The following is a 65,846-nucleotide window of genomic DNA, read 5'->3' as shown; positions in this document are numbered from 1 at the left end:
ATAGGCCCTTCGCAGAGGGAAGCAGAGGTTGTCATGCGCTTTTTAGGGTTGGATACACAAAATCTTAATGCAAAAGAACGTCACTTTATATTGCCCCTTGTATGTGGACCTTTATTATGCAATCCGTCGCTTTTATTACTTCCACAACAAGTTCGTACAAAGCTTATTTTCTCTGCACTAATAAGTCATGCATATTTAAAGAGCAATTTTTGTTACTTGCACCGATGATAACTTACTTCAAGGATCTTACTCAATCCATAGGTAGATATGGTGGACTCTCATGGCAAAACTGGGTTTAAGGATATTTGGAAGCACAAGTAGTATCTCTACTTAGTGCAAGGAATTTGGCTAGCATGAGGGGGAAAGGCAAGCTCAACATGTTTGGAAGGTCAATGACAATATACTTTAACTGAGATGTCAGAAAACATAAACCATTATGTTGTCTTCCTTGTCCAACATCAACTCTTTTAGCATGTCATCCTTAATGAGTGCTTCACAATCATAAAAGATGTCCAAGATAATATATTTATATGTGAACCCCTCTTTCCTTATTACTTCTTATTAATTGCAACGATGACCAAGGCTACGTTCATCAACCCTCAACAATTTATGCCTCATACTTTCTATGTGTGAAGTTATCACTATCCATAATATCAATATGAACTCTTTTGTTCTTTCTACTTTCTCAAGATCATAGCGACAAAGCAAAGTCCGTAACTCAACACTAATCTTTATTATAGATAGCACACGGACTCGCTTACATAAAGAGATCACAACGGAAAACTCAAAACTACTTGATATCAAAACTTCGAACTAATAGATCAAGATACTACTAAAAGGATCGAACTAAATAAAGCGGTAAAGATAGGAGTGTGATGGTGATACGATACCGGGGCACCTCCCCCAAGCTTGGCAATTGCCAAGGGGAGTGCCCATACCCAAGTGATTATGTCTTCGGAGGTGGTGAAGTAGGAGTTGTTGATGAAGTAGGCTTGTCGTCCGTCTTCCAAGGCATAGGCTCTCCATCATAAAAGGATGATCGAGTCTCCGGGATCCTTAAATCTGCAGCCAAACTCATTCGCTTGAATCTATATTCATACTCACAGTTCTGGTTTTGCAGGTCATAAATCTGGGCTTGGAGGTGCTCGATTTTCTCTTGAAGCTTGAAGATGGTCTCCCCAATGACTTTGGCATCCAGCTTGTGGTTGTTGGTGAACTCCGTGATCATCATCTGGTTGGCGTTGAGTCCATGCTCCACCATCCCTTGACACTTGAAAACTTCTTCTTCCATGGCTTCGAGCTTTGTCTCCACGCTCCCGGTACACCTTGGTCCTTCCAAATCGCGGATATGCAACACCCCCTCACGCATCTCAATGGTTTGAGGGTGATGCAGCACCTCCGCAAGATACGGATTGATAACCTTCTCGAAAAACTTGTCCTTGGGAGTGCTTGAAGACGACATGATGCTCTAGATCTGAAACAGAAACAGCTCGAAACGAAAACAGAGGATATTTGCGTGATACGGTGGTCAAAACCTTCGGGAGTATATATAATGAATTTTTACCGGCCAAAATACGTAACATACAAGAAAACGGAGTCCGGGAAGCACACGAGGTGCCCACGAGACAGGGGGGCGTGCCCTACAGGGGAGGGCCTCCTCTCTCTTGGGAGCCTCGTGTCCCTTTCGGACTACTTCCTTCTTCCTAATATCCTTAAATAATCCAAAACTGATGAAAATTGCAATTAGAGTTGTTTTGGAGTCGGTTTACTTACCGTACCAGGTACCTATGCCTTTTCGGAGTCTGGAACATTCTGGAAAGTGTCTCTTATGTATTCCTTAGGGGTTACGGTTTCAATAATATTAGTTTCAACATTGATAGGATTACCTGAAATATAATGTTTAATTCTTTGACCGTTTACCACCCTCGAATTCGTGCCTTCAAAGTTGTTGATTTTTATGGCACTAGAACGATAGACCTCCTCGATAACGTAGGGACCTTCCCATTTTGAGAGAAGTTTTCCTGCAAAAAATCTTAAACCAGAGTTGAACAATAACACATAATCTCCTACATTAAACTCATGCTTCTATATCCTCTTATCATGCCATCGTTTGACTTTTTCTTTGAAAAGCTTAGCATTCTCATATGCTTGGGTTCTCCATTCATCAAGTGAGCTAATATCAAATAATCTTTTCTCACCATCAAGTTTGAAGTCATAATTAAGCTCTTTAATAGCCCAATATGCTTTATGTTCAAGTTCAAGAGGTAAATGACATGCTTTTCCATAAACCATTTTATATGGAGACATACCCATAGGATTTTTGTATGCAGTTATATAGGCCCATAATGCATCATCAAGTTTTTTTGGACCAATTCTTTCTAGATCTATTTACAGTCTTTTGCAAAATTAATTTGAGCTCTCTATTGGTCAACTCTACTTGACCACTAGACTGCGGGTGATAAGGAGATGCAATTCTATGATTGACATCATACTTAGCAAGCATCTTACGGAAAGCACCATGAATAAAGTGTGAACCACCATCAGCCATAAGATATCTTGGGACTCCAAACCTCGAAAAAATAACTTCTTTAAGCATTTTAATAGAAGTGTTATGATCAGCATTACTAGTTGGAATAGCTTATACCCACTTAGTAACGTAATCAAACAACAACTAAAATATGTGTATAACCATTGGAGGCAGGAAAAGGTCCCATATAATCAAAGCCCCAAACATGAAACGATTCAATAACAAGAGAATATTTCATAGGCATTTCTTGACGTCTACTGATGTTACCTATTCTTTGACATTCATCACAAGATACGACAAACTTCCGAGCATCTTTGAAAAGAGTAGGCCAATAAAAACCAGACTATAGTACCTTGTGTGCAGTTCTATCCCCAGCGTGGTGTCCTCCATAGGATTCAGAGTGACACTTGCGTAGGATTTGTTCCTGTTCATGCTCAGGCACACAACGTCTAATAATACCATCTACTCCTTCTTTATAAAGATGTGGGTCATCCCAGAAGTAATGTCTTAAATCATAAAAGAACTTTTTCTTTTGCTGGTATGTGAAACTAGGCGGTATATATTTAGCAACAATGTAATTAGCATAGTCAGCATACCAAGGAGCAGTACGAGAAGTATTGACGACCGCTAATTGTTCATTAGGAAAGCTATCATTAATAGGCAGTGGGTCATCAAGAACATTTTCTAGCCTAGACAAGTTGTCTGCAACGGGGTTCTCAGCTCCTTTTCTATCAACAATATGCAAGTCAAATTCTTGGAGCAAGAGAACCCATCTAATGAGTCTAGGCTTAGCATATTTCTTTTCAATAAGATATTTAATAGCAGCATGATCACTGTGAATAGTAACTTTGGAATCAACAATATAAGGTCTAAACTTATCACATGCAAACACAACTGCTAAGAATTCTTTTTCAGTGGTAGCATAATTTCTCTGGGCAGTATCAAGAGTCTTGCTAGCATAATGGATAAAATTCAATTTCTTATCGACTCTTTGCCCTAAAACAGCCCCTACAGCATAATCACTAGCATCGCACATAATTTCAAAAGGTAAATTCCAATCAGGTTGCTGAACAATAGGTGTAGTGATCAAAGCTTTCTTAAGTGTTTCAAATGCTTCTACACAACCATCATCAAAGACAAAAGGAATATGTTTTTGCAATAAGTTAGTCAGAGGCCTAGAGATTTTAGAAAAGTCCTTAATGAACCTCCTATAAAAACCGGCATGACCAAGGAAACTTCTCATACCTTTTATGTCTTCTGGACATGGCATCTTTTCAATAGCATCAACTTTGGCTTTATCAACTTCAATACCTCTCTCGGAGATCTTGTGCCCCAAGACAATGCCTTCATTAACCATAAAGTGACACTTTTCCAAATTCAGGACAAGACTAGTGTCTTATCTCTGCAAAACTCGATCAAGGTTGCTCAAACAATCATCAAAAGAGGATCCATGGACGGAGAAGTCATCCATGAATACCTCACAAATCTTTTCACAAAAATCAGAAAATATAGCCATCATGCATATTTGAAAGGTAGCAGGTGCTTACATAAACCAAAAGGCATACGTCTATAAGCAAAAGTACCAAAAGGGCATGTAAAAGTAGTTTTAGATTGATCCCCCGCTGATACAGGTATCTAAGAGAAGCCAGAATAACCATCTAGAAAGCAAAAATGTGTGTGTTTGGATAGCCTTTCTAGCATTTGATCAATAAAATGTAAAGGGTAATGATCTTTCTTAGTAGCTTTATTTAACTTACGGAAATCAATTACCATCCTATAGCCTGTAATAATTCTTTGCGGGATCAATTCATCTTTATCATGAACAACTGTAATACCTCCCTTCTTAGGGTCACAATGGACAGGGCTTACCCATTCACTATCAGCAACGGGATAAATAATACCTACCTCAAGGAGTTTTAGTATCTCCTTTCTTACCACATCCTTCATTTTGGGATTTAATCGTCTTTGAGGATCTCTAACTGGTTTGGCCTCTTTCTCCACTAAAATTTTGTGTTGACATAATGTGGGACTAATGCCCTTAAGATCATCCAGGGTATATCCAATAGCAGCTCGGTGCTTCTTCAGAGTTTTCAATAATCTTTCTTCTTCTTCCTCTGAAAGGTTAGAACTAATAATAACAGGATATATTTCTTTTTCATCAAGATAAGCATACTTAAGATTATCAGGTAATGGTTTGAGTTCAAACACGGGATCACCCTTGGGTGGAGGGGGATCCCCAAGAATTTCAACGGGAAGATTATGTTTCAGCATAGGTTCTTGTTTAAGGAACACTTCATCTATTTCTTCCCTTTCCTTCATAAACATATCGTTTTCATGGTCTAGCAAATATTGTTCTAACGGATCAGTTGGAGGAACAGCAATGGAAGCAAGACCAATAATTTCATCCTTACTAGATGGTTCCTTTTCACGATGTTGTCTACTAAACTTAGCGAAATTAAACTCATGAGACATACCATCTAAGCCAACAGTGGCAATATTCTTTTCACAATCAATCTTAGCACTAGCAGTATTCAAGAAGGGTCTACCAAAAATAATGGGACAAAAATCATCTTGTGGGGAAGCAAGAACAAGAAAATCAGCAGGGTATTTAATCTTCCCACACAAGACTTCAACATCTCTAACAATCCCAATAGGTTTAATGGTGTCCCTATTGGCAAGCTTAATAGTAACATCAATATCTTCTAATTTAACTGGTGCAATATCGTGCATAATTTCTTTATAAAGATCATAAGGTATCGCATTAGCACTAGCACCCATATCACATAAGCCATGGTAACAATGATCTCCTATTTTAACAGAAATAACAGGTGTGCCTACAACAGGTCTACGTGTTTTAGTATCGGGTCTAGCAATATTAGCAGTTTCACCCAAGAAAGAGATAACATGCCCATCTAAATCCTCATCCAAGAGATCTTTAATCATAGCAATACCAGGTTCAACATTAATTTGCTTAGGAGGTGTATAAGTCCTAGTATTACTCTTGCGAACAACAGTCGAAGCTTTAACATGATCTTTTATCCTAACAGGAAAATGAGGTTTTTCAACATAAGCAGCAGGAATAATAGGATCACTAAATGTAATAGTCTTCTCTTCGACTGTAATAGGTGCAACTACTTTCACTTCAACAGGAGGATTATATTTAAACCACTTCTCTTTAGGGAGATGAACGTGAGTAGCAAAAGTTTCACAAAAAGTAGCTACTATCTCAGAGTCAAGTCCATACTTAGAGCTAAATCCACGGAAAGCATCGGTATTCATAAAAGATTTAACACAATCAAACTTAGGTGTCATACCTGACTCCTTACCATCGTCGGAACCCCAATCTTCAGAGTTGCGTTTAATTCTTTCCAATAAGTCCCATTTTAAATCAATAGTCTTCAGCATATAGGAACCAGCACAGGAAGTATCGAGCAAGTTGCGATTATCAAGAGAAAGCCGAGCATAAAATTCTGAACAATCATTTCCCGAGAGAGCTCATGATTGGGGCATGAATACAACATTGACTTAAGCCTCCCCCAAGCTTGAGCGATGATTTCTCCTCCGCGAGGCCAGAAATTATATATGTAATTACGATCACGATGAACAAGATGCATATGATAGAACTTTTGGTGAAATTCCAACTTCAATCGCTTATAATTCCAAGATCTCGTATCATCACATAGCCTATACCATGTCATTGCATCTCCCTTCAAAGATAAAGGGAAGACCTTCCTTTTGACAACATCATCGGGAATACCTGCAAGCTTAAATAATCCACAAACCTCATCCACAAAGATAAGGTGTAAGTCGGGATGCAATGTTCCGTCTCGTGCAAAAGGATTAGCTAGCAGTTTTTCTATCATACCCAAAGGAATCTCAAAGCGAATATTTTCATAAGGTTCAGTAGGTTGAGGAGCATCTTTTTGCTCTTCTGGTTGGGGTGAAGATACCCCAAACAAGCCACTCGAAGGATTAGTTTCCATAGTGACAAGTAACAGAAAATTTCAGCACACTATATAAATGTTTCCTTACCAAGTTCCACTCACCAAGAGCGCTACACTCCCAGGCAACGGCGCCAGAAAAGAGTCTTGATGACCCACAAGTGTAGGGGATCTATCATAGTCCTTTCGATAAGTAAGAGTGTCGAACCCAACGAGGAGCAGAAGGAAATGATAAGCGGTTTTCAGTAAGGTTTTCTCTGCAAGCACTGAAATAGTAGGTGATAGATAGTTTTGTGATAAGATAAATAGTAACGAGCAAAAAGTAAATAAAGTAATTAAAGTGCAGCAAGGTGGCCCAATCCTTTATGTAGCAAAGGATAAGCCTGGACAAATTCTAATAATGAGGAAGAAGCTCCCGAGGACACATTGGGAATTATCGTCAAGCTAGTTTTCATCACGTTCATATGATTCGCATTCGGTACTTTGATAATTTGATATGTGGGTGGACAGGCACTTGGGTACTGCCCTAACTTGGACAAGCATCCCACTTATGATTAACCCCTATTGCAAGCATCCGCAACTACAAAAAGGAGTATTAAGGTAAACCTAACCACAACATTAAACATATGGGTCCATATCAACCCCTAACGAAGCAACGCATAAACTAGGGTTTAAGCTTCTGTCACTCTAGCAACCCATCATCTACTTATTACTTCCCTATGCCTTTCTCTAGGCCCAAATAATGGTGAAGTGTCATGTAGTCGACGTTCACATAACACCACTAGGAGAGAGATAACATACATCTCATCAAAATATCGAAGAATACCAAATTCACATGACTACTAATAGCAAGACTTCACCCATGTCCTCAGGAACAAACGTAACTACTCACAAATCATATTCATGTTCATAATCAGAGGTGTAATCATATGCATGAAGGATCTGAACATATGATCTTCCACCAAGTAAACCAATTAGTATCAACTACAAGGAGTAATCAACACTACTAGCAAACCACAGGTACCAATTTGTGGTTTTGATACAAGATTGGATACAAGAGATGAACTAGGGTTTTGAGATGAGATGGTGCTGGTGAAGATGTTGATGGAGATTGACCCCCTCCCGATGAGAGGATCATTGGTGATGATTTCCCCCTCCCGGAGGGAAGTGTCCCCGGCAGAACAGCTCCGCCAGAGCCCTAGATTGATTCCGCCAAGGTTCCGCCTCGTGGCGGCGGAGTTTCGTCCCATAAGCTTGCCCCCGATTTTTTTCCAGGGGAAAACCCTTCATATAGCAGAAGATGGCCGCCGGAAGCCCACTAGGGGGCCCAGGAGATACGGGGCGCGCCCTAGGGGGGGCGCCCCCTGTCTCCTGGACAGGGTGTGGGCCCCCTGGACTATTTCTTTTGCTCAAAAATTCTAATTAAATCTAAAAAGTTGTTTCGTGGAGCCTCGGGTCTTTTGGAGTTGTGCAGAATAGGTTTCCAACGTTTGCTCCTTTTCCAGCCAGAATTCCAGCTGCCGGCATTCCCCCTCTTCATGGTAAACCTTGTAAAATAAGAGAGAATAGCCATAAGTATTGAGATATAATGTATAATAACAACCGATAATGCAATAAATATTGATATAAAAGCATGATGCAAAATGGACGTATCACGGCGCGGGCCTTCTCCCCGTGAAGCGAGAGTGGTCGGAGGAGCCAGAGGAGATCGAGTTCATCCCCGTCAAGTAGGAGCCCAAGGAGCTCGGGAGCCGTGGAGTCGTCGGGTCGGAGGACTTCGTCGCCGATGTCAACGCGGTCGCGGCCGCCATTGCCGAGCGGAGCTTGCGCGAGGAGGCGGATCGTCAGCGCCATGACGAGGAGCTCGAAGACCTCGTGTTGCAGCACGCGGTCGCGGCCAACCTCGCCCCCAAGGAAAAGGATGACGAGTGGCGGCGCATCCGCGAGGAGCAGAGGGAGAAGTACATCGACCTCGGCAGCTCTGGCGAGGAGGATTGAGCTCCTCCACGGCGTCGTCCATGGTCGCGAGCTCGCCGCCGTGAGATCCACACCCCCTCTAGTACTAGTACTTATATAGTATGTAGTATGAACTAGTGTTTGTAATATTTGATCATGTAATATATGTAGTATGTGATGAACTACTATGGTGCAATTTCTCCCACGAAACTGTTTTTTCAAATTATGCAATTTCATCTACAGTTTCTGATCGGCCGCGCTCGTTCTCGACACGCAAACGAGATCTTCGTCAAACTACAAACGCGTTTTGCAGGTCGGGATTTTGCGGGCTCTGCTAGACTTGCTCTTAGTAAGGAGATACTTTAGACCTTGATGAACTATATGAACTGTTACTTTTAAATCAATAATATATGATCCAAACCTATCAAAGGCAAAAACAATAGCGCACTTATGAACGTGCCTTGTTACCTTGCACTGCGGCGAACATTTGTTGGAGGAGTGTGCTTCTTCCCGGCGCGCTTCATTGTCGGCCTTGGCAACAGGGAGGCGATGGGTTTATGAAACCTGTCGCGGAAGTTGGCCACAACGACATCTCCCCACAGTTCGCTGTGCTCGGCCTCGTCTCCGGATAAACTGGCCAGAAAAAACTCCAATCTGCCTCCAAGGAAAACCCTATTTGCCGCACGTTGCAACAAACTGTTGGGGCTGCGCACAAGGGCGTCGCCCGACTGGGCCGAACCCTGTTCCCCGCGCAAGTCGCTTGGTAGCGAGTAATCCAACCACCGTGCAATCATTACACCCGACATTGGGCCAACCATATTTTTCATGTTCGGCATACTCCATGTTCTGAATATGGGAAGGATCTAAAGCCTTCCCACACCAGATTTTCTTTTTGTTTTTTGCATGTTCTTTTTATTTGGGGTTTTCTCTTTCCCTTTTCTATTTTTTTTATTTTGCGACCATCTTTCAAATTCCTGAACATTTTTTCAATACGTGAACATTGTTGAAATCGTGAATATTTTCTGAATTTGTGAACATTTTTTTAAAATCGTGAACAAGTTTTTGCAAATCCATAAACATTTTTTTTTGATCATGGACATTTTTGAATTCATGTTTTTTTAAATTGTGAATTTTTTGAAATTGTGAACATTTTACAAATCTGCTAACATTTTAATTTGAACATTTGTTCAAATCGTGACCATTTCATAAATCCATGAACACCTTTTGAGATTGTAAACATTTTTAAAATATATGAACATTTTCTGTAATTTCTGGGGCAGGAGTGTCCTGCCCCGCAATATCAAAGTTGAGTTCAGTCTTGTCGTCCCTAACGTGCACACAACTTTTGCTGCAAGATCAGGCACCAGGGGCCCTCTCGTCAGAAAAGGACAATCTTAAGTTTTGATCGTCTGAAAAGCCTCGGCTCGCCTCTGTATATGAAAATATTAAACACAACTTTTGCTGCAAGATTGTGCAGTTTTCTGAACGCAAAGACATATAAAACATATATTGAGAAAATGTAATCATGTATTGTTAAGTATGCTACTGATGTATACGAAAATCTAGGGCGTACAGGGAAAAAAAATAGAGATCAAAACATATATTCAAATGTAATTATTTATTTGAAAATTTAAAGGTGTACAAAAAATGTTCCTGGTGTATGCAGAAAATGTACAGCGTGTATGAAAAAGTAGTCAAGTAAACATATATATTGGGAAGTGTTAATAATTTATTTAAAAAAACGTTAAAAGTGTATAAAAAAATGTTACTGATGTATACAAACAATATATAGTGTGTATGAAAAAAGTAGTCATTAAAACATATATATTGGAGAAGTGTTAATAACTTATTTCAAAAATTCTAAACATGAATAAAAATATCCCTAATGTAGACAGAAAATCTATATTGTGCGTGAAAAAGTAGACACATGTAGGAAAAGGAAAAATAAAAATAAAAATACGATAAACCAAAAAGAGAAAACAGAAACCAGAAAACCAACAAAAGAACAACGAAAACAGAATAAAACCGAAAAATGAAAATACCATAGAAAACCGAAAATAAAAAAGAAGAAAAAAAACCAAAGGGAAAAGAAAAAAACACTGAAACCTGCTCCCAGAAACCGCTATTGGGCCGGACCATCTTGCGCTCGCCTACTGCGAGTCGGAGTTATATGTCTCTCACACATAGCTCTCGCAGGTTAACATGGAAAATCCTATTCGCCCCTCGCTGCGGCGAAGGCCGGCCCACTTATATATAATGCGTTCAAACCGGTTTTGGGAACCTTCTAGAAGGTTCCCTGAACCGGGTTTTTTCCTGTATCGCTTTTTTTCTGGTTCTTTTTCGGCTTTCTATTGTTTTTTCATTTATCTTTTTTTCGTTTTGATTCTTTTTCATTTTTTGTTTCACTTTCTTTTTCAAGATTATTTTTCTTTTTCAGAATATGTTTGCAGTTTTAAAAAATGTTTATAATTTATTTTTATTTATTTCTCTTTTCTTCTCTTTCTTTAAAAAAATAAAAAATTTAAATTTTGTTCGTGTTTCCAAAAAATGTTCTCAAAATTCAAAAATGGTTGTCGTTACACAAAAAAGTACAAAACTTCTGAAATTCAGAAAATGTAATGAATTTCAATTTTTTGTTAACATATTCAAAAAATGTTCGCGCTTTCAAATTTGTTCAGGATTTTGCAAAATTTCTCTTCGTTTCAAAATATGTTCTTAAGATTCAAAAAATGTTCGTGCTTTAAAAAATTGTTTGCGCTTCCAAATTTGTTCAGTATTTTTTAAAATTGTTCACCTTTTCAAAATTTGTTCTCAAGATTCAAAAAATGTTTGGCAATTGAAAAAAAAATGTTCCAGCTTTCCAAATTTGTTCACAAATTCAATAATAGTTCATGTTTTTTCAATTTTGTTCACAAATTCAAAAAATGTTCTGAAAGTTTTAAAAATGTAAACATTTTTATTTTTTGTTCACAGATTCAAGAAATGTTCCCCTTTTTCAAATTTGTTCACATCATCAAAATGTTCCTGTTTTGCAAAACTTGTACGAAAATTTGGAAGATGTTTTTATTTTGGAAGAAAATATTCATAATTTTGAAAAAAAATCTGTTGTAGGAGGACCTCGGTTCGACCCAATAAATGGACTGTGGTCTTGAACTGTCATGCTACTATTTTAACATGAGAACGTCTACATCACAATGGTTTGCGCGGCAGGCCAATTAGTGCGAAGTCGCGTGTTCGAGTTAAAGGGGTAGCGATATTTTCATTTTTGCGATTTTTCCTCTCGGGAACGTGCCGCCGCGTGCCACTGTAAATGGGCCGGCCCACGCTAGCCGCTCTTGTGCGAAGCGCCGGCATTTTGCCGCAGCAAGCGGCCTATAGGAGCTCCCGGTTAACATGTCCAGAACCCAGTGTTTGCCTTGTATCCTGCCTCAACGGTTGGTTTTGGAAGTTCAATGTTTTTTGTGGTGTGCATGTGTGTGTTCATAGGAATGAGTGTATGCGTGTATGTATGAGCGCTTGCGTCTATACTGATGTTAAAAAAAAGAAGTTCAATGTTAATGGTACAGTTTTAAGAAACGATGGAAGCTATTGAGGCTATTTGATGAGACCAAAGCGACCTCTATATTGACTCATCTTCAGTTGCATTTAGTGACATAATTGATGTGCCGACTTTAGAAGACCTAGCATGTCGGGCAGCCCATGAACCAAGACATTGCCGATGATCTAATAGTCATGCGGATTCTAATAGCTTTGGATTGTGTCAAAGTTGTAAAGGATATCTCGGATAAAGCAGGGCGCATCATGGAGCAATACCCAATCAATGCTCGTGTAATTTCGAGGAATGCAACTTCATCTATGACAGTCAAGATAGAGATCATGAAGCTGAAGTTTAGCGAAATACTCTCTAGATTTAAATTTTGGACGTCATGTTCGGCTTGCTGCGCCACATGATCTTGTAACAGTTTCTCTGGACATTGTTTTTTTAACATCAGTACAGACGCAGGCCCTCATACATACGCGCATACACTCATTCCTATGAACACACACTCACACCCTATCCCGATAAGCCCCTCCGAGAGACTGAGCCGGCATGTTATCTTGAGAACCCTGGTGGATTGGGGATACCATTGTTCCTCTAACCATCCAACCACAGGTTGGTTCGCTCCTCTGAACATTGTTGATCCATAAAATGCAGCCAAGTCTCTAAAATGGGCAACTGTTTGTAGCCAACATTTTTATATTTTATGTGTTTTTTCAATTAAAAATGTTTAACATTTTTTTACTGAAAAATGCTTTCGTCCTGCTATATATATAAAACACCGATCCACAAGCACCACGATACAAACTCACGCCACCACCGCACACGACACACACACCCAAGGCAAGATACAAAGGTGTCGAGCACCGCCGCACCACCCCCAACGACTACCGTGCCACTACAAATGCGCGAGGACGAACCGCTTGAAGCCAATAGAGACCTCGTCCGAGGAGAGTTGAGACGGAAAACAACGGAACAAGGACTCCAAGATGGTGCCTCCTAGAAGGGAACGACCACTTATAGCCGCCATCATTTGATCTCAAAGATCGAGTTTTCACCCGGAGCAACTCGAAAGAGTAAGGACACCGCGACAGAGCCTTCATGAAGGTATACAGTGTCCACGAACGTCGGCGCTATTGGCCAATACAAGATTGGGCAAGTCCCGGCACGACCACCCCTCCGACGCATCCTAGCTCCGCCAACCACCAGCGACCACCCACCCATGTGGCCATGGCCACTCGCCCGCACCCCAGGTGCAAGTTCTGCCCACAAACTTCGTGCCTCCCGCCCCCAGGGCTACCACTCTGCATCGAGACACCCCCAAGACCGACCAAAGTGATCAGCTTTGGGCTAAAGGGCGCACCCGACCGAAGAGACCGCAACATACGTCCCGCCTCAAACAAAGCAGGAGCCCCGTAGCCCACACACGACCGGGGAACGGGGGAGGAGGGGGAGCGGGCGCATCCAGGTCGGCACATCCTTGTGCCCGTGACAGGTGGCCCGAGTTCGTCGGCGCCTCCCATCCCTCCAGCCTGCCTTCCCACCGGACACCTCCTGTGTCGCCCCACCTCGGTGATGAATGCAACTCCACGCGAGGCCACCAACACACACTCGCCCACCGAAAAGGAGAGATCCCAAGGACCGCCGCCAATTGCGAAGAGGCTCACCGAGGAGCCGATCTGCGCTGCCTGCCGTTGTCCAGCCGTCGAAGCCCCTGGATACCGGCCAGCCCGCCCACCAGCCAGCCACTGCTGCGTCGCATCACCACCTGCTGTGGCCATGGCAGGGGCAAAGACCTGAAGCCGCGTCGACAGGCCCCAGATCTGGCCTCGACGTCGCTGACCCTGGCGACCAAGGCGCGTCCGCTACCACCGCGCCGCCCAACGCACCATCACTGCGTCGCGCGCGCCCGACACCTAGCGCGACACCCTGGCCCTGATGAGCTGCCCCCCATCTCGCCACCCGCGCGAGGGGAGGAAGAGAACCCCGCCGCCGGCAGGAATTCGCCAAGTCGCGCCCCTGGCGGCGGCGAGGGAGGGGATGAATGGAAGACGGGAGCCCCGACGGCGGCTAGGGTTAGCCTCCGGTGCGCCCGCAAGGGCGTCGCGGGAGGAGGGAGGGGTGTGATTAGATTGTAAGAGGTTGGTTAACAATTTTAATAAAATGACTTACATTTAATAAAAGATATTCGTGAGTTTTTCAAATCCTCATGAGTTTTAAGTAAAATATTTCATGTATTTTCGAAAATGAAACCCGAGAAACAAAAGCAAAAGTGTTCATGAATTTTAAAAATATTTGCGGATTCTAAAATGTACAAGATACTCTTTGTTAGAGATACGACAAGCAAATCAACTCGACGAAGAATGAAGAACAAGCCGGGGAGACGAGATTTTAATGTGAAAAACCCCTCCAACACGAAGGGGAAAAAACCACGGACGCCAGCCAGCCGAACTTCACTATATCGGGGAGGTTACAAACGCCGGGGATTTACAATTGATCAACTTATCCGGTGTGGCGGCTTACAAGAGGTATATATAACACAGGTAACCTAGGTCAATATTGATCGGGCCTCGCTCCGCTCACTCGTCAGAAGTTAGCCGCCCTCTTTATACTTGAATTTGGAGCATAACATAATAGTCTTCATAATCGATCATCTACTTTCATATATCCAATCATGTTCAGCACACATACATTTTGCAGAAGAGAGCTACAAGCTTTCTGTTAGGCAATAAGTCATCAACAACAGCATCACGTTCTTATAGCACCTTGCTAGCAACGACGATCACGACGAATCTCGCATTCCTCTATGTCCTCTTGGAAGCTTTGTCGGTGCTGCTGCTTTCAACATTGTTTGTTTTTCTCTCCAGGCTGAAGCTTAAGTCTGTATACATGTATGCCACTGGATTTTATGTATATTCTATCTTTGATCTTCTGTTCTGGGAAACAAGACGCAAGGACTTCGGAGTCATGATGTCTCTTTTTTCGAGGGTACGCCAATGGCGTACCTTAGCTTTATAGAAGGGAGAAATATATGTACAAGAAATTACACATGTGTTAGTTAGGGTCACAAGTCGACCCAAACCAACTCTCCACGCCACTCCCTTGGTCTACTCGACTACTCTATGACCGATTGTCCTCCAAACGCTCCTGCTTCTGCCCAGGTCTTGAGGTCATCGAAGATCATGTTAGCTGTATCCCATTCGTTCTTGATCATACCGTTGCCAAATACCCTCGCGTTCCTTTGCTTCCATAACGTCCAGCAGATAAGCATCACGAAAGTGTCAAAACCTTTCTGGGAATGCTTATTTATCCGTTTCCTACCTTGTGTCCACCATTGTACTATGCTAGAGTTGTTGGTAGGGCAAAGATCCGCAGTCAGCCCCATCCTGTCGATGCAACGGAACCATACTTGCCGCGAGAAGACGCATTGCATCAATATATGATCGACCGTGTCCTCCTCTTGGTCACACATGTAGCATTTTGATGTTTGGTCTTGCAAACCGTGCCTGGTTCTCCTGTCTGACGTCCACAGACGGCATTGCACCGCAAGCCACATGAAGATCTTGCATGCGAGAGGTGCCCAACACTTCCATATGGCCCCAAAGAAGTGGAACCTAGTTCCTCCCTCACAAAGCATCTTGTACGCCGAGGATGCAGTATATACTCCTGACGCATTCCAAGCCCAGATGGGGCGGTCCTCGATTTGATCATCCAGCTGGACCTCCATGAGTATCTCCCAAAGCCCGATGAACTGGGTGAGCCCCTCGGTGCAAAGGCTTCCAACAAGGTCATCCATCCACTTATGCATGTTCATCGCATCCCGCACAAGTCTTCTGTTCGCTACTTGTGTTCACACCTTTGCCACCACCAGTGGGGCAATCTCTTTGATCGTTGCACCATGTAGCCATCGATCTTTCCGAAACAAGATTTTGTCTCCGGAGCCAACTTCCCATTTAACTAGGCTCCCAAAGGCTTGATCCACTTTTTTATCCGCGGTCAGATTTAGGCCTTGCCAAGGCCGAGACTCATCCGTGCGTCAAAGCCATTCCCATCTCAATCTTAATGCAATGCCATGTTTGGATAGGTCGTTGACCCCAAGCCCTCCCATGTGCTTAGGTCTGCATACTTTAGTCCATGAGACAACACATTTGCCCCCATTCACCGCCTCTGTCCCGGCCCAGAAGAAAGCCCTGCAGCCTTTGTCCACTCTTTCTAGAGCCCATTTCGGTGCCTCCGCAATCATGAGGTGGTGTGTAGCACGCGCCCTCATAACTTGGTTAACAAGTATGAGCCTCCCAGGCCTTGTCACTAAGCCTCTTTGCCAGCCTGGCAAAATGTGTAGGGCGGTATCAACAATGGGCTGTCACTCGGATCTTTTTAGTTGTTTAATGCTTAGCTGGAGCCCTAGGTATTTGCACGGAAAAGTGTCGATCTTCCATGGCAGTGCGGACTTGACAAGCTCCTCATCCTCACTCTCAGCTCTGATCATGATCGCCGCTGATTTGGCGTAGTTTACTTTGAGCCCTGATGCTACTCCGAATATGGCAAGTATTTCCTTGACGAACGTGAGATCTTGCCATGTTGGCTTTATGAAAAGCACCACATCATCCGCATACAGGGACAGGCGCTGCATAGGACTGCATCCATTTATGGTACTCAGCACTCTGGCCTCAGGCGCCTTGCTGATGATAGTCGTTAGTACGTCCATGGCAATAACAAAAAGCAGGGGGGGAAATCGAGTCCCCTTGCCTAAGCCCTTTGGCATGCATGAATTTACCGCCCGCGCAACCATTCACCAATACTCTCGAGCTAGCAGTAGTAAGTAGAGTCGCAATCCAAGCGGTGCAACGCTCCGGGAAACCTTTGGCCCTTAACACCTCAAACAGAAACGGCCACGCCAGAGAGTCGAAGGCTTTGGATATGTCAAGCTTGAGCAACACTCCCTTGGCTTTCCTCCTATGCATCGAGCGCGCCATTTACCGAACCAAGAGGAAGTTGTCGTGTAAGCATCTACCTTTGATGAAAGCGGACTGGTTCATTTGGACAAGTTCTCCCATGCGTGGCCTTAGCCTTGCCGTCAGCAATTTGGATGATATCTTGGGCATGCTGTGCACAAGGCATATAGGTCTGAAGTCGAACACAACGCATGCTTCCGGGGATTTCGGTATGAGTGTGATCAAGGCTTGGTTGAGTCTTCCAAACCCCCTCCCGTTACCAAGGAAAAGTTTATGGACCGCCGCTACTATATCTCCCTTTATTATCTCCCAAGCCTTTTGGAAGAATAAGCCAATGAACCCGTCCGGCCCAGGCGCCTTATCCGAAGGCAGGTCCTTAACTGCCTCCCAAATCTCATCTTCTGTGAACACGCGATCTTGTTCCGAAAGATCAATACGCGTGACGCCCAGGTCCTCCAGATCAAGGGTGAAGTCACGGGCCCTGTCCCTGCCAAGCAACTCTTTGTACGCCTTGTAGAACGCTTCCTCCTTGCCTTTTTGGTCTGCTATGATGTGTCCGTCCATGATCAAGGAGGGTATGTATTTTTTCATTCGTGTCCCATTTGCAACCAGGTGGAACAGCTATGTGTTCGCGTCTCCTTCTCTCAGCCAAGTGATTCTTGATCTTTGTCTTGCAATGGTCCTCTCTAGGGATGCCAGCCCTAGAACAAGTTGCTTAAGGGTTCTTCGAAGCCATATCTCCTCCTCCGTTAGCGCACGACTCTCCTAGGCACAGTTGAACCGCAAGATGACTATGTTGGCAATTGCAATTTGCAGTTTTATGTTACCAATCTCCTTTTGCCCCCATGCTGCAAGTGCTCGGGCTGTGTTGCGAAGCATGATGTCAAGGCGCATGAAAGGATCGGTGATATCCGGGTCACAAACCCAAGCCTCCTGGACAACATCCAAAAACCCGTCCATCTTGATCCAAAACTTCTCAAAACGAAACCTCCGCCTGACATGTATGTGCTCATGTAGCGCAAGGTGGAGGGGGCAATGATCGGAGTACTCGGTAGATAGCGCTTGAAGCAAGCACTCTGGATGTTCAAGCTCCCAATCAACGAAGACAAAAGCTCGGTCTATCTTTGTGAGTGTGGGGGTTTCCCTTTCGTTGCTCCACGTGTACTTGCGTCCATGCAAAAATAGCTCCTTGAGCGCATTATCATCTATGAAACGCTTGAACTTCCCCATCATTCTCCTATCCAAGTTGGAGTTGCTTTTGTCCGTCGCGTGTAGTATAAGGTTAAAGTCTCCTATCACTAGCCAAGGACCTGGGCTTAGTGATCTACGCTCCAAAAGATCGTTCAAAAAATTAATCTTTTGCTCATCCTCCTGCGGCCCATAAACTACTATAAGCCACCATGGCACTCCCTCCGTGGGTGAAACGTATCCAGTGATACTATGGGGGTCGTTGACAAAGTTTGTCACGCGTACCCGCGTGGTGTCCCAAGCCACAAAAATACCACCTCTAGTGTCTAACGCCGGCAAATATGTGAACCCATCGTAGTTCGGCCCCATGCATTGCAAGATAACATAAGTATCCACCACCTCTAGTTTAGTTTCTAATATACATACAATCGCCGTGCGAACAAAGTCCACGAAACCTCTAAGCGCCTTCCTTTTGGCCGGATTATTTAGGCCTCGAACATTCCAGCACACTAACTCCAGAGCCTTGAACGACATCGGAGAGGATGCCTCCAACTCCGCCAGTGCGATCGTATCTACTGCGCCGGAATCGGCTCAGCCCTCCCTGTCTCCTCTACAATGTTGAGTGGGATCACCTTTCCGAAGATAGCTGCGATGGCCCTCAACTGTGGCTCCTGAAGTGGTGAGTCAAACACGGTACGTAGCTGACCTAGCGCGTCCTCCGAGACCGCCAGGTCATCACAGTCAAACCCCAGGGTTTTGAGGAGAACCGTTTCCGCAGCCGTGGCTTTGGTCTTCCTTGCGCCTCCGGCACAAACGGACCTGGTTGCTCGGCGTGGCGTGAATGGGTCCTGCCCAGATTTGACCCCACGTAGCCCTTCAAACTCCTTGAGAAGTGGTGGCGCTAATTTTTTGAGGAGCCCCGCACAAAACGCCTTGATGTTTCCCAGGGCCGCCATCTCCTTGGTAGTTAAGTGCCCTTCATTCTGTAGAGGTACAATTGCACCAACGTTCGAAACGCTCCCGTCATGCAACCGCTCTTGCATGCATGCAGCACTTGTGGTCACATCCTCCTCTACAGGAATTGCCTCGGACTCCTGAGTAGTGAGACCCAGTCCTGCCTTATCACCTGGCAATCGATCCATCCCCTCCGTTGTCGCTAGCTGCAGCACATCCATCACCGGGGCCCACCCCTCTGCAGTTTTGTCTGGCAGTAGCACCAGCGAGGTATCTTGCTGTCTGGCCTTCTCTTGTAATCCCGCGTGGGATTGGGTAGCGGCTGCCCCCACGGGTATCAGATCCTGTGTCTCGTCTCCCGCGCTGGTAGAGACCGGGCTTGACTCCATCAATGCCATGACCAGATTGGCCTCGCCCATGGTTTTGTTTGTGCCCTGGGGATCAGCAGGTGTCCCTGTCTCGATTGCTCCTCCCATAATTTTGTCCGCTTCCTTGGGATCAGAGGAAATCTCTTTCTCGACAGCTGGCCTTGAGCTATCTGCGCCAGCAGTTTCCTTATTGGCTCCAATCCTTATCTCTTCCTGGTCAAAAGTATCCTGATCCTGCGCTCGCACAGGGATTGGCTCATGGGTGGTCACCACAGCTGTGATGTCTGTTTCAGCTCCCAACCTCCTCCCCGGATCCTCTGTGGCCAGCTGCGGCCGCTGTACGGGTGGAGCACGTGCAGCAGTGGCCACAACCTCCTGTCTCAGCCCGGCCGCAGTCACCACGGGATTGCCCCCGAGCGCGCATGTCATCGCCGTCGTGCGAGAGGCCATCGGCGGGATCCTCCAATCTGATGGCCCAATGCGCCCAAGAAGTGCATGCCTGTATGAGTGACCGGGTGCACCACCAGCCGGAGCCCCACCACGGTGATCACAGACACCTCTTGTCCATGGCAGAACTCGCCACACTCCCTGACCGGAATAGCCTCCGGAGTCCTCCGGCATACCACTTTGTCCGCTGTCATCTGGACTAGGTGGTCACAACCAGTGCTCTGGGCCCTCATGATCTCGCACTCTCCCAATGTGTATGATGGTTTTGTACTCCAGCAATGCCCGGGACGTAGACGTTCGTGCGCCCGGTCCAACGTTCATCTCCGGCTCCAGTACCCAGAGGCGCTTGTCCACCGGCACCTCCTCTGGATCAACGCACCAAGCTCGCAGCTTGAAGAGAGAGAGATCCTCTCTGTTCTCAGTTTCTGGCGCCAAGCTCTCTATCAGACAAGCCGAGCCAAGAAGCTCCGCCGCCGTCTAAGTCGTCCACGCATGCGAAGGAACTCCCTCGATCAACAGGTCGACTTGTGAGCGCATGACTCTGGTAACTGCCTGCGCTTGCTTGAGCCACGGCTTGACGTACAGCTTGAAGAAGTCATGCTCGACGATGCCGGCCGTTAATGCTCTGTTGCGTAGTTCTGGTGCCGCGAACACCACAAGGAAGTCCTCGGGATGGAACTTGTGGACCAAGAACCGGTGACGAGGGATGTTCAGTTCCGCGGAAATTGCCTCGGCCGCCTCCTGGTACGACACCGCCGGTCTGGTGCCGCCCACGTACGCCACCACAGCCAGCCTCAGCCGCTGCTCAAGGTCGTCTATCTCCTGCAGCAGGCGGAGCACGCAGATGCCGTTAGTAGCCGCGACTGCAGCTGTCGTTGCCTGCACGAACCCCACAGGTGCGGTGTTCACCGGTGAAAGTGCAATCATGCCCTTAATCATATTTTGATGTTGATGACAACACATATGCTCGGGACTAATCATGTTTATCAAGTATATCTCAGGATTATGTTCCAAAGACCGCGTGCATGGATCATGACTAGGGACAAAAGCATATAACTAAGGAATGGAGATACAAGATGTTGACTTCATTTATGGTTTGTTCTTGAGTATAGGGATCCCGCACTATTAAGAGGGGATCGATGGATCTGTGAAAAACTTGCTCAAAAGTTGCTATCTATATACCTTGCCTTCGGACGTCCGGTGTTCTACGGACGTCCGGTCCTTCCTGATTGCCCGGACGTTCGGACACTTCCGGACGTCCGACACTCCCACAACAGAAACATTTTTACGGATGTCCGGAACCCTCCGGACGTCCGACACTTTCACATCAGAAGCATTCTTACGAATGTCCGGCCCCGCTCGGACGTCCGTATCCTGTACACTGGATTGTGTGTCACGCTTTTCACAGTGGCCGGTCGTCCGATGACTGTCGGACGTCCGGACCCGTTTGGGTCTCCGGTCGTCCGACGTTCTCCGGACGTCCGACCATCCTGTACCCCCAAACGGCCACTTTTTCCCACCACTTATATATACTCCCTTCCCTTCCACGGGAGAGGGTTGACCATTCACTTTGAGCCTCACAAGAACACTCCTCACTCTCTCTCTCTCTCATTCATCCATACGAAATCCTAGATTCCAAGTGTTCTAGGAGCATTTTGAGAGAAGTTCTCCAATCAAGTGATAGATCCACTTCTTCCCCTTCTTTGCACCAAAGGAATTCGTGACTTGAGCAAGTTTTGAGCATTTCCCCATCGTTCTTGTTACTCTTGGAGGTTGGAGACTCCTAGGCGGTAGGAGTCTTCCGGAGAGGAATCGAACTTTGTGATTACCCTCGGAAAAGTTTGTGAGGGTTTGGAGACCACCCCAAGGTCTACCACTAGTGGTTGAGAAACGCCTCCGTGGTGTTGTCTCAAAGGGAGAATAGGGTGAGCCTTCATGGCGTTGGTGTGCCTTCGTGGTAACATCCATCCCTCTAACGGTGACTAGCTTCCCTCCAAGGGAGTGAACATCGGCTTACATCCTCGTCTCCCGGAGTTGCGGTTATTCCTAACCTTAACTCTCTACTTGTGGTTACTTGTCTCTTTACACTTGCATACATTATATTGTGCTTGCTTACTTACGTGTTTATGTTATTTGCTTAGTACCTTGTGCTCACGTGCAATTGTTAGGCTCATCTTTATATTCCGCATTATTGCCTAAAAATTGCCAAGTAATAATTAAAATTTGTAGTTGTACCTATTCACCCCCCCTCTAGGTCCATCTTGATCCTTTCAATTGGTATCAGAGCCTCGTGCTCTATTCTTGTGGCTTAACCGCCGTAGAGCGAGATGAACCCAGATGGGACTCCCCTGGTTGTAGATCCTAAGGACAAAGGCGAGGCTTCTTCTGAAGTCAAGTCCTTTACGTCTCAGGATCTAGAACGGGCCCTTGCTAAGCAAAAAGAGGAGCATGATGCTTCTCTTGAGGCCTTGGTCCAACTGAGATTAGCCACGTTGTCCGCAGTGCTTGCACCACACTCAAGTGGTGTGAGTCCGAGCCCAACTGTGCCTATTTCATCACTTGGTCAACAACCTCCTAGCAATGAACACACCAGTGTTCCTTGGCTTTATGCAAGACTTCAGGTTGAGAAACCAAGATATAACCCTCAAGGCAAACCTCCTTTACTTACTGCTACTGCCGATTTTGCATTGTGGAAAGTTGCTATGCAGGATCATCTTCGACATGGAAATGATGAGATGCTGGAGATTATGGAGTATGGCTATCATGTGGTTGATCCGAAGAACCCCACACCAAGAGAAATATATGACAAGAACCTCAATGACACGGCAATCATGTGTATAAGGAGAGGTATGGATGAAAAGCAAAGGAGACCGTTCATACACATCAAAAGTGCCAAGGAACTATGGGAAAGTATTATACGATCCAGGACTGGCACTTCTACCCTCCGGAGTGCTCAATATGAAATTGCCAAGGGGCAATTGCAAAATTTTTGTATGGAAAAAGGTGAAACCCCCAATCAACTCCTTGAGCATCTCATGACTCTCACTGCGGATATTGAGTCATGTGAGTGTGACAAGACTCAAGATGGATTCAATATGACTAAGAGGTTTCTTGTGGATAAGTTGCTTCATGCTCTTGCTCCATATCATCATCAAATGGTGTGGGACATAAGACAACACCATACCTTCAAGGAAATGACTATAGATGACATCATATCCACCTTCCAACTATTTGAAGAGTCAAAGGCCAATGCCACAAAACATCTTGCCATGCATGGTTCCCCATCATCAAAACTCAATCTTGCATTGAAGGCCAAGCAAGTATGTGAAGATGAGCAAAGTGAAGAAGAAGAAGAAGATGATGAGGATGAAGATGGTAATGAGATTGACTCCGACGAGGGCCCTTCGTATGAAGACATGGCTCTTTTTGTCAAGAATTTTAGCGCCGGAAAATTCAAGGGAAGATTTCAAAAGAAGAAAGTGAGAAAATGCTACAACTGTGAAGAAACCAGTCACTTCTCCAACGAGTGCCCTTATGAGAAGAGAGAAGTTAAACCAATGTTTCCCAGGACCTTTCCCAAGAAGAAGTTACCGAATCCTTTGAACTCCAAGCTTAAGAAGAGAGATGGAATGGCAATGGTTGCTCAAGAAGAATCTGATCCGGATGATGTTAGTGGTGTTGCCGGAGTTGCTCAAGACTCTCAAAACACGTTGAGGTTAGTAAACAAGAGTGGTGAAGTGGTCACCTACAACTACATGAAAGATTACAAGGGCAACGCTCACAAGTGCCTAATGGCAAAGGCCATGGTTGAAGAAGGAGAGGACCAAAGCTCTTCTGACAAGGTCAAGGTAACTCCACGATCAAATCCTCCTCTTTTCACACCTTCTACTCCTAGTGATGAGTACCTTGATGCGGAGGATAGCTATGAGGATGATGATCTAGATGATCCTATGATTGCTAAACTTAATAAGTTCATGTGCTCCCTCAAAGGAAAGAAACTCACTATGTTTCGTATGCTTATGGAGATGGTGAGTAAGCACACCATCACCATTAAGGAACTCGAAACCCTCGTCACCGAGGAAAAGGAAAAGTGTGAAATCCTTGAGCGGAAAGTCCAATATGAGGAAGCACGAAATGATGAACTATGCTTAAAAATTGGTGCAAACATTGATGTTCACACAAATGATCTTGCCTCCTTGAAAAAGGCTATTGACTCTTGTGAAGAGTTAATGAATGATAAAAGCAAGCTTGTGAAGTCTCATGCTTCTCTATCTAAGGATTGTGAGCTTCTATCCGTGTCCCTCAAGACTAAAGAAGGAGAGCTCACCATTCTTGGAAAGAGTTTTGAGACGCTCAAACTTACTTATTTTGAAACTTTAGCCAAGGCTTACTCTTCCCCTATTATAAATGTTGATGCTTGTGCTACTAACTCTAGTAGTGATCTAGCATCTATTCTTGAGGAAAATCGTTTTCTCAAGGCTCAAATTGAGAAAGGTCTCATGACATGTGCTCAAGGGCAAAAGAATCTTGATGAGATTTTGAGTCAACACAATGAGGTGTTTGCCAAAGAGGGACTTGGGTTTGACCCTAGCACAAGTAAGAAGAAGACGTCCTCCCAAAAGTGCACAACTCCTCTAAGCGAAACTTTTGTAAGAGAAGGGCACAAGGAGAAAGGTAAGGTTGTGAGTGGGAAGGCCACAAGGGGAATGCCCACTCTCAACAAGCCTAAAGAGTGCGTGCCTCCTTCCTATGTACTTCGGAAGACTAAGGATGGAGAAGTCTTTGCAAAATTTGTTGGTCCTCGAAATGCATTCCGTTTCTATGCTATTTGGGTCCCTAAGACCCTTGTAACTAACTTGAGAGGTCCCATTGCAAAATGGGTGCCTCTAACCAAGTCCTAATTGTGTGTAGGTAAGCTTCTCCGGTGGAGTGAAATGGGTGATTGATAGTGGATGTACAAATCATATGACCGGAGATAGCAAATTGCTCTACGATTTCATGGAAGCTATTCAACCATTCATGAGCATTATGTTTGGTGGAGGTTCAAAAGGACAGGTACTCGGGTTGGGCAAGGTGGCTATCACCAATGACATGTCTCTTGCAAATGTTATGCTTGTCCAATCCCTTAAATAACACTTGCTTTCTGTTCGCTAATTGGCTTCTGTTGGTTATGATACACTCTTTGGACTAACGGTTGTGAAAGTATTTAAGAGACATACTCTCGAAGTGGCCTTTATTGGAGAGTTGGATGGCAACCTTTACACGGTTGATTTCTCGAGAGAGAGCACATTCCATGCAACTTGTCTAATGGCCAAGGCTGACAAGGGGTGGCTATGGCATCGCCGGCTAGCCCATGTCGGCATGAGAAATCTTCAAGATCTCTTAAAGGGAAATCACATCCTTGGACTAACCAATGTCTCTTTTGAGAAAGATCGTGTGTGTAGTGCATGCATAGCCGGGAAGCAACATCAATCAAAGCACCCACCCAAGAACATAGTATCTACTTCAAGGCCCCTGGAGCTCCTTCATGTGGATCTTTTTGGGCCTCCTTCATGGGATAGTCTTGGTGGGAAAAAGTATGGGCTTGTCATTGTTGATGATTACTCAAGATATACATGGGTGTTCTTCCTCAAGTCCAAGGACGAAACGAAGATCACCTTCATTGATTTTGCCAAGCAAGCCCAACGCAAGTTTGACAGAGAAATCTGAGCAATAAGGAGTGACAATGGCTCTGAGTTCAAGAACTATACCTTGGAAGAATTTCTTAGTGATGAAGGGATTGAGCATCAATATTCAGCTCCATACACTCCTCAGCAAAATGGTGTAGCCGAACGGAAGAACCGTACACTTGTAGAATTGGCAAGGTCCATGTTGGATGAATACAAGTCACCACATAGTTTTTGGGCTGAAGCTGTCAATACCGCATGCCATGCATCAAACCGACTCTTCCTCCGCACTATATTGGAAAAGACTCCATATGAGCTTCTAACTGGAAACAAGCCAAATGTCAAGTACTTTCGTGTATTTGGGTGCAAATGTTTCATTCTCAACAAAAGAGAACGGTTAGGAAAATTTCAATCCAAAACAATTGAGGGTATATTTGTTGGTTATGGATCAAACTCTCACGCCTATAGAGTCTACAACAAATCCAATGGATGTGTTGTATAAACTTGTGACGTGGTGTTTGATGAATTTAATGGCTCCCATGGGGAGCAAGTTGATCTAAGTGATGTAGGTGAAGAAGATTCATCTCAAGACATTTTGAACATGGGTGTTGGTGCACTTCTTCCTATGGAACAAGAACCTCATGATGATGAAGAAGAAGATGGAGGTCTCACACATCATCAAACTACCTCAACATCCATACCAACACAAGTTCCTATTGTTCAACCTATACCCTTAGCCCATGTTGATGAGGTTGATCAAGTCTCACTTAATGATAACCATCAAGAACAAGATCATCATCAAGAGCAAGAACAAGAAAGTCCAATCATGGATGACGAACCTCAACAACTGCAACATGAACAAGAAGATTTTCCTCCACACGTGAATGATCCATATGTTGAAGATGTGGATGATGGACATGAAGTTGAACCTCGTGAAACCCTCACCTCCATCATGCCTCAAGTGGCCGGTCGTGTTGATGTTGACAAAATCCTCACCGGCATCTCGGAAGGTAGAGTCACTCATAAACATTTGACAAACTTTTGTGCTCACTTCTCGTTTGTGTCTAGTATTGAACCACTCAAGGTACAAGAGGCTTTGATGGACAACGATTGGCTTGTTGCTATGCAAGAAGAGTTGAACAGTTTTGAACGCAACCAAGTGTGGTCACTAGTCAAGAGGCCGTCCACCGAGCATAACGTCATTGGAACAAAATGGATTTTCAAGAACAAGCAAGATGAAAATGGTGTCATCATCCGAAACAAGGCAAGGTTAGTGGCACAAGGGTACTCACAAGTTGAAGGTTTGGACTTTGGTGTGACCTTTGCCCCCATTGCCCGTCTTGAATCCATTCGCATTTTACTTGCTTATGCCGCTTTCAATGATTTTACATTACATCAAATGGATGTGAAGAGTGCTTTCCTTAACGGTCCTCTACAAGAAGAAGTATATGTGTCACAACCACCCGGGTTCGTTGACCCCTTTCACAAAGACTATGTGTATAAACTTCATAAGGCTTTATATGGCCTCAAACAAGCACCTCGTGCTTGGTATGATCATTTGAAGAAGTTTTTACTCGATGATGGTTCTGTGAGAGGGGTGATCGATCCCACTCTTTTTACTAAGAGGGACAAGGGTGATTTGATTCTATGCCAAATCTATGTAGATGACATCATTTTTGGTTCTCCTAACATTCATTTGTGCAAGAAGTTTGCGGATTCCATGACCAAGAATTTTGAAATGTCACTCAATATGGATTTGAAGTTCTTTCTCGGATTTCAAATTCAACAATTTCAAGAAGGAATTTTCTTATCTCAAGCAAAGTACCTCAAGGATATTCTAGAAAAGTTTGGTATGTCTGACGCTAGTCCATGCAAGACACCCATGCCAACCAAAATCACTCTCACTGAAGACACAAATGGTACTCCTTTCGACCCATCTACTTACCGCTCTATGATTGGTTCCTTGCTTTATCTTTGTGCATCTAGACCAGACATCATGTTCAGTGTATGCATGTGTGCTAGATTTCAAGCTTTCCCTAAGGAAAGTCATCATAAGGTGGTTAAGCATATTCTTAGATACCTTGTTCACACTCCAAAGTTGGGCCTCTGGTACCCCAAGGATGCTAAGTTTGATCTCATTGGGTACACGGATGCGGATTGGGCTGGAGACAAAGTGGATCGTAAGTCCACATCCGGTGGATGTCAGTTTCTTGGACGATCCTTGGTGGGTTGGTCCTCGAAGAAACAAAATTGTATTGCTCTCTCTACCGCAGAAGCTGAATACATTGCTGCCGCTAGTTGTGCAACTCAGTTGTTATGGATGAGGCAAACTTTGAAGGATTACAGTATCACCTATAGAAATGTGCCTCTTCTGTGTCATAATGAAAGTGCCATCAGTATTGCTGAGAACCCCAAAGATCATCTCCGCACCAAACACATTGATATTAGGTATCATTTCTTGAGAGATCATGTTGAAAAGGGTGATATTCACATTGATCACATTGGTACAGATTTTCAACTAGCAGATATCTTCACCAAACCTCTAGATGAAGCAAGGTTCTGTCAACTTAGGCGTGAACTTGGTATCTTGGAGCTTGACAACATTATGTGAAATCTAGTACCAAGTCATGCATGAATCTAATGTCTTGTCATGATGTAGGCATATACTTAGGGGGAGACATTCAATTCATGAATGTTCTCGCCCTACTCAATGCATAAAACGAACCAACACTCTCAAAGTATCCATGGGTCTAGACCTATGGTGCTTTAACATGATGGAGTAGTGACTATGCACTTAAAGTTCAAGTCTTTCTGTGTCATGTCATGTCTACTCAGACATTGTGGCATTAGCCACCACTTGTAGTCTAGGGCTATGATTGAGTAAGGTAGGATCTGAGTTACTACATAAACAAGTTTTACTGTGAGAAAATGCCTTTTCTCCTCATCATGATCAACACCTGCATTCTTGCCTCCTGTCCAAACTTCTGGCGTCGGACGTCCGTAGGTTCCGGATGTCCGTGTGGTATTTCACTGCCAGACGTCCGTAAGCTTCCGGACGTCCGTATATTCTGCTCTGATTACATTCGTCCGGTCGTCCGGCCTCTCCGGACGTCCATAAAATCCACTCTGGTTCCCTTATGTTGGCCTAGACAATGAAGCTCCGGACGTCCGGAAGACTCCGGACGTCCGTAAAAACCTTTCTGTTACAATCTGCCCGGTCGTCCAAAGCTGTCGGACATCCATCGAATCAACTCTGTTATCCTCTATTTGCTGATGGTCCAGGCTCTGGTCGTCCGGCCTTTCCTGGACGTCCGGACGCATATATGCCTCCAGTCGTCCGTAGGCTCCGGGCGTCCGTACGTTTTTACTGGGGTCTATATATACCGCGCCGTAGGTTTTGGTCAACCAACCCCATCCTCTCCACTTGGTTCGCCGCCGCCGCCGCTCCTGTCGAGCGTCCACTCCACGCAGCCGCCGCCGCTAGTTTTCCTTCTCACGCTACCCATCCTCCTTCCAGTGATGCCCCCTTTGGGCGCATTGCTCGTTTTCTTGGGAAGGCTCATTCAGCCATGATGAAGATGTTCACCTACCATTGCTCCCAACACCACGATGTGTTCACTCGCATGGTCACTTCCAAGAACGCTCTGAAGGCTTATCTGAGAGACTCAGGCGTATATGATGTGAGTGACGATGAGCGTCTTCCTGCTGATCCCCCTTCTGATTTTGGTTTTCCCTCCGGTCCTGAGTGGGCTGATTTCTTCGACGAGGCTGGTGGCAGTGGTGTTCATGATGATGATGATGAGGATGATCTTTAATACTGTCATGTCATTCCCCCTAGTTCTTTTCTTTGGATACTTGATGCCAAAGGGGGAGTAGGCTCCATATGCATTACTCTAGCTCATTATGTAATCGAACCTATGTTATGAGTAGTTTGTTAAACTATGTTATGAGTTGTTGAACTATGTTATGAGCTATGTTATAAGTTTGTTGGTTATGAGTTTGTTGAATCTGAGATTTGGTGAATCTATATGAAGTGTAACTCTTGATTATCGTGGCATCAGTTTGAGGGGGAGCCCTCATCATTTTTGTTTTTAGTAGTATCTGTGGTATCACTTTGAGGGGGAGCTCGCTCGCTACTTATTCTTATTATGGTTATTGAGCTCCACAACAAATACTTCCGATTACTATTATGAGTATGCATATGAGTTGTCATCAACTACCAAAAAGGGGGAGATTGAAAGTGCAATCATGCCCTTAATCATATTTTGATGTTGATGACAACACATATGCTCGGGACTAATCATGTTTATCAAGTATATCTCAGGATTATGTTCCAAAGACCGTGTGCATGGATCATGACTAGGGACAAAAGCATATAACTCAGGAATGGAGATACAAGATGTTGACTTCATTTATGGTTTGTTCTTGAGTATAGGGATCCCGCACTATTAAGAGGGGATCGATGGATCTGTGAAAAACTTGCTCAAAAGTTGCTATCTATATACCTTGCCTTCGGACGTTCGGTGTTCTACGGACGTCCGGTCCTTCCTGATTGCCCGGACGTCCGGACACTTCTGGACGTCCGACACTCCCACAACAGAAACATTTTTACGGATGTCCGGAACCCTCCGGACGTCCGACACTTTCACATTAGAAGCATTCTTACGGATGTCCGGCCCCGCTCGGACGTCCGTATCCTGTACACTGGATTGTGTGTCACGCTTTTCACAGCGGCCGGTCATCCGATGACTGTCGGACGTCCGGACCCGTTTGGGTCTCCGGTCATCCGACGTTCTCCGGACGTCCGGCCATCCTGTACCCCCAAACGGCCACTTTTTCTCACCACCTATATATACTCCCTTCCCTTCCATGGGAGAGGGTTGACCATTCACTTTGAGCCTCACAAGAACACTCCTCACTCTCTCTCTCATTCATCCATACTAAATCCTAGATTCCAAGTGTTCTAGGAGCATTTTGAGAGAAGTTCTCCAATCAAATGATAGATCCACTTCTTCCCCTTCTTTGCACCAAAGGAATTCGTGACTTGAGCAAGTTTTGAGCATTTCCCCATCGTTCTTGTTACTCTTGGAGGTTGGAGACTCCTAGGCGGTAGGAGTCTTCCGGAGAGGAATCGAACTTTGTGATTACCCTCGGAAAAGTTTGTGAGGGTTTGGAGACCACCCCAAGGTCTACCACTAGTGGTTGAGAACGCCTCCGTGGTGTTGTCTCAAAGGGAGAATAGGGTGAGCCTTCGTGGCGTTGGTGTGCCTTCGTGGTAACATCCATCCCTCTAACGGTGACTAGCTCCCCTCCAAGGGAGTGAACATCGGCTTACATCCTCGCCTCCCGGAGTTGCGGTTATTCCTAACCTTAACTCTCTACTTGTGGTTACTTGTCTCTTTACACTTGCATACATTATATTGTGCTTGCTTACTTACGTGTTTGTGTTATTTGCTTAGTACCTTGTGCTCACGTGCAATTGTTAGGCTCATCTTTATATTCCGCATTATTGCCTAAAAATTGCCAAGTAATAACTAAAATTTGTAATTGTACCTATTCACCCCCCCTCTAGGTCTATCTCGATCCTTTCAACCGGCACTGGCGAGGCCCTCTCCAGCGGAGGGGACTGCCTAGTCGCCGACGACAGCCTGTGCGCAAGTCCGGCCTGCATCAGTTGCTGCGAAGACCACGCTACCTTGGCAACCGCGTCTCGTCGGAGTTCTTCCTCCGACCTTGGACTCCTCGGCCGCTTGCACTCCGTGGAGATGTGGCCCTCCAGGCCGCACCGGATGCAGAGCGGGGGAAATTCGCAGTCATCTCTCCTGTGTCCCTCCCGAAAGCACTTGAAGCAAAGGCCGAACAAGTCAGCCGGGATCTCCCTCCTCTCCGGCGACGCGGCTGGTGAGCGCGACCTGGATCCTCCCGCCGCCGCCATCTTCTGGAAAGCCTTCCTCTTGCGCCATAGAGCCTTGCGCGAAGGTCCCAGCTTGCGCCATGGAACGGCAGATCCGACAGCCGGCCCAGGGTTGGCGCCAGCCGGTGCACCTCCAGCACCGTTCGAACCTCCCTCAGATCCAGACGAGCCCGACAGCCCAAGCCCGGAGACGATAGGCTGGGGCCTGGAGGACACCGACGCCGGGCTCGCAGGTCCGTCAGCCATGCCGAACGCGAGTGGGAGCGAGGGATTTTGCGGGGAGGCCGGGGGCGCCGGGGCCCTGGTGACCGCCGGCGAGGTGTAGGTGGACGCCGGGGCCGGGGTGGCCTCCGACGGGTGAGGGTGGACGCCCGGGCCGGAGCAGCCGCCGGCGGTGGGTGTGGTTCGCTAGACTCTAGCACTCGCTGAGCAGTTATTCTCTTGGTCTAGAACAGAGGCAAAGACGCACATGCTCGGGGGCTTGCGAGACCGGCGATGGCCGGCTGGCGGCGGGCGAGATCGGAGGACGGCCGCCGTGGAGTCATGATGTCTCACCATGTGGCAATTGTTGTTCTGATTGTTGTGTCCTATATTTGCAGGTATGCAGATGAGTGTAATCGCCCTTGTATACCATAAGAATATACAGCATAGTCAAACTTTAAGTTGTTGCTACTTCCAAACAGATTATCTCGTCCTGGCTCGGTCATTTTACCCCTCCATGATGCAAGTGATATATTCCTAGAGATCGGAAAGATGGCCAAGTACAGTAGCTGTGAGTGGCTAGCTGTTGTAGCATTTCTACTTTTTGTGGCTCTGTGGATCCTTCTTTGGCTAATAGTGTTTCCTTTCTGGATTCTAAGAAGCACAAGGTAACATTCTTGGTTGTTCTGGCATGTGGTGCTACTTTACCTGATTAGGAAGCAGCATTACTCTACTTAGTTTTTTTAGAGCATTTGTTGATCAATTCAATGGTCTTGTGTCTTTTTCAGTTATGAAATAGCTATGATCCTGGACAAGGAGAACAAAAAAAATCTACAGAACCTCATACTACTATCTTTTCAACACTCTCTTGGTTTCACTTCTAGTCTTTCACATGTATTGGTGGGTACTGATTTACCGGATGCTTGTCAAACAAATTCAGTCTAGAGGTCATGTTGGTGAGGATGTTCGATCCGGTCAGTGATTCTTTTCTTGCTCATTTCCTTGGTGTTAGATTTATTTTCTTTCTCGGCAGCATACTCTTATGGATTTGTTATAAGCTACCCCTGCTATTAAACAGATTCTGAAGGCGAAAACAACCATGAAGATTAAGCTGAAGGTTGTTGGATGCTTAACTGAAGAACTGTATAGTTCGCAGTTGGGAATGAGAATGGTGCAAGCGGGTTGTATAAAGAATGAGAATGTCAAGGAGGAGCTAGTTAGCATATCCATTAGTAGGAAATTCAGGCACAAAACGAAAACTGAAAAGGCTCGAATCTCGGTGCCACTGGAACAAGCCTCTTTTTTTTTAAACAAGGAACAAACCTCCTTGATATGTATCTTTTTTGTATATTGAACGTATAAGGTGATGCTATCATTCAGGGTCTTGAGGCATCAATCATACATCGTGATATTAATCTCCATATGTATGTGAAGATGTCTTTTCAGAAATACTGAGCCTCCGAGTTATAAAAACTCTCTTTTATATATGTGGCTTGATTGAAATTTCGTGGTCCTATTCTCAATTTTTTTCTAAATTTAGTGGTCCTTATATGTCATTATTATATATGCTTGCGGTTCATGTTAAATATTCAGTATGATTGATATTAGAAATGGACATATCTGTTAAACATGTGTACAAAGAAGATATCACTAATTTAATTGATACTCAGTGTAATTGATCATGTACTTTCGTATATCTAATCATGTTCAGCACACATACAATCTACAAAAGAGAGCTACAAGTTTTGTGTGAGGCATCAAGCCATCAGCAACAGCATCACTTGTTATAGGACCTTGCTAGCAACGACGATCACGACCGAATCTCGCCTTCCTCTAAATCCTCGTGGAAGCTTTGACGGCGTTGCTGCTTCCAGTCTTCGTCAACCTTGAGGTAGAGCCCAATCTGCCGCAACAAGTTGCTGGGCTTCGCCGTGTTGTACTCATCAATGCCGAGCCTCTTCAGATCCTCTCGGTGTAGGGTATCGTCGGGCATTGCCGTCTTCTCCATGTGGAGCAGCTCCTGACGGGCCTTCTCCCTCGCCCGGGACGTGGCCTCCTTTCGCTGCCTTTCCAGAGCACGGGCGAGCTGCTCACATGTTGGAGGCGTGATGGCCGGTGCTGGACTGTCGACGATCTCGTCAGAATCAGAATCTGAGTCACTGCCGCCGGAGTGCTCTGAACCCGAGTCGCTGCTGCCGGAATCAGTGTCTGAATCGCTGTCGCTGGAATCAGTATCTGAACTGCTGCTGCTGCTGCTGGAGCTTGGGCTGCCGCTGGCTGTTTCATCTTCGACGAGCAGCAGAGGTGCCGGCACGATCGGTAATGGGGAGACGCCACCGCAGATGTCAACTTCTTCCTCCTCTTCCTCTTCGGCCATCACCTCAGGGCCGTCTTGGTGGCGTTCTTGCAGCAGAGGTTGCGGCACGATCACCAAGGGGGAGACGCCGCCACAGATGTCAACTTCTTCGTCCTCCTCTTCGTTCATCGCCTCAGGGCCGTCTTGGTGGCGTTCTTGGGGCGACGGATTCGCCGACCTCCTCTCTCGAGCGAACTTGTCAACCTGCTCCTGTAACTCGACAGCAGCAGCGTCGTCCAACGCGTGGAGGTCCATCTCGATTTCGCCGGGGCGGGTGGCGCAGCTGTGCTTCTGCAAGAGCTGGACGATGTGATCGGGGATTTCCGCAACGAACAGCTCCAGGTCTTCCGCGAGCATCTCCCTCTCAGAGGCCGTCATCTTCTTCTTCGTTGGCGCCTTCTTGCGATTGATCACAGGAACGGGAGGAGACGCCTTCCTCTTCTTGGCCGGCGGCTCCTCGGCCAAGAACCCTGGACGACTCTCCTTGACGCGGGGAGCCAACGGGGACGAGGCGGGAATTAGCACGGCGGCCGCCTTGTGGAGGAGGCCACGGACGGCGACGAGCTCTGCTTGGAACCGCTGCCGAAGGATCTGCATCTCCCTCGCGCGCTTCTGGCCGGACATGATGTCGATCTTGGCGGCAAACGGCTGGCCTGTCACGGAGCCGTGCTTCCTGGTGAGCTCCCCGCCGTAGGGGTAGGCAATCTCCATGGGAAGGGAACAGGGGACGCCGATCGCTTCGCTGGGTAAGGGCTGGTGATTGGTGAAGGAGACGATGGGGAAGATCGGAAGTGCGAGAAGAGAAGTCAGAGCGAGGCGAGGGCAAAGGCAGCAGGTTGGCTGCCTTCCCTTTTATTGATGAGCTCAGGCCGATTCCAAACCGTGGATGCGTATGTGATGTGATCCGTGAGAAAATCGGATTTGCTTGCGTGCATTTGAAGCTTCGTGCCAAAGCTTAATTAAGCATGAATTGAGAGTTTGAGACCCTCGCCGGGCAACACTGCAACTCTTTCCTTTCCCGGCTCCTAATCCAACTCGAAGCAACCGTCTGGTTCTTCCACCTCCCTCGCCGCTGCACCGCACGCCCCAGCCACCGTGGTGTTCAGCCGGCGACGAAGGCCCACCTGAGCCGCGGCTGCCAATTTGCGCCGCCCCTGCTTACCTGCGCGCACCTCGACGGGCGGCGGCTCCACGGCTGACGGTGCGCTGTATTCCGCCACTCCGTCCTCTTCTGCTGTTGCCGTCTTCCTCTGACTCTGCTGCTTCTGTTAGTGGTGGTGCAGCTCCCGATCTTCGTACAGGCAGCCCCCGATCTTCTACTTCTTCGTCCAGACGACTCCGGCTCTGCTACTCGTGAAAGGTACCGGCGCCCCTGCCCTGAAATCCTTGTCATATGGCCAAATTGATGTGGAACTGATGTTAATTACAGCATCATGGCAGCATCATTGTATAGTGAATTTACTCTGTAATGAAATTATTCTCTATAGTGACTGTATATTGTCCCAGTGATGCATCCCCAAGTTTCAGAAATTTACCGATGCACTATCTATTGTCCCTGTTGAAATTCTGGCCTATCCGATACCATGGCACCATGCACAATTTTGTATCAAAACCCTTGTGAGCGCTTGCAGAAGACTAGTTCTGAATTTTGGGACATATTGCAGCGGAGGGCGTCGATATGGAACTTGAAAAATTGTAGTAGCACAACAAATTTGTGACAGGTGATGCATGTTAGTGCAAGTTCAGCGCTAGGTGGGTTCAGTACTTGTAAAGTGTTGCCAAATTTGGGCGCACTCACAGAGGCTGGGATAGCAGGGTTGTTTCGACACTGGATCTTCTTCCACTGGTGGGGGCACCTGACCATATATCATTTCGCAGCTCATGTCTTCAAAGTCTGAGATGTTGTTGGGTCAGTGAGCAAGATAATTATTAGCCAGGGCTGACTCAGTTTCAGTTGGAAAAGGCAGGAAACTCAGTTTAGAGAAAGCATGTACTATTTCAGAGAACAAATTCGTAGTTCATTTCATTCTGTTGGCCTGCATTAGCTAAGCATCAAGTGGACTTAACTGTTTTAGACAGTTTCAGTTAACTGTTTTATGTTTGCTGAAGAGGTTCACCTATAGTTTCAAAAATTATATATGCAATAATTTACAAGGAGCAAGTGATGTAGAGCAAAAATTCAGCAAATGATGTATAGTTTCAAAAATTCAGCGAAACTGAACCTACCCTATTGCTTCATGTAGCAAAGGCGGCAATGCAAGCAAGATCATGCTTGGTAACAATGGGAGAACAGGAAGATTCTTGAACACAAATTACTAGTCTGAACCATGCCAACTAAACTGTCTTCTCTTCTCTGGTCAGCCAACCACTAGCAATGATACTTAGCATATTTGAAATTTCCGCAATGTTGAATGGGAAGCTAATACCCAAATTGTGTGCATTTAATCCTTACACTGAGTACTCAATTTCAAATTCATGTTACTGAAATTTTCTCAACATGTTAAAATTGTCATGCTACTGAATGCTACAGAAATGCCAGGGAACACAAAAATGCTAGGGCACACAGCATTTAGAGTACTCTGAAATTCAGTTCTGAAAAAAATTGTTAGATAGTGGCTACACTAATCTAGAGTAGTATCCTAATCTGATGGAGTACTCCATTTAAAACTCCTAATCTAGAGCAATATCCTAAAATCATTCCTGGAATTGCTGGAGTATAAATCATTAATCATTGATCATTGATGTCTGAGTATAAATCATGAAGAGTAATATCCATGTAACTGTACCTGCAAGCTCCAAAACAAATTCAGCATTTCAATAACATTTTGCTACCTTCTGAACCCACATAGGCTGCAGGTAAAACAAGTTCCAGAACTTCTTCCCTGATCCATCACAAACAAAAGCAGATATGATAAGAAACTGGAGTGCCTAGAGTGCAGGGTGCAGAACTAAAATGTGAGTTGAGGAATCTGTCACTAGATGATGCAAAATTAATTACCGCTCTTGGTGTAGTTAATTAGCTGGACGGTGACCTCCTTCTGCTCCCTGATGGTCACCCTGGTCTTGTCAACAGTAGGAAAGGCAACAAAAGGATGCCTCATGACAAGTTTGCCAAGCACGGGGGCAGTATCTACACACAACATGACAAGTTTAGCAAGGTAGTTAACTATGCTGAAGGCATATTTCAAATGCAGTCTTCAGACTATTGCCATGTGGTGGTTGGCCTCCGACCCCTGAAGAAATCTGCAAGCACCAGCAAAATCAAACCCACATTACATCACCTAAGAGACTGACAAGAACACATGGGAAACTAAAGCAGAAGAAACATGGGAAAAACTAGCATAGCAAAAAATCACCCATGGCAAAGGAGAATTCGGCTACGCGCGGGGGAGGCGTCGGGCAGAGGAGCTTCGGCTACACGCGGGGGAGCCGAGCAGGGGAGCTCCGGTGCGGGAGAGGAGCGGGGGAGACGACAGGGAGTTAGGGGCTTGTCGGGAATTCGCTTGGGTTTTTTTTTCTGAAAAAAGACCATGGGACAATCTTTATCGAACAAAGAGAGTATTTAGAAATGGAGAAAGTATATTTGAATTCTTTGCAACAATGTTGGACTTCGGACCGTCTTGCGGCAAGAGGGTTGCCGCACCAGCCGTGTTGCCCGGTATGCTTGCAAGAACCGGTATGTTTGGTTTGATGTGCTAGAGGTTAAAGGTTGGGAAAACTTCACACCAATGACTCAAGCTACAATAGTGGTTTGGTGGACGGTGGCAAGCGAGATGTTGCAGGAGGTAGCAAGGAGGGAGGTGAACGCCCTAATCATCCTAGTCTTGCATTCCATCTGGAAGGAGAGGAATCGTAGAGTGTTCGACAACGTGGCTATGACTAGGAACAGTCTGGCATCGCTTATCTGGGATGAGTGGAGCGTGTGGCAGTTCGTGTTGCGGCACAAACTAGCTGGGCGTGGTACGGTTGGATTTAGGGAGTAGTAAACTTGCAATGTAACCGGTGGTATGTGGTGCCTGGGGAGTGGGGTCCTCATAGGTCTCGGGTGCGCCGTTGTAAAGTTTCAAGTTTTTCTCTCATAATAAATCGACGCGCAAGTCTCATGCGCATACCATTTTTTCTTCTTTGCAACAATGAGCTTTCCTTTCTTGTAGATTGATGCGATTCTGTGATTCTGTTCGAGATAGAGCTTCATAGCTTGCTCAAAACATTTGGAGGTGGGTAGCCTTGGATCTGGCAGCAAGACGATTGTGGGAAGGCTCTTAGAAGCAAAAGCAAGAAGAGTGGCGCCACAGAAAAGACGTCTGCAATTGCTTGATTGATGGTCATAAGTCTTTTGGGTTGTCCTTATGGCATGGCCTGCCTTTCTGGATTTGGCAGTGTATGTGATCTTCGGCCGAGGTTCTCTCGTTGGGGGTTTCTTTGCGTTGTGGAAATATGGGGGTGGTGCTCATTGCATGTTGGGTATGGTTGTCAGATTGACCGTGTGCTTACTGGGTTGCATGCTCTATGAGTAGCCCGCATGTGGTTTGTTTGTATCAGTTTTCTTTCGGTTTTCTTTTAATTAAGTAGGCAAATATCTTCAGCTTTAATTAATCGGTGATGCAAATCTTTTGCCTCCATTTTAAAAAAAACTTTTCTTTCTTGTCATGGATAACAACTCCATTTGTTCCTTTTAGATGGTCTTGAATCAAAAAAAGCATCAAAGTTAGGCCGTGTTTGATTACTTTCTGAGCAAGGCCTAGTTGGAACGAGGAAAAACGAGTCAGGCTGAGCATGGCTTGGCTAAGAAAAAACGAGGCAAAAAACGATGTTGTCAAGTAGTTTCGTTGCGTGCATACGGGTCTTGCCATCATGAAAGAAATTTTCACACGGTGTTTGGTTGCATACATTCATGGTGATTAGGAGTTAACAACTACACTTAACAAGGAGATTACAACACATGTGCTTCGGACGCAAACGAAACGACTATGGCAGAGGGAACCGCGGGCACGTCCACTGGTCGGCACCAACACTACTGCCAATGCTGGTGTACCAGCAGCCGCCCGCCATCGCTATTAACAAGGCCAGGCACAAGGACGGCACAACGAAAATGGCGGCCGCCGCGAGAAGCAAGACAACTGATACATACATTTTGCATCATGTTTTTCTACTGTTATTTATGATGTTTTTATGCATAATAATGCCTTTTGGAGTAATTCTAATGCCATTTCTCTCTTAATATGCAAGGTACACACAAAGAGGGAGAATTCCGGCAGCTGGAAATCTGGACCTGGAAAAGCTACGTCGGGCTACCTATTCTGCACAACTCCAAACAAGCTAAAACTTTATGGAGAATTTTTATGAAATATATGATGAATATTGGAGCAAATAAGTACCATAGGGGGCCCACCAGGTGCGCACAACCCACCAGGGCGCGCCTGGGCACAACCCACCTGGGCGCGCCAGGGAGCCCAGGCGCGCCCTGGTGGGTTGTGCTCACCCAGGCCCACCTCCAGTGCCCATCTTCTGGTATATAGGTCATTTTGACCTAGAAAAAATAAGGAGAGGACTTTTGGGACGGGGCGCCACGGTCTCGAGGTCGAACTTGGGCAGGAGCACCTTTGCCCTCCGGTGGCGCGATTCCGTCGGGGGAACTTCCCACCCAGAGGGGGAAATCATCGTCATCATCATCACCAACAACTCTTCCATCTTGGGGAGGGCAATCTCCAGCAACATCTTCAACATCACCATCTCATCTCAAACCCTAGTTCATCTCTTGTGTTCAATCTTGTTACCGGAACTATAGATTGGTGCTTGTGGGTGACTGTCGGTGTCAAAACCGGCGGATCTCGGGTATGGGGTCCCGAACTGTGCGTCTAGGCGAATGGTAACAGGAGACAAGGGACACGATGTTTTACCCAGGTTCGGGCCCTCTTGATGGAGGTAAAACCCTACGTCCTGCTTGATTAATATTGATGATGTGTGTTACAAGAGTGGATCTACCACGAGATCAAGGAGGCTAAACCCTAGAAGCTAGCCTATGGTATGATTGTTGTTCGTCCTATGGACTAAAGCCATCCGGTTTATATAGACACCGGAGAGGGCTAGGGTTACACAGAGTCGGTTACAATGGTAGGAGATCTACGTATCCGTATCGCCAAGCTTGCCTTCCACGCCAAGGAAAGTCCCATCCGGACACGGGACGAAGTCTTCAATCTTGTATCTTCATAGTCTTGGAGTCCGGCCGATGATGATAGTTCGGCTATCCGGACACCCCCTAGTCCGGAACTCCCTCAGTAGTCCCTGAACCAGGCTTCAATGACGACGAGTCCGGCGCGCATGTTGTCTTTGGCATTGCAAGGCGGGTTCTTCCTCCGAATAATTTATAGAAGATTGTGAACACCAGGATAGTGTCCGGCTCTGCAAAAACAAATTCCACGTACCACCGTAGAGAGAATAATATTACACTAGTTCAATCTGCTGACGTGTTTTGTGGCATGACGTCACACCACTACCAAGCTTTTACTCGAATTGTTTTTATTGTACCACCTCAGCCCGTTTAGCGAAGCAGTTTCCTTGGCACGTCTTGTCGAAGCAGAGATCGTGTTCCCCTTATTCCGGTATTCCCATCAATATGGACGTGGGTAACCCAACCGTGCCCGTTGCCACGCCCCCTCCATCGAAGGTGGGTTCCAAACGGTCACGGGGACGGCTCTTGGTATTCTTCCTCTTTATAATGAGACCCAGGCCCGTTCTTTTCCTTCAATCCTCTATCAAATCCGCCCCTCGCCCCGAGTTCCAACACCCAGGGCTCCAGATTCGGGTACCTTCGATCTTCGACAATGTCCGGCCCCGACCTACGAGGCCGGTGGATGCCCTCCTCCGTCACGGGAGAGGACGTGCTAAAGCTGAGAGACGCCAGGTACTTAACCTACGAGATTTTGCATAGGCTGCCTGCCCGAGGGCAGGTTATTCCGGCTCTCGAGCTTGATGAGAGCGTCGTGTTCGTGTCTCACCTCCGTCGGGGTTTAGGCTTCCTGAGGGATCCCTTCGTGAGGGGGCTCATGTTTTACTCTGGGCTGGAATTCCATGACTTGGCTCCGAAGTCCATCCTCCACATCTCATCATTCATTGTCGTCTGCGAAGCCTTCCTCCGCACTACCCCTTACTTCGGCTTATGGCTCAAAACCTTCAACGTGGAGCAAAAGATGATTGAGGGGCGTCAGGCAGAGTGCGGCGGGGCGGTTATAAACAAGAGGGCCGATGCACCATGGCCCGAGGCTCTTTTCAGGAGGAGCTCGGCCTGTGGCAGCATGAGTGGTTCTATATCACCGCTTCCAGGGGCAGCAGGCAGAGGCCGCCGCCCGTCTTCTGCTCGGGCCCTCCACAACAGTTGACGTCATGGGTCAACAAGGGGCGTGACTGGGGGCCGTCCAAAGATGTACCCCTGTTGCAGGACCGGATTCGAGGCCTCCAAGAAAGGGGGATCAATCTGGTCGTAGTGGTACAGGTTATGCTGATCCGGCGCCTACTGCCCTGCAAATGTCGCCCCCTCCGCCTGTGGGAATTTAATCCAGAGGGGCCACGAGCTCTTCAACACTTCATGGGTTTGACACCCGCGGAGATGTACAAACTGTTCTTCGGATCGCAAGAGATGCGTCCGGACTTGACCGAGGATGCTGGCCTAAGCTGCAATCGCCCGGATACTCAAGTAAGCAGCCCTATGTCCGGACACATCGTCCATTTATTTATCGTGGGTTTGCCTTTTAACCAGCTATCCCTTGGACAAGAGTGGATAGCGCAAGCAAAACTGATACGGTGTTCGGCCCCCCTCCCTGAGTCCACGCAGGATCCCGTGTTAATCAAAATGTTGGAGGTTGCACCTTCGGAGGAGGCCGAAGGGGGGCATAGGGGAACTACCACCTCTGCCAAAGAGGCTTTCAGTAAGGGAGGAATCGAGAGTCCCTCCTTCCAGGGGGAGAAGAGGACCGCTTCCGAAGACCCGGGGGCCAAGGCCTCAAAGCGGGGAAAGAAATCTGTACCGGAAGGTCCTGTGCCGGGAAGAGCCCCAGCCATACTGTCTCCTCCGAGGAATCAGCCCTCCAGCGAGCCGTAAGTAAAAAAGGGGGGAATTTTGTAATAGGGAACGCCCCTATATTATTTCCAAAGGTAACCGAAGTTTTCACCTTGTAGTTCGGATCTCAGCCCATCTCAGCAGAGCTCAACTTCGGGGGACCTTCGTCCAGAGATGATGGAGAGCGAGACGCCTCCATCTGCCGCCCCGTCTGGCGGGGCGGACAACCCTGAGGTGTCGTCACGGAGGGTCTCCCCGAGTCCGGCGGGGCCGGAGAGTCCGGCACCCGTTGGGGCACGGCCGGTGGAGCTGCAGGATTTGCTCAAGAGGGCGTCTATCTCAAAAGATCACCGCACATTAATGAGTATGGTGATTGAGAGGATCTCGTCCGCCGAAAGCGGGTTGTGTGAGGCCGTCGGAAGTTTGCTGACGGGGTTTGAGGTACGCAAAAAATGGCATACCTTTTGACAATTTTGCACATGAAGTGCGCCCTGTATAGATAGTAGCACCTGAGACTTGGTATGCTGTCGAAAGCGACAGCGTGCCGAGGATCATAATCTTAGTTATAGATTGTCGCCTTTCCTATGCAGGTGGCGGAACGTTCAGTGGCCAGCCGGACTGATGGAGTTGCCGAGCTTAAGTGGCAACTCGATGTTGCAGATGCGGACATCTCGCTGGTCAATAAACGATTTGATGAGTCACAAGGTATGTGGTTGCTCCGCGGTCGCCTAGTAAGGGAGCTGACGCCCATTTCTTACGATTTGTATGCTTGATGCAGATGGTGTTGCTGCTATGGAAAACCTTCGAGAAGAGCTTGCTCGGGCCAAGGAGCAAGCCAGAAAAAACGAAGCGGCTGCCTCGAAGGCAGCGGAAGAGCTAGAAGCCGAGAAGGCTGCTCACTGCTGAAGCAGGGAGGAGATGGCCGAAATGGCCGCGAAATTAAAAGATGCTACCGACCGCCTGGAGGTTCTTGAAAGAGAACACCGAGCGGAGCAAGAGAACCTGAAGAAGGCCGACGCCGAAGCCAAGGATTCCCGTAGTGCAATGCGGGCTATGAAGGAGGAACTGCGTCAGGCCAGAGACATTGTGGCTGGAAAGCCCTTTATGCTGCGTAGGAAGTTCACGGATCCAAAGTATGCTCAACTGGGCCGATTGTGCGGTGCAGAGGTTCCTTATCTGGATTTGGCGGCGAGTGCGGCGGACGCAGTCATGCACTTCCGAAGCCAGGAAGATCATGAAATGGAAGAGCTTTTCTGGTCTCAATTCCATAGTCCGGAGCGTCCACTTCCGTTGAGTGACCAGCTGGTTGAGTGGGCTGAGCTAAATAGATTGTCCGGACTTGCCATGACGGATGTGGTTGCTCATCTGTGGCCGGAAAGGCCCAAGCCGAAGAGTTATTTTGGCTTGTTGCAGCAATTCCTTGGGGCGGTGCCGCATATCGGGGCGATGAAGCGGTCGGCATGCATAGAAGGTGCACGGATGGCTCTTGCCCGTGTTAAGACATACTTGGCGGAGATGGATGCCACCGCTGTTGCGTCCCAGGGTTCGGACGAAAGCCGATTCCCCACCGAGCACTATTTTGAGGAAGTCCTGCAGGGCGCTCGTTTAATAGAGTCGTAGTGCTCGAAAGATGTTATGTTTAAATGACATGTATGATTTCGGAGATCATGTTTATAATGCAATAGCTTTTTATACTTGTGCGTTCAAGTATTGAACTATCTCCTGTGCGGCCGTATGTGTATGTATAATCTGAAAGATGGCAGTCTTTGGCTTCAGCCACCACACACATGGTGCGGGGGTGTTTGCAAAAAAAAAGGGGCACTTTTTCACACTTAATCCAACATCTTGGTCCTTTTAAGGAGGTGATAGCGTAGCAAACTAGGCAACCGGACTATAATGCTTTATCACTTTCACTTAGCCATAGGAGCTCGAATGTGGGGCTACTATATAGCCCCTAGCGGCACCGCTCTTCTCCGAACTCGGGGTGCGTATGTGCCTGACCGGGAAGCGGTCCTTCGTTAAAGCGGAGGAATTCTAAACATTCCAATGGTCGATCGAGTGGTTGACCAGTCTCTCGCTATATCACGATAGTCAGTTTTCGGCTTTCTCTACTGAGGTGCTCGCCCGGCCGAACCGGGGCACAATCGCAGTAGTTCTCCTGGTGCCGCGTTAGCCGATGATACGGAGCGTAACGCAGCAAAACACAGGAGCTGGGCAAACCCAACATTTTACCAAAGACATGATTCGGAGCTGATGCATATAAGGCCTAACTCGAGACGCCGAACACTCCCTGAGGTGTTCGGTCTTTATGATACCGGGCAGAACAATGCCCTAAGCCCCTAGTGTCCAGGTACAGGCGGGAACTTCTGACGCGGCCGATGCCAAAACACCAGCCTCCTCCTCGGCTATGGTAGGAAACCGGGGGATGTGTATCAACAAGAGACAGTAAGAAAGGTTTACGCAGGGTCTTAATCTGAAAAGAATCCTTGCAACGGGTCCCTGCTGCACGTCTGCGCCTGTGTCTCCATTGTGCTGTATCCTGGACGGGTGTAGCACGTGCTTCATCTGTAAAAGAGAAGGACTTAGTTTCTAAGAAATATCGTGCAAAAGTTGTATTAAAATAAATTATAATTTGGAAGATGAAGAAAGTTGAGCGTTATTGGCTCTCATCATTTATACGCACGGCCCCTTATAAAGGGGGTATGCGGCTGGGAAGCCCCTTGTTTATTTACGCCGGACTCTCCTAACCGTGTCCAGGGTCTGAATGACCTGTTTTTAGGGGCCTTGACCTGCAAGGTCGGAGTGGCTGTCAAGGCAGCCCCACGCTCTCCGTGGTCGAGGAACACTCGAAGTTACTCTTTAATGAGATTATGCCGCGTGGACCGGGCATTGTAAGTATAAGAGACGTGTAATGTGGTATTGCGTTAAAGTGGGCGAAAGCTTAGCGTCCCAGTAGTGCTCGATGGCACTGTAAAATGGGGCGATATGGAGAGTGAGCTTTTCGTGACGGAGGTTGCCGGATGAACCGAACACAACCTCTAGTGGTACAGAGCCCGTATAATTGGCTTAAAGGCCTGGCGTCACTCCTTTGAAGGAAGTGTTGTTATGGAAAATTTTGGTAGGGTCTATCCCCATTCTGCGAACGGTGTCCTGGTATGGCAGGTGCCGCGCTGTGTTTTCGAGTTATCACATGAAGTGAGTTCACTGTTTTGACTTCTAGTGGGAAAGTCTTCTGTTTTTCGGAGTGCTGCTTTTGGGGTTCGTCACTTTCGCTTGGTGTGTCGAGCCCCTTGTGTTCGGCGTTAAGTCGGCCGGACTACTTGAAGACCCAACAATCTCTGTGGGTATGGTTTGCAGGCTTCCTGGAGGTACCATGTATTTGACATAGCCTATCCAGAATTTTGTTTAGGTTGGATAGCTCGTCACTGTTGTCCTTGAGGGGCAGTGTTTTGTTATTCGGCCGAGAGCTTTTGTCCGGTGTTGACCGCTGTACTATTTCGGCCATTTTCCTTGTTCCGGCGCTGATCTTTTCTGCGTCGTGATTTCCCATTTCCATCCCTGACTTCGGATGTACTCGGGTCGCTGGTGCTGCATCTAGCTAGCCAGCTATCTTCCCCCGCGCAAAAGCGGGTCATCAGGATTGTTAGTGTGGCCATTGTTCTTGGTTTTTCTTGGCCGAGGTGCCTGGCGAGCCATTCGTCTCGGACGTTGTGTTTAAAGGCTGCTAAGGCTTCAGCGTCCGGACAATTGACTATTTGGTTCTTTTTAGTGAGGAACCTGTTCCAGAATTTGCGTGCTGACTCTCCGGGCTGTTGAGTTATGTGACTTAAATCGTCTGCATCCGGAGGGCGGACATAAGTCCCCTGAAAATTTGCTCGAAACGCATCCTCAAGCTCTTCCCAACTTCCAATGGTATTTTCTGGGAGGCTTTTAAGCCAATGCCGAGCTGGCCCTTTGAGCTTGAGGGGTAGGTATTTTATGGCATGGAGATCGTCTCCTCTGGCCATATGTATGTGTAGGATATAATCCTCGATCCAGACTCCGGGATCTGTTGTTCCATCATATTCTTCTATGTTTACGGGTTTGAATCCCGCTGGAAATCCATGATCCAGTACCTCGTCGGTGAAACATAGTGGGTGTGCGGCGCCCCTGTATTTGGGTGTGCCATTGTCTTCAAATGCTCGGCGGGTTATGTTGCTTCCTGGAGTCTTCTTTTTTGGCCCATAGATAGACCTGGCTGGGTCATCCTTTTTCCGAGGATCTTTATGCTGATCGTGTGCCGGCTTGTGTGCGGCGCCCCTTGTTGCTCTTGGCCTGTCATCTGGTCGTCTATCCGGCCAGGCGCCTTCTTTCTTTTTTGACTGCAGGGGCTCTAAGGCCTCCTCGTCAAATTCGGGCAACAGCTTGCGCTTCGGGTAGCTCTTTGTCTGGTGACTAGCGCCATATTTATCTGTGGTGTTGAGTACTTTGCTCCATCTCATTCTGAGTGCGTCCTCCGCTATTTTGAGCTTCCGCTTTTGCTTCTTCAAACTTCTTGCAGTGGCGACGAGCCTTTTATGAAGGTTCATATGCTCTGGTGATGTGAGATCGTCTTCGCCGGGGATGGGTTGCTTGGTGGCATGTTCGTCGTCCACTGCTTCGCCCTGCTCTAGGGCCGGGTCCGTACGGGTGCCGTTTTTATCTAGGCCGGTCTTCAGGCGGCGCTTGCGTCGCCGTTTTGGTTGTTTGTTGGGGGAGTTGTCCTTCGCCACGTCCCGTTTTTCCTCGTTGTCGCTTCCTTTTGGTGTATCCACCATGTATACGTCGTGCGTTGGGGTGGCTTTCCGATGCCCGATGGGTGCTGGTTCTTGGTCGTCTCCGGCATCGTCGTCCATACCGTCGATGTCTTCGGAGTCGTAGTCTAGCATGTCGGTTAGATTGTCGACAGTGGCTACCAAGTGGGTGGTGGGTGGGCTTTGAGTTTCTTCGTCGTCCGCATCCCAGCCGTCCTGGCCGCAGTCCGGCCAGGGCTCTCCTGATAACGAGGGATACTTTAGCGAACTCAAGATGTCGCCGAAAGGTGAGTGTTGAAAGATGTCCGCTGCGGTGAACTCCATGATCGGCGCCCAATCGGATTCGATCGGAGGGGCGCGGGAGGTTCGGAGTCCGGCATGGAGTCCGACACCTCGGAGTCACGAGCTTCATAAGGGACAAAGTCAGTGTTCGGCTCTATCGCCGTAGAGGTTGCAGCCCCCGAGGTGGTGTCTAGCCATCCGTCCTCGACCTGCTCAGCCGGCTACGAATTGAAGATCGGAGCGGGTTCGAGTGCGGCCTCCAGGGTACTGTCCGGCTGCAGAGCTAAATCATGCTCGCCGTGACAGTGCGGCACGCTCGGCTGTGGCTCGAATCCATCGAGGATCAAGTCCCCGCGGATGTCAGCCGTGAAGTTCAAACTTCCAAATCTGACCTGACGGCCAGGGGCGTAGCTTTCGATCTGCTCCAGTTGGCCAAGCGAATTGGCCCGCAGTGCGAAGCCGCCGAATACGAAGATCTGTCCGGGGAGGAAGGTCTCACCCTAGACTGCGTCGTTGATGATGATCGAAGAAGCCATCGAGCCTATCGGTGACGACACAGAGGAACTCTCAATGAAAGCACCAATGTCGGTGTCAAAACCGGCGGATCTCGGGTAGGGGGTTCCGAACTGTGCGTCTAGGCGGATGGTAACAGGAGACACGGGACACGATGTTTTACCTAGGTTCGGGCCCTCTTGATGGAGGTAAAACCCTACGTCCTACTTGATTAATATTGATGATGTGTGTTACAAGAGTGGATCTACCACGAGATCAAGGAGGCTAAACCCTAGAAGCTAGCCTATGGTATGATTGTTGTTCGTCCTATGGACTAAAGCCATCCGGTTTATATAGACACCGGAGAGGGCTAGGGTTACACAGAGTCGGTTACAATGGTAGGAGATCTACGTATCCGTATCGCCAAGCTTGCCTTCCACGCCAAGGAAAGTCCCATCCGGACACGGGATGAAGTCTTCAATCTTGTATCTTCATAGTCTTGGAGTCCGGCCGATGATGATAGTTCGGCTATCGGGACACCCCCTAGTCTGGAACTCCCTCAGTGACTAGTAGTGTTAGTTACATCTTGTACTTGATTACTATATGGTTTATTTGGTGGAATATTATATGTTCAGATCCAATATGCTATTTAATACCCCTCTGATCTTGAGCATGATTATCATTTGTGAGTAGTTGCTTTTGTTCTTGAGGTCATGGGAGAAAACATGTTGCGAGTAATCATGTGAACTTGATATGTGTTCGATATTTTGATAGTATGTATGTTGTGATTCCCTTAGTGGTGTCATGTGAACGTCGACTACATGACACTTCACCATATTTGGGCCTAAGGGACTGCATTGTGGAGTAGTAAGTAGATGATGGGTTGTGAGAGTGACAGAAGCTTAAACCCCAGTTTATGCGCTATTCCATAAGGGACCGACCGGATCCAAAAGTTTAATGCTATGGTTAGAATTTATTCTTAATACTTTTCTCATAGTTTCGGATGCTTGCGAGAGGGTTAACCATAAGTAGGAGGCTTGTTCAAGTAAGAACAACACCTAAGCACCAGTCCACCCACATATCAAATTATCAATGTAGCGAACACAAATCGAATCAACATGGTGAAAAGTGACTAGATAAAATTCCCGTGTACCCTCAAGAACGCTTTGCTTATTATAAGAGACCGTTTTGGCCTGTCCTTTGCCTCAAAAGGATTGGGTTACCTTGCTGCACTTTTTTTACTACTATCGTAACTTGCTCGTTACAAATTATCTTGCTATGAAACTACTCTGCTACTTACAATTTCAGCACTTTCAGACATTACCTTGCTGAAAACCACTTGTCATTTCCTTCTGCTCCTTGTTGAGTTCGACACTCTTACTTATCGAAAAGAGCTACAATTGATCCCCTATACTTGTGTGTCATCAAGGCTATTTTCTGGCGCCGTTGCCGGGGAGTGAAGCGCCTTTGGTAAGTCGAATTTGGTACGGAAACATTCATATAGTGTGCTGAAATTTATTGTCACTTGTTACTATGGAAAACAATCCTTTGAGGGGTTTGTTCGGGGTATCTTCACCTCGACCGGAACCACAATTATCTACCCCTCAACCTACTATACCTACCAAAAATATTGAATATGAAACTCCTTCGGGTATGATATAACAACTGCTAGCTAATCCTCATGCAGGAGATGGAACCGAACATCCTGATATGCACTTGATATATGTGAAACAAATTTGTGGATTGTTTAAGCTTGCAGGTTTACCCGAAGATGAAGTTATGAAAAAGGTTTTCCCTTATCTTTGAAGGTAAAAGCATTGGCATGGTATAGGCTATGCGATGATATTTGATCTTGGAATTGGAATCGATTGAAATTGGAGTTTCACCAAAAAAAATTATCCTAAGAATCTAGTTCATCGTGATCGGAATTATATATATAATTTTTGGCCTCGTGAAGGAGAAAGTATCACTTTAGCTTGGGGGAGGCTTAAGTCAATGTTATATTCATGCCCCAACCATGAGCTCTCAAGAGAAATTATTATCCAGAACTTTTATGCCCGGCTTTCTCGTGATGATCAATCCATGCTTGATACTTCTTGTACTGGTAGTTTTATGAAGAAGACTATTAAATTCCTGTGGAATCTTTTGGAAAGAATTAGACGCAACTCTGAAGATTGGGAACTCGACGAAGGCAAAGAGTCAGGTATTAAGCTTAAGTATGATTGTGTTAAATCTTTTATGAATACCGAAGCTTTTCAAAAGTTTAGCACTAAATATGGACTTGACTCTGAGATAGTAGCCTCCTTTTGTGAATCATTTGCTACTCATGGTGATGTCCCTAAGGAGAAGTGGTTCAAATATCACCCACCTATTAAAGAAGAAATTAAAGAATCGGTACCAATTAAAGAGGAGACCATAATTTATAATGTTGATCCAGTTGTTCCTACTACTTATATTGAGAAGCCACCTCTCCCTGTTAGGATAAAGGAACATGCTAAAGTTTCAACCATGGTTAACAAAAGTTATATTAGAACACCTAAACCCGATGAACAAATTAAAGTAGAACCTAGTGTTGCTATGATTAAGGATCTCTTGGAAGAAAACGTAGATGGGCATGTTATATACTTCTGTGAAGAAGCTGCTAGAATTGCCAAACCTGATAAAAAGGATAATCATAGACCTGTTGTTGGCATGACTATCGTCTCAGTTAAAATAGGAGATCACTGTTATCATGGTTTATGTGACATAGGTGCTAGTGTGAGTGCTATTCCTTATTCCTTATATCAAGAAATTATGAATGACATAGCACCCGCAGAGATAGAAGACATAGATGTTACTATTAAACTTGCTAATAGAGAAACTATATCACCAATTGTGATTGTTAGATATGTTGAAGTCTTGTGTGGGAAAATAAAATACCCTACTGATTTCCTTGTTCTTGGTTCCCCACAAGATGACTTTTTCCCATTATCTTTGGTAGACCTTTCTTGAACATCGTTAATGCTGAAATAGATTGTAAAAAACAAACTGTCGGTGTTAGCTTTGGTGATGAGTCTCATGAGTTTAATTTTTCCAAGTTTAGTAGAAAGCTTCATGAAAAAGAATTTCCTAGTAAGAATGAAATAATTGGTCTTGCTTCTATTGCTGTGCCTCCTACTGATCCTTTAGAACAATATTTGCTAGACCATGAAAATGATTTACATATGCATGAGAGAAATGAAATAGATAAGATTTTCTTTGAACAACGTCCTCTGCTTAAACACAATTTACCTATTGAAACTCTAGGAGGTCCGCCTCCACCTAAAGGTGATCCTGTGTTTGAATTAAAACAATTGCCAGACACTTTGAAATATGCTTATCTTGGTGAAAAGAAGATATATCATGTTATTATTAGTGCTAATTAACCTTTCAGAACATGAAGAAGAAAGATTATTGAAAGTTCTAAGGAAGCACCAAGCTGCTATTGGATATACTCTTGATGATTTAAAGGGCATTAGACCCACTCTATGTCAGCACAAGATTAATATGGAACCTGATGCTAAACCCGTTGTTGATCACCAACGTCAGTTAAATCTAAAAATGAAGAAGTGGTGAGAACGGAAATCTTAAAACTTCTGGAAGCAGGTATAATCTATCCTATAGCTGATAGTAGATGGGTAAGTCCTGTTCATTGTGTCTCTAAGAAAGGAGGTATTACTATTTTTCCTAATGATAAGAATGAACTTATTCCACAAAGAATTGTTACAGACTATGGAATGGTAATTGATTTTAGAAAATTAAACAAAGCAACTAGAAAAGATCATTACCCTCTGCCTTTTATTGATCAAATGTTAGAAAGATTATCTAAGCGCACACATTTTTGCTTCCTTGATGGATATTCTGGTTTTTCACAAATACCTGTTTCTCAACCTGATCAAGAAAAGACCACTTTTACTTGTCCCTTTGGAACTTATGCTTATAGACATATGCCTTTTGGTTTATGCAATGCACCTACTACCTTTCAAAGATGTCTGACTGCCATATTCTCTGACTTTTGTGAAAAGATTGTTGAGGTTTTCATGGATGACTTCTTTGTTTATGGGAAGTATTTTGATGATTGTATAAGCAATCTTGATCGAGTTTTGCAGAGATGCAAGCAAACAAATCTTGTCTTGAATTGTGAGAAGTGCCACTTTATGGTTAATGAAGGTATTGTTTTGGGGCATAAAATTTCTGAAAGAGGTATTGAAGTGGACAAAGCTAAGGTTGATGCAATTGAGAAAATGCCATGTCTTAAAGATATCAAAGGTATTCGTAGTTTCTTAGGTCATGCTGGTTTCTATAGGAGATTTATCAAAGACTTTTATAAAATTTATAGGCCTCTTACAAATCTTTTGCAAAAGGATGTTCCTTTTGTTTTTGATGATGATTGTTTAGAAGCCTTTGAAACACTCAAGAAAGCCTTAATTTTTGCACCTATTATTCAACCACCTGATTGGAACTTGCCTTTTGAAATTATATGATGCTAGTGATTATGCTATTGGTGTTGTTCTTGGACAAAGAGTTGATAAGAAACTGAATGTTATTCATTATGCTAGTAAAACTCTAGACGGTGCACAATGGAATTATGCAACTACTAAAAAAGAATCCCTAGCAGTGGTGTTTGCTTGTGATAAATTTATATCTTACACTGTTGACTCTAAATTTATCATTCACACCGACCATGCTGCTATTAAATATCTTATGGAAAAGAAAGATGCTAAATCTAGACTTATTCGATGGGTTCTCTTGCTAAAGAATTTGATTTACATATCACTAATAGAAAACGAGCTGAGAACCTCGTAGCTGATAACTTGTCTAGGCTTGAAAATGTGCTTGATGACCCACTACCTATTGATGATAGTTTTACTGATGAGCTGTTAGCTGCAATAAATGTTTCTAATAATACTCCTTGGTATGCTGATTATGCTAATTACATTGTTGCTAAATATTTACCACCTAGCTTTACATACCAACAAAACAAAAAATTCTTCTATGATTTAAGACACTACTTTTGGGATGACCCACATATTTATAAAGAATGAGTAGATGGTATTATTAGACGTTGTGTACCTGAGCTTGAATAGAGATAAATCCCACGGAAATGTCACTCTGAAACTTATGGAGGGCATCATGCTGGAGATAGAACTGCTCACAAGGTATTGCAATATGGATTTTATTAGCCTACTCTCTTGAAGGATGCATCGTCTTATCTTGTGATGAATGCCAAAGAATAGGTAATATCGGTAAGCGTCAAGAAATGCCTATGAATTATTCACTTGCTGTTGAACCATTTGATGTTTGAGGATTTTATTACATGGGACCTTTTCCTTCCTCTAACGGTTATATACATATTTTGGTTGCAATTGATTATGTTACTAAATGGGTAGAAGCTATTCCAACCAGTAGTGCTGATCAGAAAACCTCTATTAAAATGCTTAAGGAAGTTATTTTCCCTAGGTTTGGAGTCCCTAGATATTTAATGATTGATGGTGGTTCACACGTTATTCATGGTGCTTTCCACAAAATGCTTGCCAAGTATGATGTTAACCATAGAATTGCATCACCCTATCATCCTCAGTCTAGTGGTCAAGTTGAACTTAGCATTAGAGAAATAAAATTAATTTTACAAAAGACCATCAATAGGTCCCGGAAGAATTGGTCTAAGTGTTGGGATCTACGGTAGGGTGCGTTGACTGCAAATTAAAATTTTCCTACGCACAGAACAACCAAGAACATGCTACGGGAGATGGATCACAGTTCGTTACCACTAGACGCATAGTGTCATGCAGCGGAAGAAGAGTTGGGGCAGCGCGTTCGCGTGGATCGTCTCCTCCTCGTCTGATCTCCCTCGAACAGTCGGTCGTCCGATCCCACGTACAAGTTCGCCGGAGCGACACAAGTGCACCGCCTCTAATGGTATCCGCGCATGTAGGAGGAATACCGTGCGGCGGACTGCTAGGTCCGATCACACAGTCGACAGCAAGTGGAGGTGGCTATTCACAACACATGCAAACTCTAGTCGCAGTGCGAAAGTGATCAACCGCATGAGTGTGCCGCACCTCCACTTTATATAGGCGTCCGGCGCGGGCTCAACACTTGGGCCTCGCACAGACCCTAAAGCCCACAAGTCTACTCGGGCACAATCCGAATACAGCTCGGATCACATCCGACCAGTGTCTTCGGACCCGACCTCATAGGTTCCTTCCCTTAAGCGCGCGACCCCTTAGGTTCAAGTCAGCTTGGTCGTAGTTCGGATCACCTCCGAACTGCACAGTTGGTAGCGGCCTCTAGCAAGGCATGCCGAACACCAAGCAGACTATGAAGCTGGTTAGGCGAACCTGTACAACGTGTCACACTTCTGTTCCCTTTGCCTCATGATATATGTTGTCGGGCTCAAGGAGAGACTGTCATCCTTGTGCTAGCCCGACCTCTTTCTTGTTCCAGTGATACCGACCACTATCCGGATTATCTCATAATCCTTGTCGCATGGCCATGCTTTTCCTGGTCGGATCACACGAGGGGCCCAGAGTATATCTCTCCTGATCGGAGGGGCAAATTCCATCTTGCTCGACCATGTCTCGCAGCATGGGACTAGAAAAACCCGAAACCTACCTTTGTAACTACCCAGTCATAGAGTAGCATTTGGTCGGCCCAAAGAAAGTCTGTCACCATCCCGAGTACATGCGTCAGCTCAGGTCTTAGGACATAGAACGTATGTTGTACTAGAGACTCACAGATGACATATCACTGCATCTCATAGTTGGGTCTGTCCGACTCTGACCTTATCTCGACTCGGATCCAACTACGTCGAATCCGACCAGACCTTTCCAAGTCCATATTATCTGGTTAGCATCCAACGCTCCATGGCTAGTGAGACCAAGCCATCGACCGTGTCATACGCTAGTCTAGTCGGCTGCGCGTCCACACATCCTTTCAACTAGGGACCTTTTAGGACAGTCATCATACAATGCATAGTCCCACAAACAAGTCACGTACTTGTTGATACACATCATTGATAATGTCCAAGGACTATCTTTATTCATAAACACATAGGAAATATCATCATACACGATTGCCTCTAGGGCATATCTTCAACACTAAGAAATTAGATGATGCACTTTGGGCTTATAGAACAGCATATAAAAATCCTATGGGTATGTCTCCTTATAAAATGGTTTATGGAAAAGCTTGTCATTTGCCTCTTGAGCTAGAACATAAAGCATATTGGGCATTCAAAGAACTCAACTATGATTTCAAACTTGCCGGTGAAAAGAGGTTATTTGATATTAGCTCATTAGATGAATGGGGAACCCAAGTTTATGAAAATGCCGAGTTATTTAAAGAGAAAGTTAAAATATGGCATGATAAAAGAATCCAAAAGCATGAGTCCAAAGTCCGAGAATATGTTCTTTTGTACAACTCTCGTTTCAGGTTCTTTGCAGGAAAACTCCTTAGTAAATGGGAAGGACCCTATGTTATCGAGGAGGTTTACCGGTCTGGAGCTATCAAAATAAATAAAGCCGAAGGTACTAACCCGAAGGTTGTTAATGGGCAACGAATAAAACATTATATCTCAGGTACGCCCATTAATATTGGAAGTAATATTATCCAAACTTTGACATCGAAAGAACACATAAAAGAGTCCTTCCGGGACACTCCGGAATCGTGAAAATAAGGAGGTATGGATACGGTAAGTAAACGGACCCCGAAAAATCCACAAAAATATTTTTTGTCAGTTTTGGAATATTTAAAAAATTAGGAAAATAAGAAACTTCCAGGAAGCGTACGTTGGTGGCCACAAGACACAAGCCAGGCGCGCCCAGGTGGGTTGTGCCCACCTGGGGCACCTTTCGGACTCCGTTTTTCTCACGCTCGCGTGTTCACCAAGATAAAAAATATTTATATACCCCCCGAACCCATTGACCACCGTATCACGGAGAAATCTTGTGTTTTATTTACTTGATGTTTTCTGACAGATCCAGTCTACCATGGCCGCTCCATGCTCCTCCAAGGACAAGTTCTTCGAGAACGTCATCAACCCATATCCGAGGGAGGTGATGCAACACCCTCAGGCTATCCAAATGCATGAGGGGGTGCTGCACATCCGTGATGTGCAAGGTCCCAAGGGGACGGGAACCTGGAGGCCAGGCTTGAGGGTATGGAGCAGGAGGTCTTTCGGTGCAAGGGGGTGGTGGAACATGGAGTCAATGACAATCACCTCATGATCGTGGACTACACCCGTGATCTCAAGGTGGATGGAAAGTCTATGAAGGACATTGTCTTCACCCTCAACGAGCAAATCAACTTCCTCCAAAGCCAGATCTATGATCTTCAAAATCAAGTCTTTGAATATGAGGCAAGGTTTAAAGGTATGAGTTTGGCTGCCAGTTGCAGGACCCATGAGACTCACTCCTCCTCTTATAATGGTTAGCCTCTGCCATGTAAATCCGAGGACAAGATATCTTCATCGCCACCTCCTTCTTCATCACCAAAGGAAAATTGAGTTTCGGGTATGGGCACTCCCCTTGGCTTCCGCCAAGCTTGGGGGAGGTGCCCCGATATCGTACCACCCCCACTATCTTTTTGCCTTTACTTATTTTAGTTTGATCTTTTGCTTTAGACTAGTAATTGTGTACGTGCAATGCACGTTAATTGGAAGTATATTAAGTGCATGCGGATATTGAGTAGGATATTATTTGCATGTTATTATGTGATTAACACTATATTTGGCATGAAATTAACTACACGCTTAACGTGTTGATCACTCTGACATTGAAGCAGTCTAGGTCATTGGATTGACATGATTTGATGGCCGAGATTAATTGGATCTGCCCATTTGGGTCTTTTTATATTGGTATAGATCAATAGAAGTTTAGTTCGATCCTTTCTTTTCGAGAGCTCGCTTAGTGATCTATCCTTGTAATCTTGTGCAAGATATATAATAAAGTTTAATTTGAGTTTTTGCTTTCTTTACTTTCATGTTGCAATAAAAAGAAAGGATATAAATATAAAAAGAAGGGAAATAAATTAAAAATATCACATGCTAATCTTATGGTAGGTGACGGCACCACATAAGGAAAAGTATAAGTAGAAAATTTTATTAGAGATTGACAAACATTGCATTGGTCAATGATGCAAATCATGAAAGAATTAATAAGGGAAGAGAAGATTCACATATAAATACACTATCCTAGAAATCTTTTGTGATTATGAGCCCCATAAAAATATTATATGCCAAAGATTGTTGACGTTGGACAAGGAAGACAACGTAATGATTTATGTTTGTTCATATTCACATAGAAGTTACATTGTCATAGATCCTTCAACATGTGGTGCTTGCCCCTATATTTGCTAGCCAAAATTCTGCACTAAGTTGATATAGTACTTGCGCATCCAAAAACCCTTAAACCTAAATCTTATTTTCAAGAGTCCACCATACCTACCTAGGGATTGAGCAAGATCCTTCAATTAAGTTGTCATCGGTGCAATAAGGCAATAAAAATTGCTTCTAAATGTGTGAGATCATTTAGTGTAAGAGAAAATTGAGTGTTGCATGAACTTGTGATGGTGAAGAATAAAAGCGACAGACTGCATAATAAAGGTCGCTATCACAAGGGGTAATGCAACGTGACGTTCGTTTGCACTAAGGGGTTGAGCATACAAACAAATAAGAGCATGGCAACATCTGCTTCCCTCTGCAAAGGGCCTCTCTTTTACTTTTATATGTATTTACTTTTATGTAGAGAGTCAAAGTTTCTTCTCTCTATTCTTTTTTATTTTCTCCTTTGGTAAGCATCATGTGGTGAGGGAGATCTAGGCACATATGTCCAGTTGAATATGGGTGGCATAAGTTATTACTGTTAACATCACCCTTGAGGTGAATACGTTGGGAGGCGAAACTATAAGCCCCTATCTTTCTATGTGTCCGGCTGAAATGTTTTTCTCATGTGTATGCGATGAGTGTTAGCAATCATAGAAGACTATATGATGGTTGAGTATGTGGACTGATACATCTCCAACGTATCTATAATTTTTGATTGTTTCATGCTGTTATATTATCAATCTTGGATGTTTTATAATCATTTTATAGTCATTTTACATCATTTTTTGGTAGTAACCTATTGACATAGTGCCAAGTGCCAGTTGCTGTTTCTGAAAGTTTTTTACATCGCAGGAAATCAATATCAGAAGGAGTCCAAAGGCAACAAAACTTCACGGAGATTTTTTTGGACCAGAAGGAACATAATGGGCCCTGGCTATGCCTGGGGGAGTCCCGAGGAGGGGATAACCCACCAGGGCACGCCCTGGTGGGTTGTGCCCACCTCGGGTGCCCCGCAGACTACCTCTTTGCTCTATAAATACCCAAATATTCCCAAAACCCGAGGAGAGTCGACGAAATATTCATCCAGCCACCGCAGAGACCAGAACCACTAGATCCAATCTAGATACCATCTCAGATGGGGTTCACCACCTCCATTGGTGCCTCTCCGATGATGCGTGAGTAGTTCTTTGTAGACCTTCAGGTCCGTAGTTAGTAGCTAGATGGCTTTCTCTCTCTCTCTCTTTTGATTCTCAATACAATGGTCTCTTGGAGATCCATATGATGTAACTCTCTTTTGCGGTGTGTTTGTTGGGATCTGATGAACTTTGAGTTTATGATCAGTTATATCTTTTTATATCCATGAAAGTCATTTGAGTTTCTTTGATCTCTTATATGCATGATTGCTTATAGCCTCGTATTTATTCTCCAATATTTGGTTTTTGTTTGGACAACTTGATCTATTTATCTTACAATGGGAAGAGGTGCTTTGTAGTGGGTTTGATCTTACGGCGCCTGATCCTAGTGACAGAAGGGGAAACGACACGTATGTATCATTGCTACTAAGGATAAAACGACCGGGTCTATCTCTACATAGGTAGATCTTCTCTACGTCATGTCATCATTCTTATTGCATTACTCTATCTTTCCATGAACTTAATACACTAGATGCATGTAGGATAGCGGTCGATGTGTGGAGTAATAGTAGTAGATGCAGGCATGAGTCGGTCTACTAATGTTGGACGTGATGCCTATAATTATCATTGCCTGGATATCGTCATGATTATTCGAAGTTCTATCAATTGCCCAACAGTAATTTGTTTACCCACCGTTTGCTATTTTTCTCGAGAGGAGCCACTAGTGAAACCTACAGCCCCCGGGTCTTCTTTCTCATATATTTGCCTTTGCGATCTACTTTTCTCTTGCAATTTATTTTTAGATCTATTAAACCAAAAATATAAAAATACCTTGCTGCATTTTATTCTATTTATTTTATTTGGCGTTCGATCTATCAATCTACTACAATTTATCTCATGTCCGTTTGCCTATCTTGAGGCGCCGTACCCCGAAAGGGATTGACAACCCCTTTAACACATTAGGTTGTGAGGATTTGTTATCTGTGTGCAGGGGCTGTTTACGTTGTGTTGCTTGGTTCTCCTACTGGTTCGATAACCTTGGTTTCATATCTGAGGGAAATACCTACCGCCGCTGTGCTGCATCATCCCTTCCTCTTTGGGGAAATACTGACGTAGCTTCAATCGACATCAAAGGGAATTTCTGGCGCCGTTGCTGGGGAGGATCTTCAACATATACCTAATCACAAATCTCATCTCCTTGCAATTTACATTATTTGCCATTTGCCTCTCATTTTCCTCTCCCCCACTTCACAAAAATTTGCCGTTTTATTTGCTCCTTTTTTCTATTCGTCGTTTTCTTGCCGGATCTGTTTTTGTGTGCGTTCTTGTTTGCGTAATCATGATGACTCAAAGAAAATATTATGATGTTCCTTACCCCAATATTTTGCTTGAAATTGAGAAAAGTACTAAGGAATATATGACTACACAATTTGAGCATAATAAGTATTTTACCGAAGAACTTAAGGAGCACTTTGTTGTGCTAGATGCTATTACAAAACAACTTGATGATATTAGTAGAGAAGTTTGCAATCTCCAATCTAAGTATGCTTTTGCTAAAAGTTTGCTAGGAAAAATATCCGATGCACAAGCTACCTTAGTAAATCAAATGGCTGCTAAACCAATCTCGTTAGAAGATAAAGATGATGAAAATCTTAAGATGATTGGTATTTCTTCTATTGATTCCTTGTTTAGTAAAGTTAAGATTGATGAAAAAGGACTGGAGAAGAGTCAACTTTAGGTAGAAGGTGTCCCAATATTTCAGAGGGTGAAAATCTTGTTGAGAAAATTGATTAAAGTGGGTTTGGAGAGGTCAAAACTTTAACTTGTGATGTGCCCACTCTTTTGGATTACAAAGACTTTAATTATGATAGTTGCTCTTTGATTGATTGTATTTCTTTGTTGCAATCCATGATAAATTCACCTCATGCCTATGAACAAAATAAAGCTTTTACTAAACATATTGTTGATGCTATGATGAAAGCTTTCAAAGAAAAATTGGAATTAGAAGTTTCAATTCCTAGAAAATTGCATGATGAATGGGAACCTACTATCAAAGTCAAGATTAAAAATTATGAGTGTTCTGCTTTGTGTGACTTGGGTGCTACTGTTTCTACAATTCCGAAATCTTTATGTGATGTGCTTGGTCTTACTAATCTTGAAGAATGTTCTTTGAATTTACACTTGGAGGATTCTACTATTAAAAAGCCTATGGGAAGAATTAATGATGTTCTTATTCTTGCAAATAGGAATTATGTGCCCATAGATTTTATTGTTCTTGATAATTGCAATCCGTCTTGTCCAATTATTCTTGGTAGACCGTTTTTACGCACTATCAGTGTCATGGTTGATATGAAAGAAGGCAATATTAAGTTCCAATTTCCTTTGAGGAAAGGAATGGAACACTTTCCTAGAACAAGAACTGAGCCACCTTATGAATCAATCATGAGGGCATCTTATGGATCTCGAACCAAAGATGACAATACTTAGATCCTTGCTTTATGCGTAGCTAAGGGCGTAAAACTATAGCGCTTGTTGGGAGGCAGCCCAATGAATAAAATTTATTTTTGTTTTTGCTTTCTGTTCTTGTGTGTTTGCAGAATTATGATACTGGTATGATTGTGTTTTATGTGTTTTAATTACTGTTTGTTCCAAGTAAAGCCTATAGGATCTTCTTGGGTGATAGTTGTTTGATCTTGCTGAAAAACAGAAACTTGTGCAGTCACGAAAACAATTGTTAAAAATCACCAGAACGTGATAAAATGCCAATTATTTTTGCATAAGATTAATATAAAAATTACCCTGGTAGTCCTATTTTTCAGAATGTTTGGAGTTACAGAAGTATTCAAAATAGTCAGGTTGCTACAGACTATTTTGTTTTGACAGATTCTGTTTTGTTTATGTTGTGTGCTTATTTTGATGGCTCTATGGTTTTCTTTGATGAGTTTTTGCCATAGAAAAGTTGGAATACTGTATATATAATACAAAAACAAAATATGAATTGGTTTGACACAGTACTTATAGTAGTGGTTTGCTTTCTTATACTAACGGATCTCACGAAGATTTTGTTGAGTTTTGTGTGATTGAAATTTCCAAGTTTTGGGTTATCTCACGATGGATGAAGGAAGGATAGAAGAGCCTAAGCTTGGGGATGCCCCAGCATACCAAACTATTATCCAAAAATGAGAAACCAACTAAGCTTGGGGATGCTCCCGAGTGGCATCCCGCTTTCTTCCAATGACCATCGGTATTTTACTCGAAGCTATATTTTTATTTGTCACATGATATGTGTTTTGCTTGGAGCGTCTTGTATGATATGAGTCTTTGCTTGTTTTATTTTGTGTCTTAAGTCATCAATCCTTGATGGACACACCTTTTTGAGAGAGCCAAAATTATGTCATGACTTGTTAGAATTGCTCTCTATGCTTCACTTAAATTTTTATGAGCAATGGACTTGCTCTAGTGCTTCACTTATATCTTTTTGACCATGGTGTGATTTAGTATTTTTGAAGAAAGTCTCTCTTGCTTCACTTAAATTATTTTGAGAGAAATATAAAAAGTATGCTCATGATCTTCACTTATATTTGTTTGAGCTTATGAAAAGCAAGACATGAAAATTAGCCCCAAAGTGATAGATATCCAAGAAGGATATAACAAAAAAATTCATGAAGATCATTGGACAAAATATACTTGGTTCTTAGTAATAGTTTTGAGATATGATGATGTGATATGTGAGTTGTGTTGAAGAGTAATTATGCTTTAGTAAGAATATTGGTGTTAGGGTTTGTGATTCCCTATGCAAGCACGAAAGTCAATAGTCATGCAATGAAATTATATCCTACTTGTGGTGCATCACTCGGTGTTAATTATGCTTAATGCTTGCTTATGAGATTATTCATTTCTTGGTTGGTCGCTTCTCAATCTTTTTCTAGCCTTCATTTTGCACCAAATATGATCTCTACTTGTGCATCCAAAATCCTTTAAACCAGTTTTGCCACATGAGTCCACTATATCTACCTATATGCGGTATTCTTTTGCCGTTCTAAGCAAATTTGCATGTGCCATCTCTAATTTCAAAAATAAACTTCTCTTTTGTGTGTTTGTTTCGCTCGCGGAGCGGTCAGGGTTGGCTAATATTTTCCATGCTGGATGTGTTACTCTCACGATGAGTGTTTATTCACTTGTCATTGCATGAGGGTAAGGCAAAGGTTTTAGGGATGCCTAGTCCTGAAATTTAGTTTATGTTGTCAAATATTAAATTCCTTGGAAAGTGTTGGTATGGAGGGAAACCGTGGATACGGCTAGCCATGGAAAGTGAAAGTATGGTGGAAAAAGGAATAAACTTTATTTTCTGTTTGGGAACCGCCTATGATATATCTAGCATGGAAAGTGTTGGGAACTCTAAGTTGTTTTTGTTGGTGGGATGGATAAACCTCCCAAAATGTTTTTATCTCTAATTTTTCGTTTTGAGCTCTGGCACCTCTACATTCCTTACTTCCCTCTGCGAAGGGCCTTCCTTTTTTACTTTATGAAAATTTTATTTTTCTTGAGTCTCCATCTTCTCTTATAAAAGCACCAACTAGGAGGCAATATGATCGTACTTAAGTATTGGCTGTAGCTAATATTTGAGTGTGTTTCATGAATGGATCAATGCTTGAGCATGATGGGCTGGGGATAACTTATTTTAGCGTTGATATTTTGAAAGACATGGTTGCTTGTTGATATGCTTGAGTATCTAAATTATTATGTCAAAACTAGACTATTGCTTTGAATTACATAAAAGTCCAATTATCCATGCTATAAAGAAAAAAATATGATATGACATGTTAGGCAGCATTCCACATAAAAAATTCTGTTTTTATCACTTACCTACTTGAGGATGAGTAGGAGTTAAGCTTGGGGATGCTGATATGTCTCCAACGTATCTATAATTTTTGATTGTTTCATGTTGTTATATTATCAATCTTGGATGTTTTATAATCATTTTATAGTCATTTTATATCATTTTTTGGTACTAACCTATTGACATAGTGCCAAGTGCCAGTTGTTGTGCCTGGGGGGAATCGTGAGGAGGGGACAACCCACCAGGGCGCGCCAGGAGGCCCAGGCACGCCCTGGTGGGTTGTGCCCACCTCGCGTGCCCCCCGGACCGCCTCTTTGCTCTATAAATACCCAATATTCCCAAAACAACCATAAATACCCCTGGACCACCTGAGTCGATGAAATATTCATCCAACCACCGCAGAATCCAGAACCACCAGATCCAATCTAGACACCATCTCGGATGGGGTTCACCACCTCCATTGGTGCCTCTCCGATGATGCGTGAGTAGTTCTTTGTAGACCTTCGTGTATGTAGTTAGTAGATAGATGGCTTCCTCTCTCTCTCTCTTTTCATTCTCAATACAATGGTCTCTTGGAGATCCATATGATGTAACTCTCTTTTGCAGTGTGTTTGTTGGGATCTAATGAACTTTGAGTTTATGATCAGTTATATCTTTTTATATCCATGAAAGTTATTTGAGTTTCTTTGATCTCTTATATGCATGATTACTTATAGCCTTGTATTTCTTCTCCAATATTTGGGTTTTGTTTGGCCAACTTGATCTATCTATCTTGCAGTGGGAAGAGGTGCTTTGTAGTGGGTTCGATCTTACTGTGCTTGATCCCAGTGACAGAAGGGGAAATGACATGTATGTATCGTTGCCACTAAGGATAAAACGATGGGGTCTATCTCTACATAGGTAGATCTTCTCTACATCATGTCATCGTTCTTATTGCATTACTCTATTTTTCCATGAACTGAATACACTAGACGCATGCTGGATAGCGACCAATGTGTGGAGTAATAGTAGTAGATGCAGGCAGGAGTCGGTCTACTAATCTTGGACGTGATGCCTATATAATGATCATTGCCTGGATATCATCATGATTATTCGAAGTTCTATCAATTGCCCAACAGTAATTTGTTTACCCACCGTTTGCTATTTTTCTCGAGAGAAGCCACAAGTGAAACCTACGGCCCCCGGGTCTTCTTTCTCATATATTTGCCTTTGCGATCTACTTTTCTCTTGCAATTTATTTTCAGATCTATTAAACCAAAAATACAAAAATACATTGTTGTGTTTTATTTCTATTTATTTTATTTGGCACCGTACCCGAAAGGGATTGACAACCCCTTTAACATGTCGGGTTGCGAGGTGTTGTTATTTGTGTGTAGGGGCTACTTACGTTGTGTTTCTTCGTTCTCCTACTGGTTCGATAACCTTGGTTTCATATCTGAGGGAAATACGTACCGCCATTGTGCTGCATCATCCCTTCCTCTTTGGGGAAATACCGACGTAGCTTCAAGTGACATCATGGACTTGCCTAAAGGCTCCGATACGTGACCCTTCCTGAAAATATGATGACTTGTAGTTGCGAAGCTGACTGAGAACATAGTTTGTTGATTTCTAATAGAGTTTATGCTTTATACCTCAATTGTGTGATGAACTGTTACTTATTCATGAAAAGTTTATGATAAAATCTCTATGATAAAAGTCTTATGGTTGAATTTGTTGTTTTTATAATAACCAAAATGATGCTTCTATGTCCGTATTTTGTTTTATTGACACCTCTCTCTCTCTCTAAGCATGTGGACATGTTTTTCGATTTTGTTTTTTCGCTTGAGAAGAAGAGAGGTCTAAGCTTGGGGGAGTTGATACGTCCATTTTTCATCATGTTTTCCTACTGTTATTTATGATGTTTTTATGCATAATAACGCTTTTTGGAGTAACTCTAATGCCTTTTCTCTCATAATATGCAAGGTACACACAAAGAGGGAGAATTCTGGCAGATGGAAATCTGGACCTGGAAAGCTACGCCAGGCTACCTATTCTGCACAACTCCAAACAAGCTGAAACTTCACGGAGAATTTTTACGGAATATATGATGAATGTTGGAGCAAATAAGTACTAGAGGGGGGCCAACAGGTGGGCACAACCCACCTGGGCGCGCGAGGGAGCCCAAGCACACCCTGGTGGGTTGTGCTCACCCAGGCCCACCTCCGGTGCCCATCTTCTAGTATATAGGTCATTTTGACCTAAAAAAAATAAGGAGAGGAATTTCGGGACGGAGCGCCGCCGTCTCGAGGCGGAACTTGGGTAGGAGCACTTTTGCCCTATGGCGAAGCGATTTCGCCGGGGGAACTTCCCTCCCAGAGGGGGAAATCATCATCATCATCATCACCAACAACTCTCTCATCTTGGGGAGGCAATCTCTAGTAACATCTTCAACATCACCATCTCATCTCAAACCCTAGTTCATCTCTTGTGTTCAGTCTTGTTACCAGAACTATAGATTGGTGCTTGTGGGTGACTAGTAGTGTTGATTACATCTTGTAGTTGATTACTATATGGCTTATTTGGTGGAAGATTACATGTTCAGATCCAATATGATATTTAATACCCCTCCGATCTTGAGCATGATTATCATCTATGAGTAGTTACTTTTGTTCTTGAGGTCACGAGAGAAATCATGTTGCGAGTAATCATGTGAACTCTTGATATGTGTTCAATATTTTGATAGTATGTATATTGTGATTCCCTTAGTGGTGTCATGTGAATGTTGACTACATGACACTTCACCATATTTGGGCCTAAGGAACTGCATTGTGGAGTAGTAAGAGATGATGGGTTGCGAGAGTGACAGAAGCTTGAACCCCAGTTTATGCGCTATCCCGTAAGGGACCGATTGGATCCAAAAGTTTAATGCTATGGCTAG

At 44.7% G+C, this 65,846-nt stretch overlaps 1 pseudogene; it reads left to right on the top strand.

Moving 5' to 3' along the window:
• Positions 1–5,569: 5,569 nt before the first annotated feature.
• On the top strand, positions 5,570–32,948 carry LOC119305509 (annotated as a pseudogene).
• The last annotated feature ends 32,898 nt before the right edge of the window (positions 32,949–65,846 follow it).

Source organism: Triticum dicoccoides, chromosome 5B, assembly GCF_002162155.2.
Source record: "Triticum dicoccoides isolate Atlit2015 ecotype Zavitan chromosome 5B, WEW_v2.0, whole genome shotgun sequence".
Lineage (NCBI taxonomy): Eukaryota > Viridiplantae > Streptophyta > Magnoliopsida > Poales > Poaceae > Triticum > Triticum dicoccoides.
The sequence above is the reverse complement of the archived record's forward strand: the minus strand, read 5'-3'. Positions and strand labels throughout refer to the sequence as shown.